The 72,089-nt window shown below is 37.4% G+C and overlaps 2 protein-coding genes and 2 long non-coding RNA genes across 9 annotated transcripts; 1 reads left to right on the top strand and 3 right to left on the bottom strand.

Annotated features, from left to right (window-relative positions):
- Positions 1-4,926: 4,926 nt before the first annotated feature.
- On the bottom strand, positions 4,927-20,962 carry LOC132617717 (uncharacterized). Its single transcript, XR_009573813.1, has 4 exons — positions 20,637-20,962; positions 20,397-20,531; positions 20,178-20,287; positions 4,927-5,118 (listed from the first exon to the last, which is right to left on the bottom strand). It is a non-coding gene; the product is annotated as an uncharacterized LOC132617717 (long non-coding RNA).
- A 16,783-nt stretch (positions 20,963-37,745) lies between these two features.
- On the bottom strand, positions 37,746-41,577 carry LOC132619306 (uncharacterized). 3 transcript variants are annotated; one of them, XR_009574668.1, is made up of 5 exons: positions 40,676-41,577; positions 39,764-39,954; positions 38,846-39,639; positions 38,641-38,752; positions 37,746-38,218 (listed from the first exon to the last, which is right to left on the bottom strand). It is a non-coding gene; the product is annotated as an uncharacterized LOC132619306 (long non-coding RNA). The 3 variants fall into 3 exon arrangements; XR_009574669.1 differs by having other exon boundaries at positions 38,641-39,425; positions 39,493-39,639; positions 40,676-41,576; XR_009574667.1 differs by having other exon boundaries at positions 38,641-39,639; positions 40,676-41,573.
- A 1,584-nt stretch (positions 41,578-43,161) lies between these two features.
- LOC132616561 (uncharacterized) lies at positions 43,162-49,011 on the top strand. 4 transcript variants are annotated; one of them, XR_009573298.1, is made up of 11 exons: positions 43,165-43,471; positions 44,413-44,484; positions 44,629-45,030; positions 45,634-45,769; positions 45,891-46,053; positions 46,599-46,730; positions 46,906-47,100; positions 47,379-47,501; positions 47,583-47,709; positions 48,288-48,659; positions 48,766-49,011. XR_009573298.1 is itself a non-coding variant. In XM_060331060.1 (10 exons), exons 2-9 carry the CDS (start codon positions 44,461-44,463, stop codon positions 47,673-47,675), a joined length of 1,257 nt encoding a protein of 418 aa, XP_060187043.1. In that variant the 5' UTR covers positions 43,162-43,471; positions 44,413-44,460; the 3' UTR covers positions 47,676-47,709; positions 48,288-49,011. The 4 variants fall into 4 exon arrangements, 3 of the variants coding, with proteins under 3 accessions (XP_060187043.1, XP_060187042.1, XP_060187041.1); XM_060331060.1 differs by having other exon boundaries at positions 43,162-43,471; positions 44,640-45,030; positions 48,288-49,011; XM_060331059.1 differs by having other exon boundaries at positions 43,163-43,471; positions 48,367-49,011.
- LOC132616562 (transcription factor MYB35) lies at positions 48,531-50,716 on the bottom strand. Its single transcript, XM_060331061.1, has 3 exons — positions 50,382-50,716; positions 50,021-50,150; positions 48,531-49,261 (listed from the first exon to the last, which is right to left on the bottom strand). The coding sequence occupies exons 1-3, from the start codon at positions 50,602-50,604 to the stop codon at positions 48,541-48,543; spliced, it is 1,074 nt and encodes a 357-aa protein (XP_060187044.1). The 5' UTR covers positions 50,605-50,716; the 3' UTR covers positions 48,531-48,540.
- Positions 50,717-72,089: the final 21,373 nt, after the last annotated feature.

The raw sequence follows: 72,089 nt of genomic DNA on the forward strand, positions 1-72,089 counted from the left end.
ATTTTTGAATCAAAGAGTTAGGGTTTATATCCAAAATTGGGGGTTTTGCTTGGATGAATCCTTGAGTTAATTTAGCAATTAGTTGATAGGTTTTGATCACCTAGTGTTTAATTGGATAATCTGCCCCCGAATTTCCCGTTTTGACCTTGTGGGCCCCGTTTCTCCAAATTCTAGGGTTGGTTTTGACCTAAATTGAATGATAGAAATATAGGTATCGAGCTTCATGATCTCTAATCTAGATTTCGAATATGCCTAGACCTTCTTGATCTTGAGGCTCGACGGAAGGGGATGGCTAAGGAGTGATTGTGGTGTTATTGTTGTTCAGCCATCCAGGTAGGTTATGGCTTACCTTTGGTGAGACTTCGTTTAGAGAAGCATATATTTAGATGATATTGCCAGAGAAAGAATATAAACCTTCAGGTATGAAGTTGGGTTGGATATTGTCTTAGGTTAGGCGATGTTGTGTGATTGGGGCTAGCCACCCCGTTGTGTTGTGACCTGATTGCTCTATTGTTATCGGCTTGATGCCACATGGTAATAGTAGATATTGGAGACTATTGACATATCTTGTTCATGATATTGTAGTATCTTACTTGTTGATGTTTGATACGAGGATAGTGTTCTGTATGGCTTTTGTTGCCTTTTCATGATATTACTTGTGTGCCCTGTGTAGTACTGTTGGGATTGAATTGGTTGTTGATATTGAATTGTATCGCACTCATACTCATTTCCATGATACATTGATATTTCATGGTTATGGTACTGATGATGATAAATGAGATAATGTAGCCTCCGAGGTCTGTACCGGAGAGCGTGAAAAAGAGATGAGAGTCTGTGATCCGAGGTCATGTATAAGAGCGGAATGAGTGTTAATAAGAGATCTTGTTGTTGTCATCTGCATACTTGAATCATACATTGAACACACACACACACACACACACACACATATATATATACATGGGACACATTTGACAGGGGGTGACAATGTGGCCTATGTTGTTTTTGAAATACTTGGGAGGTTTTATACTAATTGCGCGACCATTCTATGCTGCGTGATACGGGATGGTCGGCAGGCGTGAAGGGTGGAAAGGTCGTCTCTAGGCTGTGTGTTACGGAGCGACATAGTACATGGACTTCGCTGGTCCCCCATGGGTTGTGCTACCGAGACGTTGATATTTCCGTCCCGAATACATGTGTACACAGCATTGCATTGCATTGCATATACATTTCATACATCATTGCTTTGCACTGCACTCTGGCTTCTGTTGTGATATTCTTGTGATGTACTTGTGATATACGGATTTGGATTGAGTAATTGGAGACTTGGCACAATTGGATTTAGATGCTAAACATAGGTGATGACGTGTACTTGGTTCTGACTTGTGTTTGACTTATACTTGTTAATTTATCTGCTTATCTTGCTTTATTGTCTGAATTATGTTCGCTAAACTTAGTCGGCCTATGATACCTACCAGTACTGTGGTTTTGTACTGACCTGCACTTGCTGCATTCTTTTATGAATGCGTTGCTGCATTCTTTTATGAATGTAGAACTCCAGGTTGGATCTACTTCTATTTCTCGTGGCTGATAGTCGCTCCAAGATTTGCTTAGAGTCCACAGGGTGAGCATGAGACATCTGCCGCCTTGAAGACTCTTCTTTATTTATGTCTTATTTTCTATTCCGAGACATACTCAGACTTGATGTATTATTGATATTCCAGACTTGTAGATTCCAGTTAGATGCTCTTGTATGGATTAGACCAGACCCTGGGTGTATTTCCTTATTTCCGCATTTGTTCTATATCATTATCGTCAGACTTATGAGATTTATTCTCTTCCTCTTATTTAGTTGTTTATTTATGGTTTTACTATAGTTGGGTTGAGGGTTCGCTTACCGAGGTGGGAAAGGTAAGTGCCTGCACGACTTAGCTAAATCGGGTCGTGACAATTGATTTCCTAATTCTCATTAATTAATTAGGTGGTGACTGTAAAATAATTCAACATAGTGGCCAAATTATGACGTAGCTTTTATGCACCGCGTAAAAGTGAACTGTAACACAAGTTTTAAGTCTAACTGGTTAATTTAACTGTTAGAAAGATAATAATGACAAAATCAAAATTAACTTTGTCTAAAAATTATAAAATTCAAAGTAAAAATTAATATTCCGAACATGGAAGAAGTAAAAAAGTAAAGTTCGCGAACAGATTATACATGTGCAGCACAAATATGGGTGTACAGAAAAATAAAATAGGATGCATGAAGAATAGTAAACCTTCATTGTGCAGTAGGTTGTGAATGAAATATGGGGTGGTGGGGGGGGGGGGGGGGGTAAAGACAAAGTATTAGGGGGACATTGAAAGAGACATGTGGAGACGGAAGAATTAGAATGGGGCCAAATGGACCATGTGCTAATAAGATGATAATTGGGCTAAAAAGAATAAACTAGTTGTCAAAGTGTTTAGGGCCGTAATTATCTCAATTGGGATAAGGTGATAAAGGTATGCAAATGAAATAAGCCCTTCCTGCGTGCCACAAAGGACCTACAAAGAAGAAGAATTCTAGAACAAAATGCGAGGTAGCTAACCAACTTCTAGGAGAGATATAATTGACTGCATTGATCTCGGTAGCTACACCACTCATGAAATTTAAATAACCTAAAGGAGCATGAGTCATATATTCCGCGGAACGCCCTTTCTTCCAGGGTTGTATGTCTTTTTTCAACCTACTCAAGTCTAACCCATTTGGAACCCTTAGAAGCTCTTACCACGGAGCACGCAGATCCCAAAAACGCATAGTTTCTCCTCTAAAATTAACTTCTCCGATCGGGGAACGCATAAGGACCTAATGAAAATCAAAGCTAAAGAGAGGTCACCTGTTAGAAAAAATATTTTTTTGGGCCTAATACATTCATAAGGGGTGGTAGATATATAACGTTATTATGGATCTTGGTAGACCAACTCTAAATCGTCTAGAGAACGGCTAGGGTTAGTAATCTCTGCATCATTAAAGGGTTTTAAGTTTGTGAAACTAGGGGGTTCATTCGGTGACGTGAGGATTCTCAACGATCAGTAATTTGAATCATAGCTGCTACAGATGATCATCTCCTTCCGCCAAGGAGTACTATCGTAAGTCTTTAAACTAGCATTTAATCGAATGATTACATTGGTATACAGCTGGAAAGCTCATTTTCTCGTCGATTAAATTAAGTATACGCAATATAAGATTTCTAGGATTTTTAAGTGTTAAGCTTGTATCTCTTGCATTATTTAATGTTCTTATCTGCCTGTATTATGCATGAAATTATAGGACTTCTAAATATCTCGGCGAGAGCTTTCCAAAAATAGGTTAATCGCCCTATAGTTTGTGAGTAATTGAATTTTTAAAATTTAGGGTCTTATTATCACGAATTTAACCCAAAAGAAATTCAATAATCTCAGTTTCGTCCAATTTTCGTGCAAATTGAGTTGAGTAATATGTTGCCAACTTGTTCTTGAGCAAAATCAAATAATCAATTGTGATTATCGTCGAAAAATTAGATCATATTTTAAAGAAAATTCGCTAGGATTTGTTTAAAACAAAATCAATCAATATTTGGTCATATGGATCCATTTTTGAACGGTTTGCTTGGAATTAATGGTCCAAAAAAGTTCTAAAATAAGTGTATGACTTTAATTAGTATTTTAAACAATGAAATAAGGTCGGAAAGCACGCTTTTGGCTGAAAATTTTGTTTGACTCGCCGGCTAAAATAGGTCACTATTTTTCTTAATTTTGGCACTTTTTAAAATGATTTTCGTGCAATTAATGCTTGAAATCAATTATAAAACACGTTTAGGACAAAAATATATTTTTAAATTGGATCAAAATAGCAAAAATATGAAGAAAAATGAGTTGGGTCGGCCAAAGGCCGTTTTGCTGTACCTGGGTCACGCCTGACCCATGAATTGGGAAGAAGGCTGATTGCCCAGCCTAAATGAAGCCACTCTCACCTGTAAGAGTGTTTGGGAGAGTGTGGCCCACCCCAAACTCTGTTTTTATGATATTCTTTTTGTTTTTGCTAGAAATTAAATGTATGATGTTTTGATATTTTTGAATAATTGCTATAGTAGGTGAAAATATTTTTCTGTAATTAATACCACTAGTAATTTAGCGCTATCACAATTTTCTTCTTTCACATACTTTTTTTTTTGTGTAATGTTATGAAAACTTCACTTCAATTATATATGTTGACTTGCATTATGAAGTTGACAGTGACATATTTACAAGATAAAGTGAGTGGTGTCATTGGATATATAATTATGCAGATTCTTGAAAATTTGCAAAAGCTGTGCTTATTCATCAATCACTGTGTTATGCTTCAATTTTTAAGTGGGTCTGGCCTGTATTTTACCCGATCCATATTTTACCCAACTTAGAGCTATCACAATTTTCCTATTTCACATACTTTTTGGTTTAATGTTGCTATCTGCATCTGATTATCTTTGAAAACTTCACTTCAATATATATGTTGACTTGCAATATCAAGTTGCCAGTGACATAATTACAAGATAAAGTGAGTGGTGTTATTGGATACTTACGTAGATTCTTGGAAAATTGCAAAAGTTGTGCTTATTCATCAATCACTGTGTTATGCTTCAATTTTTAAGTGGGTCCGGCCATTATTTTACCCAACTCATATTTTTGTCGTATTAAAATGGGCGGGTTAGATTACAACCCGTTTTTATTCAACTCATTTTCGTTCCGCCTAAATTTAACTCAATCCGTCCATTTGCCATCACTATTTGCAAGTGATGTGTATCAGAGTGAGTTAGTATGTCTTTTCACTTTTGTGTATACACTAGCAAGGCATGCCCGTGCTATGCACGGGCCAAACATGCCCAACATGAGCTAAAATCCCTTTTTGTACATTTATATGTAGGTAGCTAGTGTGTTTAAATGAAACATGCAAATATAACTGAACTATAACAAAGATATCTTCATGCCATCAATTTGGTTATAATTACACAAACATGAGTTTTGAAAAACTAAATACACTATCTAAAATGATATTCCACTTGAAACCTAAAAATACATGTGATGGGTAGAAAAACTCAAACTTTTTCTCATGAATATTGTAATCTGCAAATAACCAAAAGTTATAAATCTTCAAAATATGAAAGACAAGTAGAAACACAAAAAGATTCCAATAGAAAATTAACACGTAGTTAGATATAATCTCACTTCCACTCCACATCCAGAACATACAAAATGCTACTTGACGACCAGAAACATCGCTCAACGACTATTAATCAAAAGGCAAGTATGCTCTGGAAAAGTAAAGTAGAGATTTCAAGCACACCACTATTTTGAAAAATACCAAATGGTTGCATTCAGAGCAAGCTTCAAAGCATCTATATAGATAAGCCTTATAGCTAGCTATATCTAGGAGTATTTCTAAGTGAGAACCTTACAGCTATATCTAGGAGTATTTCTAAGTGAGCATTTTATTTGAGCCATATCAGGCAGGGCTAATAACCTGCTGCACAAGTTAAATAAAGATAAGAGCTAAAACAAAATGAGGTCCAATTACCACATTACTCAAAGGCTTTATCCCAAAACGTTCCTTAATGGTCTATATGTGTTTGTTATAATGGTCTGTTTCAACTATGATATATGTCTTCACTTCTAATGATATGAGCTATAAGCAATTAGGGGGACATATCAACCTATCTCACAGTAATATCTCTTTCAAAAGTAATATCCATAGAATTAGGTTAGCGAGGTCCTTAAGCCCAGCACAAGCTTGTTATGACCATCATTTTCTATTCGAACTTGAATCTTTTGTCTTCTAATTTAAATAATGCAAAACGGAATGTAAGTAGGCAAGGAGCGAATGTAGCCAAACTCCTTGCACAGACAATGTGGCTGAGATCATAAAGAAGTTCTCAAATAAGCTAAGAATCCAAAGCTCCTCTTCCTCCAATAAGAAATGCGATTTTCAGAAAATACTTAATACCAAGTCACAACCTAAAGCTTTGTATCTAACTTCTTGATCGAGAAATCCAGTTTCTTACATTGCCTAAAAAACCTCATTCATCAATTAAAAAAGTAACTCATCATGGTCAACCTAACACTCCCCAACCATTGTATAGAGGTTTTCCTTTTCTAAGTTTTTAAGGTATAAGCTGATTATTTCTCATTTCTTAAGCCTAGATATAATATCTTTATAACAACTCCAATTTTCACTTCTTTTTCTTCTCTAAGGACTCAAATTGATATAAATTAAGCCTACTTTAAATTCTTTTAGATGAATTGATTTTGGCAGTAATAATTTTACTAACCCATGAAATTAATCCCCACCATTGAAATATAAATTCTACAACTCTATAGAATTGCGCAAGGCAAAAACTTCAGACTTCCAACTTCATATGAATATAGAAAACTCAACTGTTACGAAATCCACAGTAGGATCTGTATACGATAAAAATCGAATTTATGCTAGACCGGTGAGACCGGGAATCGAGGGGAAGAAAGAAACAAACACGAGCATGAAGACTTTCTTTCGGACCGGAGGTATTGCACTAGAAGTGGTTGATCAGAAGAAAGCGAAGGAAATCGTTTGGTCCGGTTTCTCCATGGCCGAGTTGATCGTGGCCGTTAGTCTGGCTTCTCCATGGCCGAATTGACCGTGGCCGTTAGTCCGGTTTCTCCATGGCCGAGTTGATCGTGGCCGTTAGTCCGGTTTCTCCATGGCCGAGTTGATCGTGGCCGTTAGTCCGGGTGATCAGTTACAAAATTGCCACGCGTCAAGACCGTTCTGCCACATTGTACTGCCAATCGTATGGGTGTCAGACCGTACGGCCCAACCTTATCCTTTTAGGGTTTTCTTTATTCTAAAGGGGTTTTATGTTGTATGCAAGGTCCATAAGGCAAAACTATAAATAGGAGGCATTTCCCTACTTTTAAGGGGTAGCTTTTCAAGATCAAGAACATTGTAATAGAAAATATATTAAAGCTCTCTTTCTCTTTTAGTCAGGATCTGCGGAGTATTGTTGTTTAGCTTCATTCTTCTAATATCACTATACTTAATCATCCATAGAAACATATGCAACACAAGTATCCAAGTTATTAACGCATATATTCATATTTACAAACTATTGTACACGAATCCATAAGTGAGGTATAGGATATGTGGGCAAACTTCAATCTTTGTTGGTTTTTGAGGGAATATATATATATATATATATATATATTCCCTCAAAAACCAACAAAGATTGAAGTTTGCCCACATATCCTATACCTCACTTACAAATTCAATTGATTACCTAATTTCGGGGTAAACAGTTTGGCGCCCACCGTGGGCTAGGATAAAAGTGGTCTTTGATCTTGGTTTCTATCTCTTACCCATTAGGATTGAAAAAAATCTTTTGTTCGTCTCTGTGAAAACGGACCAATGGCAAACAGTGGACAATCTGGTCACGTCAACAACAACGAGATTGTGGCCGAAAATGAAAACAGTGGGCCACGAGGATTACCAGCAGATCCCATTGACCCAAACCCCGTTAATTCGAGGGAGGGCCTCAACCGGCAAAACACCGTGAATCAGGAGAATGCCGCCCCGCCGGCCACCGATCCCTTAAATACTCACAATTCAATTACTTTGTCCCGGACACAAGGCCGGAAAGTGTCGGATACCCCGGATGATATTAACTTACGTTTAATTTTTGAAATGTTGCAGGAACAGAGGGCAGCTATTGCCGAACAAGGAGTCGCAATAGCCCAGTTGCAAAGCAAAAATGATGAAACGACCCCGGAGAGGATGAAAGGTGTTGCCGAACCCAGAATGGACGAGACACAGATGGTCGAGAGTAATGGGTCCAGAGCTGGTTCATCCACCAAAGTTCTGAGAATGCTCGAAACATTGGCGAAGCGGGTAGACTCGACTGAGAAGAGGGTGGAAACATATAACTGTCGGGTGGACTAGATCCTGGGGGCTCCGCCTATGCTGAAAGGACCGGATTCGAAGAGGTACATTCAGAGGCCTTTTCCTCCGAGTGAGGCTCTGAAATTGATCCCGAAGAGGTTCAAAATGCCAGATATCTAGAAATATGACGACACAACGGACCCTCAGGAACACGTGACTTCATACACCTGTGCCATAAAAGCTCTGATGTTGAAGAGGATGAAATTGAATCCGTGTTGTTGCAAAAGTTTGGGGACTCTGTCGAAGGGAGCATTGACTTGGTACGACCATCTGCTAGAGCATTCAATCACTTCTTTCGAAATGCTCGCGGATGCATTCATAAAAGCTCATGCCGGTGTCAAAGAGGTGCAGGCCCGTAAGGCGGATATTTTCCGTATAGCCCAAAGGGATGATGAGTTATTGCTTGAATTTGTCAACCGATTCCAAAGGGAACGGATGGAGCTCCCTCCGATTCCGGAGGAATGGGCTGCACAAGCTTTTACCAAAGGGCTCAATCCTCGGAGCTCGACGGCCTCGTTCAAACTAAAGGAAAACTTGCTAGAATACGAGGCTGTGACCTGGGTGGATGTCCATAACAGATACGAATCGAAGATTCGGGTAGAGGATGACCAACTCGAGCTTCCCCCGGGGCCCGTGAATATCAACAAAAGCTCTGAGAGATCGCGAAAAAATTACGAGCCGGAGTCCAGACCATCGAGGGAAAGGTATCGGCCATACTCTCATTCGGAAAATCCAAGCTTCAGGTTGGAAAAATCAAAGGTTGTCCCGAGTCAATTCTCCGGTTGGGGTGATAAATGGACTGAGCGCCCGTTGAACAGTCGAGCTCTCTCATTTAGGAGTGATGCCGGAAGCCCGGCCAGCAACAAAGACTTGCCAAGGATATCTGAGTACAACTTCAACGTCAACACTTCGGACCTCGTCTCGGCTATTGGCCGTATCGCAGAAGCAACATGGCTGAGACCACTAAGGTCAGAATCGGGCCAACGGGACCCGAGCGTGATGTGTGAATATCATGGAACCCATGGGCACAGAACTGAGGACTGTCGCCAACTAAGAGAGGAGGTGGCTCGGTTACTGAAGAATGGCCACCTTTGAGAATTGCTAAGTGAACGAGCTAAAGGCCACTACAAGGAAAGGGAATCTCATAAACGGGCTGAACCAGTGGAACCTCAGCATATAATGAATATGATAATCAGGGGTACCGAGACCCCTTGAGGGCCAGTGATGAAACAGACAAAGGTTTCCATTGTGCGTGAGAAGCGCAGCCGGGATTACGTACCTGAGGGTTCCATCTCTTTCAACAACGAGGTTGCAAAAGGCATCATTCAAACGCACAATGATGCATTGGTAATCTCTATTCTTATTTTTAAATCGCAAGTTAAACGTATTTTGATTGATCCAGGTAGCTCGGCCAACATCATCCGGTGGAGAGTGGTTGAACAGCTAAGGCTACTCGATCAGATCGTACCGGTAGCCTGAGTGCTCAGTGGATTCAATATGGCAAGTGAAACCACGAAGGGGGAGATTTCTTTTCCGGTCAACATTGACGGCACCATTCAGCAAACGGTGTTCTATGTAATCGAAGGGGATATGAAGTATAATGCATTGCTGGGTAGACCGTGGATACATAGCATGAGGGTTGTGCCATCGACATTACATTAGCTGCTGAAATTCCCGACCCCGGAAGGGATAAAAACCATCCTGGGAGAACAACCCACTGCAAGGGAGATGTTCGCGGTCGAGGAAGCGTCACCCCTTCCCAAAAAATCGGATAAAAAAAAGATGAATCAGTCGGTGACAAGGACTCTAAATACCAACTAAAGTACATGGGTTCGACAACAGAGAAGATGGGGTTGGACCCAGGGCATGAAGAGGATGATTTTGGTGTACCCAGATCATTCGTCTTGCCGGATGACTCGAATGCAACCAAGTCTACAGTAGAGGAGTTGGACCAAGTCATCTTGTTTGAATATCTATCGGATAGAAAGGTATACCTGGGCACGGGGTTAACCTCAGAGCTCAGGAGCAAGTTAATTAAATTTCTTCAAGCTAAGAGAAAATACTCAAAATACCCCCCAACGTTTGGCCTAAATCCCAACTACACACCAAACCTTTGCGGGGGTCCTATTACCCCCTGGCTATTTTAAAAGTGGAATATATTGCTCCCTAAATGCTGATGTGGCATGAGATGACAAAGAGAGTGTATTTCACTCTCTTTGAGAGAGTGAAAGGCAAAAATACATTATTAAAACTTTATTTTTAATATTTCTTTTCATTAATATATATATATATATATATATATATATATATATATATTTTCCTTATATGTTTCCAATGTTCTAATGGCGGGATTTCACCTAAGATCTGGTCGGTTTTGACCTCTTCCATGTCTGAGATTTGTTTACTGAAATTCAAAAATTAATGAGATTTAATTCAGTAAACAAATTGAATGTAAAAGAGAAAAAGGGCCATTATCCCATTTTTTTTGTTTTTATTTATTACGCCAACAAGCTCTTCCATCTCCACCGCCACAATTTTTACCACCGCCCCTTTCCATCTCCACTGCAGCTCTTCAATCTCTTCAACGGAATCTTTCATGCCATTACCACACGTCCAGATCTGTCAGCGAAGAGGCATGGATAGAGCAAAATCTGTTAACATACAGAGAAATGAGTTCGTCGGAGCAGTGGATGGACGGCGGCGGTGAGATTTTCGGGGAGAAAGGGAAAATGACTGTAGCGGGGAAAAAGACTGTAGCGGCAACACTAGATTAGATGAAATCGTCGCCCCCGCAACCAAAATCTGATTGAAAGACCAGGAAGCATCAATATCGACATCGAGATCCATCATCATCGACTCTCTCTCCGCTAGTGCTGTGGCGGTGGAGACTTCGGAGTTGGTTCCGCCATTTTTGGTCAATTGTTCTCCAAAATTTTTGCTGCATAAATCCTACATGGCACACTGTGTATCGCAAATTCCATTTTGAGCGCATGATTGTGCTAATACTGCAGAAGCTCTACTTTTAATATCCCAAAATCACCCGTGTATTTCAATTTCTTTTTTACTCCTTTTTTCCCCTCTCCCTCGCCATCCCCATAGTCATTTTGTCTTTGAGATTTTGTATATGGAGAGAGAGAAATTATGTTGAATGTCAATTAACAGAATATGATTCTCACTTATGGCTTTGGGGAAGACAAAGGATTGAATTTTTTTTATAAAAATAACCACGAGGAAGACAAAGGAAAGAAAAAGAAATTTAAAAAAAAAAATAATAAATCAGAAAAAAGGAAAGAATAAGAAAAACAATTGAAAAAGAAAAGTTCTAATTGAAATTTACACGTGTCAAGCGCGTGTGCTTCACACAGCCAACACATATGTGGGAGTGGCTTTTTAGGTAGCAATATATTCCACTTTTAAAATGACCAGGGGGGTAATAGGACCCCCGCAAAGGTTTGGTGTGTAGTTGGGATTTGGGCCAAACATTGTGGGGGTATTTTGAGTATTTTCTCTCAAGTTAATGCCGATTGTTTCGCATTGTCCCATATAGATATGACAGGTGTGCCACCGGAAGTAACAACTCACAAACTCAGCCTCGACGGGAGATTTCCCTTGGTGAAGCAGAAGCGGAGGCCTATGGCAGAACCGAAGCATGCCTTCGTAAAGGATGAGGTAACAAAGATTTTGAAAATAGGCTCTATCCGGGAGGTAAAATACTCGGACTGGCTAGCTAACGTAGTAGTGGTGCTAAAAAAAGGTAATAAATTTTGAATGTGCATTGATTATAAGGATCTAAACAAAGCATGCCCGAAGGATTCATTTTCGATGCCTCACATCGATAGAATGATCGATGCGACGGTCGGACATGAGATGTTAAGTTTTCTCGATGCTTACTCCGAGTATAACCAAATCCGGATGCATCCGGAAGATCAAGAGAAAACATCCTTTATTACCCGGTATAAGACTTACTGTTACAATGTCATGCCTTTCGGATTAAAAAATGCTGGTGCAACTTACCAACGCCTAGTTAGTGGAATGTTCGAAGAACAAATAGGGAAAACAATAGAAGTTTATATTGACGAAATGGTGGTCAAGTCCCTAGAAACAGAGGACCATTTAAAGCATTTGCAGGAAACCTTCGATGTACTCCGCAAGTACAACATGAAACTTAACCCGGAAAAATGTGCCTTCGGTGTCCGGTGGAAAATTTTGGGTTTCATGGTGTCAAACCGGGGGATTGAAATCAACCCGGGTAAGATCAAATCCATCAAGGATATTGAGGTGGTGAATAACGTCAAAGGAGTGCAGAGACTCATCGGAAGAATAGCGGCGCTGAGTCGTTTCATATCGAGGTCTTCGGATAAGAGTCACCATTTTTTCTCCTTACTAAGGAAGAAGAATGACTTCGTTTGGACACCTGAGTGTCAAAGAGCTTTGCAAGAATTGAAAAGGTACTTGTCCAACCCGCCTCTACTGCACACACCGAAAGCGGACGAGCAGCTTTTTCTCTACCTTGCCGTATCTGAGGTAGCGGTAAGTGGTGTTTTGGTCCGAGAAGAATCAGGTACGCAATTCCCTATATATTATGTGAGTAGAACTTTAGGGGATGCGGAGACCCATTATCCCCACCTAGAAAAGTTGGCATTGGCATTAGTAAGTGCTTCTAGAAAGCTCAAGCCTTACTTTCAATGCCATCATATATGTGTAGTGACTACTTACCCCCTAAAGAACATCATGCATAAACCGGAATTATCGGGTAGACTAAATAAATGGGCCGCAGAGATTAGCGGATATGATATCGAATACAAGCCCCGGACGGCCATCAAGTCCCAAATCTTGACCGATTTTGTGGCAGACTTCACCTCGGCTATGGTCCCCGAGGTTGAGAAAGAATTTATGCTAACCTCGGAAAAGCTTTGGGTATTCGGTCACTACACACGGACGGGGCCTCGAACCACAAAAGTTCTGGGCTAGGAATCGTCCTTAGAACCCCTGCCGGGGATGCCGTTCGACAATCCATTAGAACTGTTAAATTGACTAACAATGAAGACGGGTATGAGGCTATGATTGAAGTAAAATGAAGCAAAATGCGACTCTCTCTTGGTCGTTAACCAGGTGAATGGCGTCTTCGAGGTTAAGGACGAACGGATGCAAAGGTATCTGAAAAAAATCCAAGTGATACTACACCAGTTTAAAGAATGGACCATGCAACATGTACCCAGGGAGCAGAACAGCGAAGCCAATGCATTGGCCAATTTGGGATCTTCAGTCGAAGGGGAAGAAATCAATCCCGGGACCGTGGTGCACTTGATGAATTCGGCGATAGAAAACGAACATGCTGAAATAAACACAATGGGCTTAACTTGGGATTGGCGCAACAAGTACATCGACTACTTGCGAGATGGAAAGCTCCCGAGTGACCCAAAAGAATCACGATCACTAAGGACAAAAGCTGCACGTTTCTTCTTGGTAGACGGCCAATTGTATCGACGGTCTTTCTTCGGACCCCAAGCCAAGTGTTTGGGTCCCGGAGAAACCGAGTATGTGATGAGAGAAGTACACAAGGGGACCTGCGGCAATCACTCCGGTGCTGAAGCCTTAGTCCGAAAAATTATCAGAGCCGGTTACTACTGGAACCGGATGGAGGAAGATTCGAAGAATTTTGTCCGGAAATGTGACGGGTGTCAAAGACATGACCCGATGATTCATCAGCCCGGGGAGTTGCTGCACTCGGTGATGTCACCTTGGCCCTTCATGAAGGGGGGAATGGACATTGTTGGCCCATTGCCATGGGCACCAGGTAAGGCCCATTTTATTTTGCTTATGACTGACTATTTCTCCAAATGGGTTGAAGCGCAGGTCTTTAAAAAGATTAGAGAAAAGGAAGTTATTGACTTCACATGTGACCACATTATTTGTCATTTCGGCATCCCAGCCGATATAACTTGTGATAACGGTCCTCAGTTCGTTGGCGCCAAAGTCAACGATTTCCTCGAAGGGTTGAAGATCAAGAAAGTCGTATCAACTCCGTATCACCCGAGTGCGAACGGACAAGAGGAACCCATGAATAAAACAATAATTCAAAATCTGAGGAAAAGACTTGAAGCATCAAAGCATCAATGGAGGGAAATACTACCGGAGGTATTGTGGGCTTACAGAACCACATCGAAATCAAGCACGGGAGAAACACCCTTCTCGTTAGTCTACGGGGCCGAAGCCCTCATTCCCGTAGAAGTTGGTTAAACGAGTCTCCGATTCAGGTACACCAGTGAGGAGTCAAACGAGGAGGCCATGGCCGTAAAACTCGATCTCACGGATGAACTTCGCGAAAATGCGTTGGTCCGTATTGCAGCCCAGAAGCAGAGAATGGAAAGGTACTACAACCGGAGGGCCAATTTTCGACATTTCCAAGTTGGGGACTTGGTGATTCGGAAAGTTACCTTGAACACCAAGAATCCCAACGATGAAAAACTGGGTCCGAACTGGGATGGGCCGTACAAGATAACCGAGGTAACGGGCAAAGGATCGTATCAGCTGGAATCCATGGATGGGCAACGGTTGCGTAATAACTGGAATGTGGCTCATTTGAAGAGATACTACTGCTAAGGTATGGACACTTGTGTTTATTTATTAATCTTTTCTTTTTTTTGCAGGAAGTCGAGTACCGGATAAAGTTAGGTGCTAGGTCTGAAAACACGTGTTGCACTCTTTTTCTTAGTACGGTTTTGTCCCAAAATGGGCTTTCCGACAAGGTTTTTAATGAGGCAACAAGTACAACGTGTTTCTTGATAAAGACGAGGACAGGTGCCCGGAAACTCGGGGCCACACCCTACGAGTGGGGACTTGATAGTGCTTACCCGATCTTGCAGCTCGGATAAGCACTAGGGGACTACTATATCCACATCGAGGTTTACCCCGGTTAGTCGAAAACGGAGGAGCTCAACAAACCAAACGATCAGAATGAATCGTGTCCACTTAGTATTTGCTACGGCAAAACCAAAATCGGACCTTCTGTATTAGGTTTCGATGTAAGGTCCAAACGATCATAATGAATCGTGTCCACTTAGTATTTTCTACGGAAAAAATAGGAGGAAACGGACAAAATTCTCATATCATGTACGTACAAATACTTGCAATACAAAGATTATCGAAAGTTCGGATTATTGCATTTCGGATATGTCTTCTTGTTAAAACACCCTACCCCGGTGATTACCGCCGTATTTCGGCATCGCTTTATTCATATACCCTACTCCTGACACTACAGTCGAAATTCGACAAAGGGAACAAGGTCACATTGAACCGAGCCAAAATCTTTAACACCCTCGAATGGGGACTGCTACAACAGAAATTTGTAAAGCAGGGATTCAGGTGTCCGAACCTAATCTATGATAAGTGAATAGCCGAAAAAATATCGTCCCTAAAAATGCCGAATGTGATTCGGAGATGTCTGAATTCACAAAGCATAAATAAGTCCAACGGGCAAACCACTCGATCAAATTCCCGGACAAAACGTACCGGACGAAGAGAAAATCCAATATTCAGGAACAGTCCAAAAAAAATGACTCCGAGTCTCTGCTTGTCCTAAAAACGGACCGACAATTCGGGCAAAAGTCATAACAAGCATTCAAGCAAAAGAATAAAGAAAGTCAACAAGAAAAATGCACATTTCATATATGTAAGGTTTTTTACACCTGAAATTCCTACGAAGTTGAAAAACAAAAATCGAGCCAAAAAGGCAAAAGATAAAATAAAGGCTAAATACAGGCCCTGGTCTATCCGGTGTGGCTGGATCCAAAATGTTCGGATACTGTCCGCTCGGAATCTTCGGAGTCAGTATCGAGGGCTCTCTTAGCTTCTTCCTCGGTCCTTTTAGCTTCGAGTATCAGGGCCGGGAGATTCGCAAAGCCACGCTCGGCTTGCTCAAGGGTGGCCCTCCAGGACTTCTACCGTTCATACTCCACCGCAATCGTGGTATGAGCCTCGGCAGCCTCCACACTCCTAAGGGCTTCTGCCAAATCGGCCTCAGCCTGGGCCAGCTTGGAAACTAATTCATCCCTCTCTTCATCAAGGATTCTTTGTATTTGAGTGGCCGACTCGAGCTCGGCTTTGAGAAGGTCATTAGTCTCGGCCGTTTCCTCGAGTTCGATTTTCAGCTCGTCGCATATCCGGGCCCTGTCCTCGGATTTTTGCTCGAACACCCTCATCCTCTCCTTATACTTAACACTCTCAGATTCAAGCAATCGATGCCTCTCAGCCATGTTCACGACATCAGACTTGACCGAGTCAAGCTCCCCCCGGAGTTGAGAGATAGTGGTTTCGAGCTCACCAAGCCTCGAAGAAAAACGAGCGTTGTCTAGGCTAAGGCCGACCTTGTCCGCTTCCAGAAGCCGATTCTTCTTGACCATCCTGGCCAACTCATTCTTTAACCGAAGGTTTTTGGCCTTCGCTGCTTCGAGCTCGGGTTGAAGGTTGGAAAGGGCAACAACTCAGTTCAATTCATCCCCCTTCACTTGCAAAAGGTGCTGAAACTTCTCCGTTTCTCTACCCTGGGCATCCAGCTGGCCCTTAAGGTCGTCAACTTCTTGCTGAGCATGGACGAAGGCTTCATTGACGAGCACCACACTCTGCAAAAGAAACGAGAAGTTAAACTTGGATAAACGAGAAGCTAAAATTCCCATTGAATTATGCAAGGATAGGCTTATAAGCTTACTCGATTGCCCGCGTGCATGCCCTCGTTAATGAGACTCTGCCAGGGAACTCCGGTCATCTTCCGCTTATCCGAGTCTAAGACGAGGGGCCTCAGATAGCTTGCTACTCCCATCGAACGAGACAAAAATCTGTAGTCCTCGGGGACGGTAATCACGACCGATCTTGTCCTCCTAGGTTCCACACTTGGGGCCGGGAAGATGCGCACCAGGCTATCCCTTGCATCAGTCTCGGTGGACCGGCTAGCTGCCCTCGTGACTCGAGGGATAGGGAGATGTTCGAAACCGGCAGCTTCCCCGGTAGCAGGAAGAGTATCCGAGAACATATCATCAAAGTTATCCAACCTCGAAGCTGGAGTTGGAGAATTTGGAGCATCCTCAGCAGCCTCGGTAGAGGCAGGGATCTCGAAAGTTGCAGCAGTCTCGTCGCCGGGCAGTGGACCAACATCCATTGGAGCCTCGGTCTTGGGACCGGCTCAGCCCTCTGATCGGCTTCGGCAGCTGGTGCATGCCCGGATCTTCTGGTCCATTGCGGGGGGGTCTCCTCGGATGAAGCATCACCTGAAATATCAACATATTCAATCGACCTTAGAGGAGTCGGGTAAAGAACTTCTTCCCTACCTGTGTGCAATGCCGGAGCTGACGGTCCTTCCCCGGCTGAAGGAAGTGGTGAAATGATGGTATCTTCCTCCGGAATAGAAGCAACAGAAGGGGTCACACCAACCCTCCGAACGAGGAAATCGGGCTCTGTTTCGTCTTTTAGAGTCCGAACGACGCTTCTTGCCCTCTTTTTCGGTTTCTACCCTTTGTCCGAGAGGTTTCTCCTCCTTTTGTTGGCAGCAGCAATAATACGAGATGTACCCGCCGAATCAAATTCGAGTGCCGGCGCAGCGGGTTTAGCTGCTGGCTCTGGTCTTGGGTCCACCGATCCCTTAGGTAAACCTGAATACCGAAGATGTTATAAAAAGGAAAAGGTAGAAAATACGATAAATACTGACCCAAGCATAGTATTACCGTGGTTTTGAGCGACCCATCGGCCACGCGACAGGAGTCCCCATGTCCGTGCTTCATGGGTGTGTTGGCTAAGGAGAGCACCAACCCATTCGTTCATGTTCCGGACAGCCGGAGGTATCCATGCCACGGATAGTATAAAGAAGGGGACAAATCGTGATAATATGAAAGGACAAGTGTTTTGACAAAGCATTCAAAGGTAACTATTAAAAGAACTGAGACACTTACGATTATCATTCCACCTCTCCGAAAAGGGCATATATTTGGCCGGAATAATGTGCGCGGTCCTCACCTGGACTTAGCTCTCTAGCCAACCTCGGTCTCTATCTTCATCCATCTTCGAAAAGATTGGGTTCCGGCTTCGCTTGGCGAACTTTATTACACCCCCTCGGAACAACCTTGGGGAATATAATCGGATGAAGTGAGCCATCGTAAACTCCTTCTTCAAGTTGTTGGCCAACAGCTGGAGGCAGGCCACGGTCCTCCAGACTATCGGACCAATCTGGGCCAAGGTTACATTATATGTCTGGCATATATCCAAAATAACCGAGTCGATTGGGGGGTCGAGCTTGAGTGTAAAAGGATAGGTGTAAACGTACAGGAAGCCCTCCCGATGATCGGTGATCGATTCATCAGGTCCGGGGGCAAACACTTGTACCGGATGGTTATCCCATCCGCAATCACCCCGGACTTGATCAAGTTTGTCCTCGGTAATGGACGACGGGTACCGTCTTACATCAAACCCTCTATCAACAACCGGAGAAGGCTTCTCAACTTCAAACTCCTTGTTATAGTTGGGTTTGGACGGTACAATTTCCAAAGCAGTGGGCTCAACGACGATTTTTCCCTTGGGTTGTGAAGTTGGCTCGGTTCCTTGAGAAGAAACCGAGGGAACATCCTGGGAGGTGGTTTCGATGTTGGCAGACATTTGGAAGTTATGGAAAAGGAGATTGGCGAATTCGAAAAGGGAGAAGGAACAAGTTATAAAATAATAAGAAAGAGTGAAGGAGCAGTTGAAAAAATTCAAAATGGCAAAGTGAGAGAAGAGACGAAGCAGCACTTTCGATAGGAAAACAACAAATGAAAAGGTTGGCAAAGTTGGTTTTCTTACACACAATATAAGCAACGAATCGAGGCGAGAAAATGGTTGAAATCAGAAAGAAATATGAGATGGAAGATGATTAGAAGTGGAGAAGAAGAAAGCGAAGAAGTAAAATGGTGAAATGAAAGGGTTAAAGGCCTTATATAGGCATGGGAACCGAGACGGTTACAGACCCCAGCCAACCGGGGGATGCCACGTGTCCCACAATTAATGAGACGTGATTTGAAACGACGTGCGTTACGGCAGTTGCCAAAGTTGGCCGTTCGGGATGAGACACGTGGCTGATGGCAGAGGGACGTGACGCAACCGTTCCCGCCAAAATGAAAAGATAAGAACGAACTTATAGAACCACTGGTTTCGCGACTCATCCACTTCCCGTTACTCCGGTAAAACTACGGTCCGGAAAATGTGGGGACTATCTGTATACGGTACAAATCGGATTTATGCTAGACCGGTGAGATCGGGAATCGAGGGAAGAAAGAAACAAACATGAGCATGAAGACTTTCTTTCGGACCGGAGGTATTGCACTAGAAGTGGTTGATCAGAAGAAAGTGAAGGAAATCGTTTGGTCCGGTTTCTCCATGGTCGAGTTGATCGTGGCCGTTAGTCTGGCTTCTCCATGGCCGAATTGACCGTGGCCGTTAGTCCGGTTTCTCCATGGCCGAGTTGATCGTGGCCGTTAGTCCGGTTTCTCCATGGCCGAGTTGATCGTGGCCGTTAGTCCGGGTGATCAGTTACAAAATTGTCACGCGTCAAGACCGTTCTATCACATTGTACTGTCAATCGTATGGGTGTCAGATTGTACGGCCCAACCTTATTCTTTTAGGGTTTTCTTTATTCTAAAGGGGATTTATGTTGTATGCAAGGCCCATAAGGCAAAACTATAAATAAGAGGCATTTCCCTACTTTTAAGGGTTAGCTTTTCAAGATTAAGAACACTGTAATAGAAAATATATTGAAGCTCTCTTTCTCTTTTAGTCCGGATCTGTGGAGTATTGTTGTTTAGCTTCATTCTTCTAATATCACTATACTTAATCATCCATAGAAACATATGCAGCACATGTATCCAAGTTATTAAAGCATATATTTATATCTACAAACCATTGTACACGAATCCATATATATATATATATATTCCCTCAAAAACCAACAAAGATTGATGTTTGCCCACATATCCTATACCTCACTTACAAATTCAATTGATTACCTAATTTCGGGGTAAACAAGATCAATCAGAAATGTTTAAAAAAAATGCAATTAAAAAATTAAAATGGGTTAAAAAAAAATAGAACCATATCCTTCATAAAACAACCAACCTTATAAGCTAACTAATAAACGTACTTTTATTTAAAATATATGATGATATATGATTAATCCATAACATTGAACTCAGTGTACCTATAATGATATAGGAATTTCTCTGGAAAATGGGTAAACTTTTGAAATATTCATCCCTGCATCTTGTCTTTGCAATTCCTTTCCTTTCTTCTCAAACTAAATACAAAGGCCTGCACATGAGAAATTAACAAATTGGGAAAACACCCAAGAACAAACCAGAAGGAATATTAAATTTGAATAACTAAGAATAAAGAAAAACATAGAGTTTGGTATACAAACCTGTAAATAGGGGAAGATGGAGAGGAGGAGCAAAAGGAGCAGCAACTACAACATCAGACCAAGTCTAAATTCAGCGCATGCAACATTACTACAACCTCAAATGAAAAAGTGAAACCGATAAAAGAAGACCTAAGCCTTAAAAAAAAAAAAAAAAAAAAAAAAGGAGAAGCAAGACACAAAATTGAAAATAATAAGAACCCAATAATGAGACCAAAAATAGAAGCAAATGAAACAAAATACCTAATAGAGAGAATTGGTAACAGAGACATATGAAATACATATTGTGAAGAAATATCGTGAAGGAGAATTGAAAAAGCAAAGTGTAATGGCTAGAAGCATGTGGCCCAAAAAGGTAAACACATGTATCCCAGAAAAGGAAAAGTAAAGGGCTGCGTTCTGAGTGAAATACACGTGTTAAGAAAATTGGACCAAATTTTATAGTACAACACACCTAATTCTTTGTACAAGTCGGGAATAACCATTCCTGTTTGACTCTTTTGACCATTATGTAACCACTTATAATTCTAACATAAAACCTATCCTAACTTCTTTCTCTTAATCAGCATTGTTCAAGTTATAAGATGTCAATTCTTACAAGTTAGGAGATTGATATAAGAAAATACATAATGAATCAGATTCTTACTGTTGACCAAATATGCAGTTTACAATTTAGAAGAGTTCACTTATACATGGCTTTTCAATATTTGCTTCATTTAGAAGGTTTTTGGAGAACTTCTTTCTTTGATACAAAGATTGGTAATACGATGGAAAGCTTTTCCAGATCAGTAATATACTCTAACCTTCATGATTGATAAATATTGTATATTTGCACTGTATTGTCTTGTAAAGTTGGCGACATTGAGTAAATCCCGAAGTCTATGTGCTTCTTATTCAAATTCCTAAAATTACAAAGACACATCTAGCATGAAACCCTGCATGAGTGTCAGAAACCAAACTTCTGACCAAGAACTTGAGGCAGCATTAAGCAAACCTTAGTTGTTGACAATCTGAACTCATCATATTCTTCAATATTCAGCTCACATTACAAAAATCAAATACTACTATAAAGAAGACTCAGAAAGTGTGGGGTCCAGTCCCCTATTCCATATTTTAAGGAAGGAAGATTTTCTTCCTTTGACAAAATATACATGAAATCACATTGGCAGCTATTTTTGAAATGGGATAATCGGCTATTGAATGTGTTCACAGTGAACACCTTGACTTGCTACATTCAAGTAATGTCACCAATGACATCAAGAGGTCCATTTCATCCTTATAAATAGGGAAGCTTTCTATCATTTGTAACACACCAGAAAAGAGAGAAAAAATTATACAGAGCAAGGTATTCCATAGACTGTAAGAAAATAGTCTGTGAAGAAAATTAGAGTGTGAGGGATATTGTAGTAAGGTGGGAAAAAGAAAAGAGTGTTTGCTATTTCTTTTTGAGTGTGTAGTGGTCTTTGGAGTATTTATACTCGTGACTACACAGTGTAAAATTCCTTACTATAGTGATATCAGCTGCTCCTCTTGGTCGTGGTTTTTCCCTTATTCAGAAGGGTTTCCACGTAAAATCTTGGTGTCATTATTGCTGCAATTTTGTTCTTGCTGATTTAACCATAACTTAGTGTCCCGCGTTTATCACTAATATCGGGAATATTATTTTTGCGGGTCTATTTTATTCCCAACAAGTGGTATCAGAGCCAAGGTTCTATCTGAGTATGCTCTGTGGTTGCAGCACAGTCTGAACTTCCACATCAGAAAAGAATTACTTTGGGCTCCTAATAAATAGTATTTGTATTTGTGATAAACGATGGAAGCCAACACTAGTAGAATAGTTACTTTGAGTGGCGTAAATTATGCCATTTGGAAAGGCAAAATGCAAGATTTGCTCTATGTCAAGAATTTTCATCAACATGTCTTTGCCACTAAAAAGCTTGATAATAAATCAGATGAAGAGTGGAATTTGTTACATAGGCAGGTTTGCGGCTTTATTAGACAGTGGGTTGACGATAATGTGTTGAACCATATTTCTGGGGAGACGCATGCTCGGACCTTATGGGAGCATCTTGAAAGTTTGTATGCTCGAAAAACTAAAAACAACAAGATGTTTTTGATAAAGCAGATGTTAAGTTTAAAATACCATGATGGTTCCACAATGACAGATCATCTGAATATTTTTCAGGGGATCATGAACAAGTTATCTGCTATGAGCATTAATTTTGATGAAGAAATTCAAGGCTTGTTTCTACTTGGTTCCCTACAAGATTCTTGGGAAATTATTAGAACTTCATTATCAAATTCTGCTCTGGATGGTGTGATCTCTATGGATCTTGCCAAGAGCAGTCTTTTAAATGAAGAGATGAGAAGAAAATCTCAAGGTTCCTCCTCATTAGATGTCTTGGTGACTGACACTAGGGGGAGAGGCAAGAATCGTGGTTCTCAAAATAGAGAACATAATAGAAGCAAATCCAGAAGCAGACTTAAAGATATTGCGTGCTATCATTGCGGGAAAAAAGGGCACACAAAGAAGTTCTGCCGGATTTTGAAAAAGGAGAATAGAGATAAGGAGGAAAAGAAAGAAGATGGCAATCGTGTGGCCACCGTCACTACAGAAGATCTTGTTACTGTCCTTGATGCGGATCTGATAAATATTGCTTATGATGAGTCAAGCTGGGTTGTGGACAGTGGTGCCACATCTCATGTGACATCAAGGAAGGAATTTTTCTCATCCTATACTCCGGGTGACTTTGGAACTTTGAGTATGGGTAATGAGACTGTATCTAGGGTGGCTGGTGTTGGAATGATTTGTCTGGAAACTAGTATTGGAACTAAACTAGTTTTAAACAATGTAAAGCATGCACCCGATGTTCGTTTGCACTTGATCTCTGTTGGTGTCTTGGATGATGAGGGATATGTCAGTACCAATGGTGCTGGAAAGTGGAAGCTTACTAAAAGTTCCATGATTGTGGCTCGTGGCGAAAAGCATTGTGGTCTATACTGGACTACGGCCTCTACCTATGTTGATATGGTGAATGCAGTTGAGAGAAATAGCTCTTCAACATTATGGCATAAGAGGCTTAGCCACATTAGCAAGAAAGGACTAAATGTTCTGGCCAAAAAGAAATTATTGTCAAATTTCGAAAGTGCTAAATTAGAAAAGTTTGAGCACTGCTTGGCTAGAAAACAAAATAGAGTTTCTTTCAAGTCTCATCCTCCTTCAAGAAAGATAGAGTTGCTTGAGTTAGTGCATTCAGATTTATGTGGTCCAATGAAGACAAGGACTTTGGGTAGTGCACTTTGCTTTGCTACTTTTATTGATGATTGCTCAAGGAAACTTTGGGTCTACGTCTTGAAGACTAAAGACCAAGTGTTGGGTGTCTTTAAGCAGTTTCAGGCTTCAGTTGAAAGAGAAACTAAAACGAAGCTGAAGTGTATTCGTACTGATAATGGTGGTGAATATTGTGGACCGTTTGACGAATACTGCAAGCAACAGGGTATCAGACACCAAAAGACTCCTCCTAAAACTCCTCAGCTCAATGGTTTAGCAGAGAGGATGAATAGGACCTTGATGGAAGGAGTCAGATGTTTGCTTTCTGAAGCAAAGTTGCCGAATTCCTTTTGGGGTGAGGCTTTTTTGACTGCCGCACACGTTATTAATCTATCCCCCGCGGTTGCTTTGCAAAGTGATGTTCCAAACAGATTTTGGTATGGCAAGGATGTGTCCTATGACCACTTGAAAGTGTTTGGTTGCAAAACTTTTGTACATGTGCTTAAAGATGAGAGGTCAAAATTAACTGCCAAGACAAGGCAGTGCATCTTCATTGGTTATGGCCTTGATGAGTTTGGTTACAGGCTATATGATCCAATTGAGAAGAAGGTCGTGAGAAGCCGTGATGTTATCTTCATGGAGGATCAAACCATTGAAGATATTAACAAAGCGGAGAAGATAAAATCTTCAAGTTCTGAAGGTTTAGTTAATCTTGATCAAGTCCCTCATACAAATGTTGATGACATTGGTGGGATCGATAACGATAGTGATGCCCAGAATCATGTTCCAGATCAGCATGTTGATGATGATAACAATGCTGCTACTGATGAGGTAGATGCTCTTACCCATGAAGTCGTGGACGAGTCAGATATTCCACTTAGAAGGTCTACTAGACAGCATGTTCCTTCTTCCCGTTATTCACCTAATGAGTATGTATTACTCACTGATGGGTGAGAACCTGAATGTTATGAGGAGGCCATAGAAAATGAGCACAAGGATCAATGAATTGAAGCCATGCAACATGAGATGAAATCTCTGCATGAGAATCATACTTATGAGTTGGTGAAATTGCCTAAGGGCATGAGAGCTTTGAAGAATAAGTAGGTGTTCAAAGTTAAAGCCGAAGAACACAGCTTGAAGCCCAGATACAACGCTAGATTGGTTGTTAAGGGATTTGGTCAAAGGAAAGGTATTGACTTTAACGAAATATTTTCTCCTGTCGTGAAAATGTCCTCCGTTCGGACAGTTCTTGGTTTGACTGCTAATCTTGATTTGGAGATTGAGCAAATGGATGTGAAGACTGTTTTCCTTCACAATGACTTAGAAGAGGAGATTTATATGGAACAACCTGAGGGCTTCAAGGCAAAAGGTAAAGAAAATCTTGTATGCAAACTTAAGAACAGTCTATATGGATTGAAGCAAGCTCCCAGACAGTGGTACAAGAAGTTTGAATCTATTATGGGGGATAAAGGTACAAAAAGACTTTTTTAGATCACTGTGTGTTTGTACAAAGATTCTCTGATGATGACTTTATCATCCTTCTGCTATATGTGAATGATATGTTGATTGTAGGCAGGAATGCTTCCAAGATTGATGAGTTGAAGAAACAGTTGAGTAAGTCTTTTGCAATGAAAGACTTGGGTCATGCTAAGTAAATTTTGGGCATGATAATTACTCGTTCGAGAGACGAAAGGAAGCTTTACTTGTCACAGGAAAAGTACATAGGACGTGTACTAGAGTGCTTCAATATGAAGAGTGCTAAGTGGGTTAGCACACCTCTTCCTGGTCATCTGAAATTGAGCAAGAAGATGTGTCCTACAACAACGGAGGAAAAAGAAAGAATGGCCAAGATTCCTTATTCCTCTGCTGTCGGAAGTTTGATGTATGCAATGGTATGCACTAGACCAGATATTGCTCATGCATTCGATGTTGTTAGTAGGTTTCTCGAAAATCCAGGGAAAAAGCATTGGGAAGCTGTGAAGTGGATACTCAGGTATCTAAGAGGAAGCTCAGATGAATGCTTGTGTTTTGGAGGATCAAGTCCAATCTTGAAGGGCTATACAGATTCTGATATGGCAGGTGATTTTGATAACAGAAAATCCTCTACTGGGTATTTGTTTAGTTTTTCATGGGGGGCTATACCATGGCAGTCGAAGTTGTAGAAGTGTGTTGCACTGTCTACAACTGAAGCGGAGTATATTGCGGCTACTGAAGTTAGCAAGGAGATGATATGGCTCAAGAGATTTCTTCAAGAACTTGGATTGCAGCAAATGGAGTATGTTGTCTATTGCGACAGTCAGAGTGCAATAGACCTGAGTAAGAATTCCATGTACCATGCGAGAACAAAACACATTGATGTCAGATATCATTGAATTCGTGAGCAATTGGAGAGCGAATTGTTCCAAGTCAAGAAGATTCACACGAATGAAAATCCTGCAGATATGCTGACCAAGGTGGTATCGAGAGACAAGTTCGAACTGTGCAAAGAACTTGTCGGCATGCACTCAAACTAGAAGCCAGTGTACCCGCCTTCAGGTGAATGGGACTGGAGGGGGAGATTTGTGAGGTCCAGTCCCCTATCCCATATTTTAAGGAAGGAAGATTTTCTTCCTTTGACAAAATATACATGAAATCACATTGGCAGCTATTTTTGAAATGGGATAATCGGCTATTGAATGTGTTCACAGTGAACACCTTGACTTGCTAAATTCAAGTAATGTCACTGATGACATCAATAGGTCCATTTCATCCTTATAAATAGGGAAGCTTTCTATCATTTGTAACACACCAGAAAAGAGAGAGAAAAATTATAGAGAGCAAGGTATTCCATAGACTGTAAGAAAATAGTCTGTGAAGAAAATTAGAGTGTGAGAGATATTGTAGTGAGGTGGGAAAAAGAAAAGAGTGTTTGTTATTTCTTTTTGAGTGTGTAGTGGTCTTTAGAGTATTTATACTCGTGACTACACAGTGTAAAATTCCTTACTATAGTGATATCAGCTGCTCCTCTTAGCCGTGGTTTTTCCCTTATTCAGAAGGGTTTCCACGTAAAATCTTGGTGTCATTATTGCTGCAATTTTATTCTTGATGATTTAACCATAACTTAGTATTCCGCGTTTATCACTAATACCGGGAATATTATTTTTGCGGGTCTATTTTATTCCCAACAGAAAGATGTCTCACTAAATGTACAGTCCAGATGCAGTCACAGAGTCATATTTCAATCTTTGTCAGATTATTCAGTTTCTCTGGAAATTTGCTTGTGAAATTATTAGAACTGAGAATGTTACAACAACCAAAATCCAGAGAAACTATCTTATACTTGATTCTCTTACGTAGATTTAATCAATCAGCACTCATAATAGAAGGAATACATTGGTAAATAACTGTTTGAGTTTCTAAGATTTAAGGAGAAACTACTTGTAGCCCTAAGTATAATGCAAATGTTGTAATAGACCATCGAACTCTTGAAAGAACTTTCCTAACACGTATCTTCACCCAATTGTAAATGCATGAAATTCAGAAATCAATACAAATACTCCAAAAGACATTAAGAGCAATTAAATTGTGATCAATTTTGATGAAATACAAATAAATTGTGTATTCATATCTGTTACATCCCGTATTTTTGAACGTCGGATTAATTGTAAGTTGAGGTGGGGCCCACACGTCAAGATTTTTTTTTGGGACATGTGACAAATTATATGAATCACATATGTCAAGTTAAACACAACTCAAGAAGGACCCTTGGGCCAAATCAAAGTGAAAGTCCTCCAAACGAGTATTTTTAAGAAAACATTTTCGGGTGACCTGACTTTTGGGGGCAAAAACGGTATTATAAGTTTGGAATTTGGAAAAATACCAAAAAATAGAAGTTGTATGTAATTGAATTAGCTTTCCATCCATAGGTCGTGGGTTCCCAGGTGACGTCGGTACACGGAGATATGGACGTTTTAAGGTCGAAAGGTCAGTGGGCTAGGCCCAACTCGGGACCAACCGAGTTGGCCCAAAAAAAATGAAAAGAAAATTTTAGGCCCAAGGTGAGAGGGTGGGCGGCCATACCTGGTCCAAGCCCACCAAATTAATTAATTTCCATGTGGCAAATTAATTATAAAGGGATCATTATCCCTTAGATGATTCAAGAAACTTAGAAGGAGAAAGAACAAACAAAACAAGAGCAAAAAAAAGGACCATTTCGGGTTTGGCCATAGAAAATTCAACCCTCCAAATCTTGATCCAAAAATTATTGTCTTGTAGCTTTCCTACTATATTAAGGGTCCTCTACAACTTGGTGCAATTGTTTAGGAGAATAGAGCACTTGTTTCATCAATCTCACACTTGGGTTAAGTGAAGAAGTTGAAGAGAAAAGGTAAGAATTTATCCCTCCTTACTATGTTATGAAGGTTGGTTTATGTTGTAGTATATGGAAATGAGTACAAATTATGGAAATAAGAATGTTTGCAAAGTGGGGGTATGTATATATGTATGTAGCCGTGTGTGTATATTGTTGTATATATGATATGAGTTGAATTTTATGTTGTATTCTAGTTGTGGTTATGATGGAAATTATATTGGGAATGAAAGTTGAATGAATTTTAGTTGAAGTTGGAATGTAGAAGATTATGTCACCTTAGAATAATTTTGTGATATTATGGAAATGAAGTTGTTAAGATGTAAATTATGATTATGGTTGATGAAATTGGAAGATGGAAATATGTTATGAATATGTAGGTTGAAGATTTGAAGTTTTGGGTGAATTATGTTTTGGTGGAAAGTTTGTAGATTTTGTATATCTTGTGAATATTTCGTAGAAATGATATGAAATATTTCCAAATTATATTGTGATGATCTAGATTAATGATGAATGTGAAACCATTGAGGTTAGTTTGGAAATTGAAGTTGAAATGAAGGTTATGACATTATGTTGGAAAGATAGCTAGTTAAGTTATATTGTGGTTATAGTGATTGTTGTTGTTGTTGTTGGGTTGTTGTTGATTGTTTTGGCCGAGTTAAATTCTCGGGGACGCTATATGTATAGGGGAGATGCTGCCCAAATTTCTGTAGGCAATTATGAAGAAAGATTGAATACTTAAAGATTGGAAATAGAGAATTGGAAAATGTGACGAATTGCAGATTTTGGGCGAAACGGGAATTGAATTTGGAGAGGCGTAGAGAGCATACAAGGTATGTAAAGTTATCTCGATTCTTCTTTTGGCATGTCCTAGGTGTACTAGGATCGGATTTGAGCCTCGAAAAATATTCTGTTCATCGGAATCCGCATTTGAAAATATCCCTTTTTCATTCAATGGAATTGAACCCTATAAGTATGTTTTGATAAAGACTTGTGTAAATTTCCGCAAAATGTCTAGAAAGTTATGAAATGTCCTTAGAACCTCTATAGGTGACCCCATAAGCTTAATATACGTAATTTGAGCCCACCGCTTCGTTGTCCCAAGGTGGGCCCACTATTTCCGATTTTACCCTTTTTGTGTGTTTATAACTTAATTTCAAGCGGTTCTGAAGGAAACGCCTTAACTACTCTTCTAACTACCAATGATACTTATTCTAAATACTTTATTGAATCTCTGTAAAGGTATGATATTTTGTGTCTCATTTAGTCTCCCACTATTCCCGCTTTGCCTTTTATTGTACTATTGCCTTATTTTCGAACAATATAAAATGAAACGTTTTAACTATCCTTTTGACTACTAAGGAAAATTGTTTTAATGATTCCCTTGAGTCTGGTAAACTATTTTGGAATATGAAAATGATCCCAGTAAGGATTATTCTTCCGTAATTCATTATGACATACGACATACACTTACTATGATTCTGTCCGATTTCATTGGTTTGATTTGTCATTCGATATGCCTCATTGAGTCTCTGGAAATATATGGTATTTTTATTGCATTTAGTTTCTCACTACTCCATTCGTGGATGCCTCAATGTTTCCCACACTGAGCCCGGGCCAGCATATGTTGTCAAGCGTATTCCACTGCATTGTTCGCCGTGCCTCGATGTGAGGGGGCAGGTATATATGTACATGGGTTGTGGAGTATGCTGTGCCATGTACACACATTCTGATATGATATGATCTGATATGGCCATCTGATATGATATGTTACGTTACGGGGTTATCCCCTATTCTGCTCCTTATGTGTTGTGGCACCAGCGTCGGGGGGTGGCCACGTTCTGTTTGCCGAGTCCCTTGGCAGGGGTCGGATATGATATGGTATATGTTTCTGTACACACTCCTCATGTTTTGAAAATATGCATTTGATACTTCATATGTTACACTCACTCCTCTGTAAGTTCTGTTTCGGTTATGATCTTGTTCCGTAATGGGACCAGGTACGACATATGTTTTCAGCAAATACTATTTATGCTATATGATCAGCATTTTGCTAATCTGGATATTCAGTTCATTTTCTGTATCTTCTGCTTCGATTATGACTTTGTTTACTACGTTCTGTGCTTTACATACTCAGTACATATTTCGTACTGACCCCCTTCCTTCGGGGGCTGCGTTTTCATGTCTGGCAGGTACAGACGACAGATTTGCTGACCCTCCTGCCTAGGACATCTATTCTGCTATTTTGGGAGTGCTCTTTTGTCCAGAGCCTATATGTTGGTACAGTCTGCTGCTATTATATATATGTATGCTATTCAGGGGTATGACGGGGCCCTGTCCCGTCTTATGGTTCTGTTATGATCTGTAGAGGTCTGTAGACATACTTGTGTGGGTTTTGTATATGTTTTGGGTTGATATGATCTGTGATAGCCTTATCGGCTTCCACGTGCTATATCTGTTCATCTATGATAACTAGTACCGCCAACTGACTTTTATATTGATACATTCTGCTAATATGTTGATTTGGGTTATTGGGTACGTTTGGGTGTCCAGCACGGACACTAGTCGCGGCCTACAGAGTTGGGTCGTGACAAAAGTGGTATCAGAGCGGTTCGTCCTCGGAATGTCTACAGACCATGTCTAGTAGAGTCTTGTTTATCGGTGTGTTGTGCACCACATCTATAAACAGGAGGCTACAGGGCATTTAGGGTGTTACCTTTCTTTGGATCTTAGATCGTGCGATAGAGCCCAGCCATAAGAAGTGAAATTCCTTTCTACTAACCTTTAATTTCAGCTGGAGAACGGTATCGACATAAGAGAGTGGCTGATGATATTGGAAGCTACACAGTACACAGGTAAGCAATGGTATGAAAGATGTATGGTGGGTAAGGTATTTGAAGTACGTTTGAAATGTAAAGTTGAAGATTGAAAAGAAAAATAAACAGGAAAGTGTAGCAGGTGCAGTTTGAGTTGGGCATGTGAGGTAAGCCTCGGCATCTTTATACTTTTATTTGAAATTGTTAGCCCCGTGTGGCTATGAGGCGATATGATCTGATATGTATATACGTATATGTGTTGGTCCTGTGAGGCATGGTTGGTATTTCCTGTGTACAGGTTTTGGGATAGTAAGAAATACAGAGGAACCTCTGCCCAAATTTTTCTAGGAATATGAAGAGGAAAATGAGACGTAAATTCTTAACATGTCTTGAAGGTCGATACCGATAGGGTAAAACTATTATGTTGGATTAAAAGTTTAAGAGATACCCTCCATGTCATTTGTAAGAAGCATTATCCTTGTTTGGAAAATTTTTTCTCGAGAAAGCATATACGAGTAGCAAATTCGCAATTTATTTAAATGAACCAGAAATATGTTCCAACCCCATTTTGCTTTAGCACAACCCATGTGAAGGGCAAAAATATGTGGAAGGGCAAAAATGTCCAACGATCAAGTTTCCTCTAATTGAAAGAATACAAAGTGTATGACAAGCAGTCGGGAATTGAGTGGTTCGCTCACGACTCAAATATATATAATATATATATACATGGAGGTAAATATTGAAGACGTACAGGGGGCAACACGGTAACTATATAGTCAGAAAAGTAAAAGAATTCTCGCTAGGTCGGGGTGGGACCCGCTACGAGAACGTTCTGAAAAGTTGTCAAGACCCCGACTTGTCTTAAATTACGTGACAAAGGACGTGCAGGGCAATTGGTGTAATTATACCGGCATTAACGTGCTTAAATGCATTAAAGTTGTAAGGTTAAGCGTGCCAGGGCCAGAGCAATTCTGGGATGGGTGACCCCCTGGGAAATGTGCAAAATTTTTTGCAAACATAGGTATAATAGACGAATAGGAAATTCGGGTTAACTTAAAGGAAATTAGGATATGCGGAGTGATTAGAAACCCTCAAGAAGTCGGGTAGACTAAGACAAGATAAGCTGGTGAGGAAGAAGATAGCGCAATGCAGCTTGGGAATGAGAGTAAGTTTGAATAAGCGTTTGGGAATTGTTTTGTAAGCAAAATGGTAGTAAATGTGTATGTGTGCATATGACACCCCATTCATGATTGTACCGACCGACAGGTGGACCTCAGCAGCCAGTGTCGCGAGGTATGAAAGATATTAACTGAACAGAATTTGAGAAACAAAGCGAAAGACATGGTACAGATATTATAAGTAAATTGATACTAGTTCCGTCGCCAGCTAAGGCCGGGACGTTCCAGCACAACGATGTTCGGAAATAGAAAAAAAAAAGGGTCGAGTACGTAAAAAGGGGGACAGTAATAGTAACGTTTGGGAAATTTTGAAGGAAAGAAAGAGATCTCTCCGACGTATTATAATACCCCATAAGGCTAGTTGAACATTAGAGGACGAATGTTCTAAAGGGAGGGAGGATGTTCCATCCCGTATTTTTGAACGTCGGATTAATTGTAAGTTGAGGTGAGGCCCACACGTCAAGATTTTTTTTTTGGGACATGTGACAAATTATATGAATCACATATGTGAAGTTAAACACAACTCAAGAAGGACCCTTGGGCCAAATCAAAGTGAAAGTCCTCCAAACGAGTATTTTTAAGAAAACGTTTTCGGGTGACTTGACTTTGGGGGGCAAAAACGGTATTATAAGTTTGGAATTTGGAAAACTACCAAGAAATAGAAGTTGTATGTAATTGAATTATCTTTCCATCCATAGGTCGTGGGTTCCCAGGTGACGTCGGTACACGGAGATATGGACGTTTTAAGGTCGAAAGGTCAGTGGGCTAGGCCCAACTCGGGACCAACCGAGTTGGCCCAAAAAAAATGAAAAGAAAAATTTAGGCCCAAGGTGAGAGGGTGGCCGGCCATACCTGGTCCAAGCCCACCAAATTAATTAATTTCCATGTGGCAAATTAATTATAAAGGGATCATTATCCCTTAGATGATTCAAGAAACTTAGAAGGAGAAAGAACAAACAAAACAAGAGCAAAAAAAAGGACCATTTCGGGTTTGGCCATAGAAAATTCAACCCTCCAAATCTTGATCCAAAAATTATTGTCTTGTAGCTTTCCTACTATATTAAGGGTCCTCTACAACTTGGTGCAATTGTTTAGGAGAATAGAGCACTTGTTTCATCAATCTCACACTTGGGTTAAGTGAAGAAGTTGAAGAGAAAAGGTAAGAATTTATCCCTCCTTACTATGTTATGAAGGTTGGTTTATGTTGTAGTATATGGAAATGAGTACAAATTATGGAAATAAGAATGTTTGCAAAGTGGGGGTATGTATATATGTATGTAGCCGTGTGTGTATATTGTTGTATATATGATATGAGTTGAATTTTATGTTGTATTCTAGTTGTGGTTATGATGGAAATTATATTGGGAATGAAAGTTGAATGAATTTTAGTTGAAGTTGGAATGTAGAAGATTATGTCACCTTAGAATAATTTTGTGATATTATGGAAATGAAGTTGTTAAGATGTAAATTATGATTATGGTTGATGAAATTGGAAGATGGAAATATGTTATGAATATGTAGGTTGAAGATTTGAAGTTTTGGGTGAATTATGTTTTGGTGGAAAGTTTGTAGATTTTGTATATCTTGTGAATATTTCGTAGAAATGATATGAAATATTTCCAAATTATATTGTGATGATCTAGATTAATGATGAATGTGAAACCATTGAGGTTAGTTTGGAAATTGAAGTTGAAATGAAGGTTATGACATTATGTTGGAAAGATAGCTAGTTAAGTTATATTGTGGTTATAGTGATTGTTGTTGTTGTTGCTGGGTTGTTGTTGATTGTTTTGGCCGAGTTAAATTCTCGGGGACGCTATATGTATAGGGGAGATGCTGCCCAAATTTCTGTAGGCAATTATGAAGAAAGATTGAATACTTAAAGATTGGAAATTGAGAATTGGTAAATGTGATGAATTGCAGATTTTGGGCGAAACGGGAATTGAATTTGGAGAGGCGTAGAGAGCATACAAGGTATGTAAAGTTATCTCGATTCTTCTTTTGGCATGTCCTAGGTGTACTAGGATCGGATTTGAGCCTTGAAAAATATTCTGTTCATCGGAATCCGCATTTGAAAATATCCCTTTTTCATTCAATGGAATTGAACCCTATAAGTATGTTTTGATAAAGACTTGTGTAAATTTCCGCAAATTGTCTAGAAAGTTATGAAATGTCCTTAGAACCTCTATAGGTGACCCCATAAGCTTAATATACGTAATTTGAGCCCACCGCTTCGTTGTCCCAAGGTGGGCCCACTATTTCTGATTTTACCCTTTTTGTGTGTTTATAACTTAATTTCAAGCGGTTCTGAAGGAAACGCCTTAACTACTCTTCTAACTACCAATGATACTTATTCTAAATACTTTATTGAATCTCTGTAAAGGTATGATATTTTGTGTCTCATTTAGTCTCCCACTATTCCCGCTTTGCCTTTTATTGTACTATTGCCTTATTTTCGAACAATATAAAATGAAACGTTTTAACTATCCTTTTGACTACTAAGGAAAATTGTTTTAATCATTCCCTTGAGTCTGGTAAACTATTTTGGAATATGAAAATGATCCCAGTAAGGATTATTCTTCCGTAATTCATTATGACATACGACATACACTTACTATGATTCTGTCCGATTTCATTGGTTTGATTTGTCATTCGATATGCCTCATTGAGTCTCTGGAAATATATGGTATTTTTATTGCATTTAGTTTCTCACTACTCCATTCGTGGATGCCTCAATGTTTCCCACACTGAGCCCGGGCCAGCATATGTTGTCAAGCGTATTCCACTGCATTGTTCGCCGTGCCTCGATGTGAGGGGGCAGGTATATATGTACATGGGTTGTGGAGTATGCTGTGCCATGTACACACATTCTGATATGATATGATCTGATATGGCCATCTGATATGATATGTTACGTTACGGGGTTATCCCCTATTCTGCTCCTTATGTGTTGTGGCACCAGCGTCGGGGGGTGGCCACGTTCTGTTTGCCGAGTCCCTTGGCAGGGGTCGGATATGATATGGTATATGTTTCTGTACACACTCCTCATGTTTTGAAAATATGCATTTGATACTTCATATGTTACACTCACTCCTCTGTAAGTTCTGTTTCGGTTATGATCTTGTTCCGTAATGGGACCAGGTACGACATATGTTTTCAGCAAATACTATTTATGCTATATGATCAGCATTTTGCTAATCTGGATATTCAGTTCATTTTCTGTATCTTCTGCTTCGATTATGACTTTGTTTACTACGTTCTGTGCTTTACATACTCAGTACATATTTCGTACTGACCCCCTTCCTTCGGGGGCTGCGTTTTCATGTCTGGCAGGTACAGACGACAGATTTGCTGACCCTCCTGCCTAGGACATCTATTCTGCTATTTTGGGAGTGCTCTTTTGTCCAGAGCCTATATGTTGGTACAGTCTGCTGCTATTATATATATGTATGCTATTCAGGGGTATGACGGGGCCCTGTCCCGTCTTATGGTTCTGTTATGATCTGTAGAGGTCTGTAGACATACTTGTGTGGGTTTTGTATATGTTTTGGGTTGATATGATCTGTGATAGCCTTATCGGCTTCCACGTGCTATATCTGTTCATCTATGATAACTAGTACCGCCAACTGACTTTTATATTGATACATTCTGCTAATATGTTGATTTGGGTTATTGGGTACGTTTGGGTGTCCAGCACGGACACTAGTCGCGGCCTACAGAGTTGGGTCGTGACAATATCTTTACCAGAGCAAGGAACCTTGGATCTTCTTTGCACTTTTCATCTTCCCGAACAGTGGGATCAATGTTAGAACCTTCAAAATTCACAACCTGTGGAAAAAATTCTAAAAGCAAAAGTCAAGGAAAAGATCTTACGCAGCAAATGAATCATGCGACAGAGAATTCATAAATAAACTTTGTTCTATTTTATATACTCCATGTAACAAATGTTGGAGATGCAATGAAATGGACCTTATCTTAAAGTTATTATGGCACGTACTGGTCATCTTCCATAGTTTGTATACAAACAAATAACTTATTCTTACAATGCAACAATGTTCTACCGCCTCTATGAAATCATAGCACTTGCTTATTCAAGATTTGGCCATCAATCTACTGCAACCTCCTGCATTTGGACATGGGGACATGGGGTTATGTTTTTGAAACTCGAATAACCCAGAGTTCTCCTTCATCTAGATATATGAAGAAAATGCAATACAATATTATGAGTTTTCTTATAACAACCATATTAAGTGGCAAAAAACAAAATAAAAGAACAGAAAAGAGCTTAGAGATACTGAAGACAACATAAGAAGCTGGATAATCATTGACAAAGGATAGTTATAATTTACACATATGAAGCAAATTTTTAGATTAACACATGTCGTGCGCTACATGGACCATCTAATTAGTTTGCGAAACTAAATAAGCCATTTCCTCAAGTACACAGTTGAAGCATGTTCAGATTGAGGATGGTGGCGTGTGTATGTACAATATTGGAAAACATTTGACCTTTAGCTGTATGTTAATTGATGTTACATCGTCTTAAAGTCACAAACCTATCGCACATAACTTTATAAATTCTACTTGACTTTTATATCATATTTTATTTCCCTTCAAATACCAGAGTTTCAATTGAATGGATTCCACTTACTATTTCTCTAGTTAATAAAGCTCAATACGTTTCTAAATATCACTCAAGGAAAATAAAACTCTACCCACAATTCACATTGTTCGAAAATTGGACAGAATGATGAATGAAGAATGAAATCAACTTACGGTACCTCCGAAATACAACAACACCAAGGCAAAACTCGAACCAAAGTACGATAATTTGTTACTGGTTTAGTACTTTGTCTCTCGCTCTGCCCCTATTAACTACCACATTAAGTCATTAATCCACTTGCCAAAAGTAGGAAATATTTCTGTGCAAGTCTTTGGCCTTTCTTGGACAGAGGAATAAATTTGGTAGACAGATGAATCGTTGGAGTACAGAAGTTATGCATATTATTTCCTTCTGGGGAAAGTAGACGCTGGTGATTTCTTGTAAAGATGATTATTAATGATTTGCACGCAGACTCCTTCAATGAGAAATTAATTCACAAGGAATATTAACAAAATTGGTTAAATGGAGGATTGAGACTCTCTTTCCAAGCTTCAACAAAATGCATTTGCAATTACTCTAATTAACAAAGTATTTATGGTTTAATCTAATGATTCAATAGCCATTTTCAATTATCCGAATCACAAACCCAATGTTCTAATGCTCAATTCCAAAGCCAAGCTCAATCCTTTAGCCATTACATAACTTCGGGTGTCAAGAAATTGAGCACAATGTTGCAAAGAAATAGTCCATATATATCAGGATCCCGATTTCAACAAAGAATGAAAATAGCTACCAAGAAAAAGAAGAAAAACAACTTACTGTAACTCACAAATACAGCACCACCAAAGACCAATTCGAACCAAAGCAGAGAAATTTAAGAGGATGGTCTGAATTGAGGAGAAGTAACAATGCCAGAAGCGGAGAAGGTGAAGTGAGGGTGAATAAGATTTGATGTTCTGGATAGCTTCTAGAATATATGTAAGGAAGAGAGGAGTATAAATTAGTAATGGCTTTAAAATTAGAGGCGTATATATTAGTAATGGCTGCAAAATTACAATTTTGCCCCTGTTCGTCCTCCCAACTCCCATTTCTATATACTATACTATACTAGTAGTAGAGGTAGCACGGGCCTATGCCCAACAGTAAGGATTTTACATGAAATACAAAAGGATAAGATGGGTGAAACTTGCAGGAACGTGTTCGATGAATTTATAAAATCAAGAGGAATGAAGGAGCAACCATTAGTAAGAACTGGGAGAAACAATTAACACATCGTGATTGAAGTACCAATAGCACAACAATTCCAAATTCTTATTTGGAGAAGTCATTCTTAAAACAACCTCTTCTAACAAAGCACGACATAAAAAATGTTTAGTACGGAATGCAAAAATATTACAGTGAGTTAGAAGTATAGCATCAGTCTCCAACTTTAGAAGGAAAAACTACGAAGTTAAAAGTAGTGCAGCCATCTCCATAGGGTACATGCAACTCAGCCATCTTCCTACGAATCCATAAGTTGAATGATAAACTCAATGTTCAATGGTAGTATGGCACAATGCTACTACAAGGAGTCTATCAGCAAATGCGAAGAAGTTGAAGTGTCTTGGATCTGTTGAAACAAACGCAATGTAAGAGTACATATAACTTCATAAATTGAATAGAATGAGGTGAACATAAAGTGTTTTCAACCAAAAACATCAAAACATCTTTCAGGGATCCTAAATTAATTATTTCTATCTCGTTAAGAAAGCAAGCGGAACCCTTGCCCATCTTTCTAAAAGGCAAGGTTGTGCTGAGCCGGAAACCTGCAATAAATATGGACTATGATGTCTTATACTTGAAGATACCATGATTCTGCTAAACTTGGAGATGTATGTTAGTCCCTCCAATCGAGGCAGATCACTTCAATTGCGTGTGCCCGATGGGTAAATTATAAAACTATAGACAAAGCAAATAGTAATGGAGCCAGATAACAACCACAATCTACATTGACAAAAGATATTAATTGGTAAAGAATGAAAAAGCAGTTACCTTGTGATCACCACCACCAGTGGCAAACCTGCTAAACTTGGAGATGTATGTTAGTCCCTCCAATCGAGGCAGATCACTTCGATTGCGTGTACCCGATGGGTAAATTATAAAACTATAGACAAAGCAAATAGTAATGGAGCCAGATAAAAACCATAATCTACATTAACAAAATATACTAATTGGTAAAGAATGAAAAAGCAGTTACCTTGTGATCACCACCACCAGTGGCAAACCTAAGGTCACCAGGCCGAATATCAATGGAGAAGAAACCAGTCAAATGCATTTACCGGCATTTCCCTCTTTCAAAAGTTAAGACATCTTCAACACTTCGTGCAAGAATATATATAGACATTATAATTACAAGCTCCCTATATATCACAACACATTGCATTTCAACCTTTTTAACATCAGAAATTGCCAAATACCTATAAGAGCTAAAGCCATATCATCTTCAATTTCTGCAGAAGTACCAGTTTCTATAGTTTCCACAGGAAAATAGATCAACTTTGTGTCTCAAATCTCAATAACCAAATGTCTCTTCCTTCAAATTAGCTCCAGAATCACTTCCTGCAACCTTGGTACTTCTCCTCTGCTAGTGGAACAAAGTAAACACTATGTCTATGTGCTGAATGCCGAGTACAACTCAGTAAACATTATTTACTTGGAAATAGTAAAATTTTGGAATTGATTGGCAGAACTACACCTCATATGCTGCCTTTTTAGTTTCCTCATCCATTCATGTAGTTCCCAAAGTAGGGAACACTTCTTATATACACCTAAAACACCTAAGAAGGATTGACGAAAACAATGTTCAATTGTTATCGAAATTGTTCAGACTATCGATGAAATTACCTCTTCATCTTCCAAAATCAGATTTTGGAATCTGATTCTATTCTCAGGGCTTTCTCGCTCACAACTCATGTCCACAGTTTGAACTTTGCAAGTTCAATCAGGTGTGTCAAGTGCCATGTGCATGCAAGTGAAAAATCCTACACTAAACTGTCAAAAAAAAATCTATCATATACCAACCAAAGTACTGGAAATAAAAAGACAACAAAGATTTTTTATCACCACAATCTGTAGAAACACCAGAGAAATTGTAAGAGTGTACTGAGAAGCTTACCAGAAGAGGAAGGGAAACTTTGAATCACTCAAAGAAAATGGGATGGAAGCGAATGAGACTTGGGCCCATCTTCATATGCAGAATATTAAAATGGTCGGTTTATGTGGCACTAGACAATAGAGTCTGTGATTTGATGATGGAACTTCTACGCTCTATCATTCCGGATCCAGCCTCTGCTTTCTAATCATAATCTATCAAATGAGCATATTTTTAGTTTTTCAACTGCAATCATGGTCTGCAGTGAAGCTAAATTTGAAATTTTCAATTCTATATATGGGAAAGTAGAGTACATCTGGTGTAGATGTATCTTGGATAATATAGATCATCACACCATTAAATTAGCATTATATTCAAGTTCAAATATTCCAGCAATAATTCAGTCTTAGCTAATAAAAATCAACTGAAAATAGGTGCAGAAAAGCCATGTTTATCCAAATTGAAAAATTAGAATAGACCTAATATGATCTAGTTCTTTAGATTTCTTGACAAAGCCATTTCTTAGTTTGCACATAGGCTCGTATCGGAAAATGACTTAGTATTACGCAATTTTGTTACTGAAATTCTGTATATTTTATTGTAGCGTGATATTTATATAGTGACATTGGGAAATTCTTTGTATAAAGACATTTAGTTTTTAATTGGTTACGCGAAGTTTTTTCTATTATTTATTTTATTTTGGAAAGTTATAGCAACCATTTTTAATGTTTTTTTACCTCCAAAAGATAAAGGGATAATTGTAGGAGTAATTTCAGTTTCCCCCTTACAAATAAAATAGGAAAAGCGTCACAATTCTTCTATTCAAATCATCATAGCTTCCGTCTAAATCTAAAGATATCACATAATTTGTTAAAACGAAGCTTACAAAAGATAGTAGAGAATAACAGAGAGGAACGCATAGAAGAAAATGCTGACCTATAAAATCTCGTCCTCTGCATTTGTTGAAGCCTGCAGACTTCAGTGAAGGCAATCAATTGGCTAGATGAAGAATCTCCCCCTAATGTGAATATCGGGAAACAAGAAATTCTGAAAATACAGAAAAAGAAAAATAGAGCGAGAAATACAACATCTAAGGAAGATTCCCCATTCTTTCTGAAGATGCTGGGACTAAGAGAATAAATGCTCTCAAAAAAGTGCCCACCTCAGTAGTCACTCTTGCTATTCTCAAAATAGCAGGATATGTGAACAAATTAGCAGCATTGGGGAAGTTTTAAATTACTTTCAATAGCAAGTAAACACCAATCAACTATGAAAATACAGATACATGAGATGAAATACAAAAAGGAGAGAAGAGCACTCGGATATATCCAACTGTTTGTGGTAATTTGATATTTTGATGTATAAGATTGAGTGGTTGATCCTTACAATCTTTTTCAAGTTTCTGATCAATCAAGAGGTACATGAAGAGGACACGCTAATACTTTTAAAATTGTATGTTGTGTTAAGCACCTAAATATGATCAACAGATTCCAGATTTTGAACCTTTTTACTGCAAAAGTAACTTCACTATTAGTGATGTGCTAATCACACCATTTACGGTTCATTTACTTGTCCTTCTTAATTAGGCCTATTTCATGTGTTTTATGTAACGCCTGCCAATATTGTAATTCTAGGAATTGCGTGAAGTGAGTTTCTTCTTCTCTTTTTTTCTTGTCCTTCTTTCTTAAATACTTTCAAAATTCTTTTGCCGTCTTATTGAGTGTCGAAATCAGAAATTTAAGTAAGGAAATTTTAAAAATTTAAAATATCACACCTAGGTATAAATCTTTACAAAGGAGATTCAATAGCTAGTGCAGTAGGTAGGGCAATCCTTCATATTTCTTGGCGAAGCTCATTTAATTTAAAACTAAATCCGCTCCAAGGGAAAATAAAGAAGCAAAATATCGTTTACTTTGGCATTGCAGAATCTTACATCTCCCACTAATACAAGAAAGTGACTTTACATTAAGATATTCAAGACATTTTTGGAGAGCAGAGGACACTTGTGGTTGACTATTATAAATCCATCTTTCGGAATGGATCAAAACCCGAAGTTTGATCTATTTGGATTTGAAATAAAGAAAAATCTTGAACATATTTTCTATAATTGGAAAAAGGTTATTTTTTATATGATAATTCACGATCGCGCGAAGCGCGTCCAAGTTTACTAGTTCCTATATAAATTTTCATCTTTTCTAATTTTATGTAACAAGCTTGTAAGGACAAGTTTGTCCCTTATACTAACAACGTTATTATTACATGGAAAAACTATACTATCTTATTTAATTTAATTATTAATCTAATCTTATTCTACAGCATTCACAATTTTTAAGTACTTTATGGCTCTTTCAAAAGATTTTGAAAAACATATAAAATTTGTTTAAGAAAAAAAAAAACAGGTTTAAAAGAGAGTACACTGATGAGGTGTAGATGGATATAGAAAGTTATATAGGAGTGAAATTTGCGATGTTAATAGTGGCTGAAGGCTCAAATATGTCACACTCATTTACTTTTCATACCCATCTACACCTCATTAGTGTATTCCCTTTTAAGTCCGTCTCTTTATTTCTTAAACAAATTTTTTGTGTTTTTAAATTTAAAGAGCCATGAGGTACATGAAAATTGTAAATGATGTAGAATAAGATTAGATTTATAATTCAATTAAATAAGAGAATATAGTTTTCCCATGTAAAATAATAATGTTATTAGTGCAAGTGGCAAACTTATCCTTATAAGCTTTTGCATAAAATTAGAAAAGATGGAGATTTATATAGGAATTACCAAAGACTCAAATATGTCAGAACTTAACAAAGACTCAAATATGTCACTGAACTTAACGAAGGCTCATAAATGTCACTCGTAAAATGAAGGGTTTAGTTAATGTCATGGGGTACAATCTGATTGTAGTAGAGTTTTGTTAGTGAGTAATGACATATATGATGCAAAACGGTAACGACGGTGACATTTTTTAGCAACAATTAACGAGCGGCGTGAATGAGCCTTTTTTGCTAGTTCGATATCGTATTTGAGCTTTTTTCCTAATATAAAATCGGATATGATAATTATTTATACTCTGTATAAAGGACTCCTTTCATTTGCAAATTATTCTTTTTTTTTATTTTGATAATTTTACTATATTCTTCAAGGTTGTTATGAAAGTGAAGTTTCAAGTCATGTGATCAATAAGGTAGCGTATTTTGATTTCGGAATTTTACGTGGCAAGAATGATAAAGAAACACGGAACTACGCAGATATTTTGGTACACAACCTAGTCATATGGACGGTCGACGAATTTTGTCGTTGAAAATTTATCCATTTCAGTTTGTCATTTTGGCCAACCTATGAAGTGATGCCATATATTAAGTTGTCAACGTCAAATTAACTTTTGCAAATTTCAACAGTGGCTTGATGTATCACCCAAAAAAGGAAATTCCTCTAAAGTTAAATATTCTAGCATCAAGTCCATTATTATCTTCATCAATCAACAGAAGTATTCTCTGGGCTCTTGGGTTTGTACATCTTATTGTTGGTGGAATCATTGATAATTGATCATATAATATTAGACTCAAATTCTGCAATATTCATTCAGTTGTCATATTGAAATTGAGCTAAGGGAAATGGGAACATGTGGATCAAAACCTAAAGGAGGGAGGAACTCTGTATCTCACAAGCTTAACAAGATTGAACCCTCTGCGTCTAAGAATGTTTCTTGCTCCAAAACTACATCCAAAGGTATAATTTCAGCTGATTTTCTCTTCTCATCGGCCTAAAAATGTAGGGGTCGTTTGGTTAGGCAGTAAAGTAAATTATTCACGTATTAAAACCAGCACAACTAATAGTACCATATTTGTTAATTTTTAGTTGCTATGTATGAAATTTAGTACACCAAGTACGGTGTTTGTTTGGTTACCACTTACATCCCACATTCCTAATACATATATAAATTATGAGGAAACTCTATTATTTTATGCAGGTTAGAAAATAGAATAACTAATCATGAATAACTGAACCTTGCATAACTCTAATCAACAACCAACAACGTCTCAGTTACAGTGCTAGTGGAAAATAGCAGGTACCCACTGAAAAACAATCGATGTGGGCAAGTTGGCTGATTTCCTTCTCAAGGCACCTATATTGAATGTTATTCACTTGTTGCACTAAAGCACTGGTTTTTTTACTAGCTCAAAGAAGAGTTAATAACCTAAAAGTTGTTGATCATGAAACTTTTTGAGAATTATGCTGAATCGTGCTTCTCTTTGTTAATTACACGTTAAAATTCTTGTTTCTTTTATGGACTTGATCACTTGACTAAGAAATATCTTGAGACCACTTTTTGGAAAAATCATGCTTTTGACCCGTCCATTTATTAATTTAGCCCATTTTGACTCATCCAATCCAGCTAGCCCGTCCATTTGACACCTCTAGACTTGACTATTCAAATATCTTGAGACTGTTTCTTGAGAAAATCATGATTATTGACCCGCCATTAACTCGCCCAATCAAGCCCAACCTGCCTATTTGATACCACTAGACATGACTATTGAAATATCTTGAGACCATTTCTTGGAAAATAATGAAGCTGGAACATAGTCAAAAGCATGTGCGTTCTTTCATATTCTGTAGGATTGGCTTGATTGGTATACGATTCAAAGTGTTTTCTTTGGCCTAAGCAGGGAATGCGGAATTAGACCCAGAGGTGATGATTGAATCGGACAGCGACGATGATTTTCATAGCGCAAAAGATGGTAATTCATCCGACTCATTAAACATATTTAGTCCTTGTTTTAATGTCTTTGCCCTCGTGTTGCACCCCTCGTTGTTTTTTCATTTATTGAACTTGATGGGCGGGATAAGTGATAAATGTTGTATCTAATTTTAAAAAATTTCAGTCTTTTCACAGAGTGGCAGTGGATCTTTTTCAACCATAATTTCTCCAAGATTTTATGATACTGTTTGTAACAATGGTAATACTGCTCTTGATCCTCCTGGAAAACATGAACAATCATTTGCAAGCATAGAGACAAATTTTGTCAAACAAGGTTCTGTAAAAGGAAAATCTTCAACAGATCCTCAGCTAAAGTCCAATAATCCTGAGAAGAAAATGAAGAGACCAGGCCCTATTGACAAAACGTCTAACCGAAACATGGATAAAAATGTTGCGAGAGCTGAAGGAATTCGTCATGAAAAGAGAAAGTCTGCAATCCCAAGCTCACCAGGCATCAAAAGGAAATCAACTCTAACCAGAATATTATCTTTTAAGTGGAGAGAAGGGTATTCAAATTCTGTATCATGTAAGTGTTTTTTTCCCTATATTTATTGTCAATGGCCAGCCCTAGTCTGTAATTGATTACTTCTCTTTGCTTATACCTCTAATACTAATAAATGCATTGAATGTTGAGGGTGTGTTTGGTACGAAGAAAAATGTTTTCCAAATAATGTCATTGGGAAAATTCACTGCTTTAACCACTGGTTAGACATTTTTATCAATTTTTAGTGCTAAAAAATTTCACCAAAATACTATCCAGTTTGCTAATACTATTATCAATGTTTTATTAATATTTTTCTGGAAAATCTATTTTCTACTCTTCAACCAAACAAAGGAAAATATTTTCGGGAAGATGACTTCCGTAATACCAAATGCACCTTAAGATGCTTTATGAATCATTTTAAGAAGGCAGTTTATCTTGAATTTAAGCTATAGTATATTTAGCCATTAGACATCAGTGTAACATTATTGATTGAATTAAGAGGCTAACAAGTTCAGACAAAGGGACTGCACTTTATACATATTGACTATTGCTATGCTGCTGCTAGTACAAGCTATATGTGAATTTCCAGATGATCTTTTGATGTTAAATATTCACTTGCATTAATTACTGATTTTCCATTTCCAGTGTCGCCAAAGGCCTTCCTGCGAAAACCAATTGCTGGTTCTCAAATTCCATGCAGCCCTCTCCAGATTAAACTATCCAACTCTTGGTCATCTGTTGAGCCAAATACTTTTAGAATTCGTGGTAAAAAGTACTTCATGTAAGAGATTTTCTAGCACACAGTCCAGCTCTAGTGTATTTTTTTGCTCAAATTAAATTCCTGGTTTTACTTCTATTCAATTGATATCAAGTTTAGTCCCTCTATATGTATTCTTTGGCAGGGATAAGAAGAAAGAGTCTGCTCCAAACTATGCTGCATTTTATCCTTTCGGGGTTGATGTATTCTTATCACCACGGAAAATTGATCATATTGCACGTTTTGTGGAACTTCCAACAGTTGGTTCATCTGGTGTAGTTCCTCCCATCCTTGTTGTAAATCTTCAGGTATATCCGTACTTTTCTCACACTGTGTATATATCATCATTCTTTTGTTCAACAAGGTGTCAAAGAATGTTCACTCATCTTCATAAAGAGAGATGCTTGCCAGGTTGTAAAGATTAGATTGATACTTCTATGCTAAGGTCAAGCTTGTAGAACCACACAAGTGAAGATGTGGGGAAATTATATAAATTGAATGGAACATCTTCAATCAACTCATTTTAGACAAAAGTTGATAATGAAATAATAAAACAATAAAAAATAGAGAAAGAATCCACCCGAATTAGATTTTTTTGAGAATTGGATTTGGTTAGACAATGTATGGATTGATAAATAAGGATTGATAGTTTAGCAAGGTACATAATGTATTGTCAAATATTCAATATGATTCTACAAGATCTAGTTTTGTTCAGCAGATTCTGGCCAACTGAAAGGGTCTATTGATCAATCCAGAGATCATTTGGATTCCATCAGTAATGAGGATTTAGAAGCAGAGAAATAGTTTTTGGAAGATGTCTTCGTACTAATGATTGACTGTTATCTCATTTCAGATACCATTATACCCTCCTACAATCTTCTTCCAAAATGAATATAATGGTGAAGGGATGAATTTTGTTTTCTACTTCAAGCTTTCAGAAAATTACTCAGAAGAACTTCCGATTCATTTTCAAGAAAATATCCAGGTAAGGTGGTGAATATCCCTTTAAAAGCAGTTAATTATAAAAAAATAAAAATAATAATAACTGCTCCTGTAGTTAGATACATATTTGTTGTTAGTGTGCACTTATTAATGATTTTGGTCGTTCTGAATAAATTGCTGACTAATTATTCTTTTACTAATTGCTATTTGCAACACAGAGGTTAATTCGTGATGAAGCGGAGAAGATCAGAGGTTGGGCTGTAGATAAAAATGTACCCTTCAGAGACAGATTGAAATTATTGGCGCGAGTTGTAAACATAGAGGAACTTCATTTAAGTGTATCTGAGAAGAAGCTCATGAATGCTTACAACGAAAAGCCTGTGCTCTCACGTCCTCAACACGAATTTTATTTGGTAAAGCCTATCAAAATTTTGGTGAACATTTGTTTCCATTCACTTGGTTATCCACGAGTCAATTTCTCAAATAGTTATCCAACTTACAATTTTTTCTACAAAATTAACTAAACTAATTTTTGTCACTTTAAAATCTCTGAACTTATGGCTGGTTACCCGAAAATAAATCTAGTGGGGAGATCCATTAAATCTGACTGAATAAACCAAGTAGGCACACCAAATCAGCTAGAATACCAATGTTGCTTTATAGAAATCTTATGTTGTGCTGATCGTTCCAGGGGAAAAACTACTTTGAGATTGATTTGGACATTCATAGATTCAATTACATTGCCAGAAAAGGGTTGGAATCTTTTAAAGACAGATTGAAGAACGCGGTCATTGATTTTGGTCTGACAATTCAGGTAGCTATATATTATAGATTCCAAGGAGGATTCAACTTTCTCTCAAAGACAGATCTGATATTCTTTGTAAATTTGGTGCAGGGAAACAAGGCAGAGGAGTTGCCAGAAAATATGTTGTGCTGTATTAGATTGAAAGAGATAGACTACACCAAATATCAGCAGTTAGGTGTCTGAATTAACTACACAAATAAGTACACGGCTCGACAAGGTGAACCTTATTTTTGACTTAATTACAGAACAAGGTCATAATTTGCACCAGTTGGCAGTTCTTTTTGGTCATAATTTATTCTGGTTAAGTGCATTGGTATAAAACAAACTAGCTAAAAAGTGAATAAATGAAAATTTTCTTCACCACCTGCTCGATGTTGTGTTGGTCAAGTTGGATTTGTATTCTCTTCATGGCCATTGTGAGGTCCAAACAATCCAACATTTGTAAAGCATTTGTTGCAAGCACTGTAATGTGAAGTGTTCACAGCTGACAAGCTCACTTTTAAATGTTGGTTCTACTAGTATAATTATGGATTTGATGGAAGCTTTTAAAAATGCATGTACATCATATAGCAGATCTTGGTTGTCAATTCAATTTCCACTATAGACAAAAGGATTTCCAAATTGTGAAATTTGTATTTGCCATATTTGTACATATTAGTTCAAGTTTGGTCTAGTTTTGTACATTTGTGTGGATTCAATTTTTTTTTTTTATAACAACTTCAACAAAGTATCTACAAGATAGCTCAAACTACATAGACCACATCAATGAGTTAAGATTTTATGAATTTGATGCAGGTATGCCATGTGATTAATTCATGAACACACATATCTTCTTAACCACCGATCATCATTAAAACTGTGGTTGACTTTTTAGATTTGGAAGTGTTAACGCTGAATGTTGCAGTGGCATGCGTTCATGAAAGGGCTAACATTGCTTTGTCTTTGATAAAAAGAAGAGTGAAAACCTCTTATGGTTACTATTAGAACAAAAGCCAAGGAACTGAAAACTGGCAAAGCAAATTAAGGATCATCTTGACATTATGAAGAGTCAATAATCAAGGTAAACATCTAGGAGTGGTGGAAAATCCATTAACATTTGCTTGTCGCGAGCCAAGATAGTGTCCACGAACGAATCCATTGTAGAGGAACAAGTGGCTTCTTCAACAGGTTGCTTTTCCTTAACTTCAGTAACTTCCCCACAAGTAGGATTCTCCGTCTGAAATGAATTGGACATATCTTTTGACAAAAATGTCTCCTGTTTTTCCTCTGCAAGTATAAACTCATTCCAAGTTGACGTAGACGTAGATGAAGAAGATGGCATAGTATGAACCTGAGGTTGCATAGAAGAGAAAGAAGTAGAATAGCTATATGATGTGGGATTGAATGAAGTTGTTGATGAGGACACTTCACTAATACTATGTGTTTGAAGATTCTCCTTAGGATACGATGTGTATTTTTCTTGTAACTGGCCATTCATAATAGTGTGAATAAATTTATCATGGGGAGTTCCATTTGAGAATGGAAATTGCTTTGGTTCCATAAAGACCTGGTTTCTTTCAGTGGCATTTTTGGGCAAATAGATATGATTTCTTGCATTTTGAATTGGAAGACCACTGATTTTCCCATACTCAGCAAAGACTTGAGCAAATGGTTTATGTGTTACAGGATCAATTCCCAGGTTCACTAGCTTTTTCTTCAGCTTTGTGTTCCAGTAATTTTTTACATCATTGTCTGTTCTCCCAGGTAATTGCTTTGCTATTAAAGACCACCTAAAACATACAAATCACCAGCTGTTAAAAATCAAGCTCCTTCTTTTTCTTCATTTAAGTGCATCTGGTATGACACAAGTCATTTATTATGGAATTTATTTATTTATTTTTATTATTTTTATTTTTTTGTGAAAAATGTTATGCATAGATAATATTTTATGGAAATCGTTTTACTGAGTAGGTTGGTGAATGAAAAGTATTTTCCATAAACAAACATATATTAAAGATTAACAATACTATTAGAAAAATGTTTGAGTGTTTTGACATATTTTGAGTTGCATTTAGCGAAACTTACAACAAAATCCCACTCGATCATCTAATTTACAAAATATGTACACAGTGTATAGGTAGTGTATTTTTTTCCTTTTTTTTAGGTAGTTTATAGTTTATACTACACGCACACGCGCACGCACACGCACACTATACATACCTATACACAACATATACAGTCGAAGTGTATAGGTAGTGTATATTTCGGTCATGTTGGTAAACTAGTTGGCCGAAGGGTACATTTGCGTAAGTTTCCCCATTTATTTGTTGGTTAAAGAAGCGATATGAAGTTAAAAGTTGAGATAATTGTGAGAGAAAACTTTTGCGCCAAAAAGTGAGGGAAGTCATTTTCCTTAGAAAACATTTTTTGACAACCAAACACCAGAAAATGACTTATTTTCTTGAAAAAATTCTTTCATACAATATACACCTTTTCTTGAAGCTATTTAAATATTTTCAAGAAGTTAGGGAGCGGAAAAGAAAACTAACCTGCTACCTATGGTTTTGTGAAGCTCAAGGATGCACTCTTCTTCTTGAGGTGTGAAGTTGTCATGCTTAAGATCTGGACGCAGATAATTAGTCCATCTCAGCCTACAGCTTTTTCCACACCTATTCAGACCTTAATTCCCATTTCATACAATCCAACTATCACTATGAGTAGACGTGAACGATAAAAAGAGGTTGATCTAGAATTTAAATTTGAAGGGTTAATTAGAACTTAGTGTTTGTTGAAACTTTGGTAAATTTTCACATATATACTTATATTTTTTGTAAAAGATACTGGATTCAGTTGAACTCGTTAAAACTACACTGCGTCAAGCTTTAGTTTGTATTTAAGAGACATTTATACCTGCTTTTTGAGGGACCAAAGTCCAGTTGCCAATTCCATGAGTGGCTACATAAGCAAGAATTTTTGCATCTTCCTCAGGTGTCCAAGGGCCTCTTTTCACATTTGCTTTGTCACAACAAGGAGGCCTTCCCATTATGATGATAAACAATATCAAGATTTGCAAGGAGAAGAGGGATAATAAGGGAGAAGAATTATATTGATATAATGGTAATGCAATTTTCATTAGTTTACAAAGCACTTTTGGAGAGGGGAGATTATTAAACTAAAAAAAGGCATGAAATGCATGTAATTTGGCTCCCTTTTAGCAACAATTGCATGATCTGCTCAAGAAAACCTTTTGACGTGACTTCAAAAATAATGCATGATATGGATGCAGCCTTTGCTGCTTTGCACAATGGTTTTAACTTGTACCAGTATTTCCAACACAGAATATATTATCTAAACAAGTACTAAAATTTCAACAAAAATTAAATTCTAAAAGTATAATGAATTCAGGTTAAGTATGAAGATTGAATTTATCAAGTTTAAATTTTGAATCTGCTCAATCAAAAAGACTAATACAGTGTAATGTATGGGTTAACATAAGGTGATTTTTAGGTTTAGCTGATTCCCCCGGCTCGAAATCACACTGAATCTGTAATACTCTAAATCTGTTATAACTAGAGCCACAATACAAATTGAGTCAGCGTGACATTTTCTTCAGAAGTTTTGACATGTTGGCTGATCATCAAAGTTTCTTTCCCAAATACTATACCAGGCAGTGAATTAAGCACCTTAATACCGTGTAGTACCAAGTTGTAAAATAAAATGAAAAACAAAAATACAGATCTGCTTCATGCCTGCGTTAGTTTAGGTTATGACTTTTATTAGTACTCCCTTCGGTTCATTTTAATTGTCATGTTTACTAAAAATAATTGGTCTAAATTACTTGTCAATTCAAAAAAATCAAGATTTAATTAATTATTACCTTTCACCTTTACCCTTACTCAGTGTGGAGAGAGATTAATATGATACATAAAAAGTGTAGAATTAAATTGAGATAAAAAACTAAATAAGAATAAATTAATCAAATTATTCTTTTAGTTAATATTCTCTCAAGCGGCATGCAAAAAGAACAACATAATAGATAATACTATGTAAAATGGACTAGAGAGAGTATCTTCAATGAGTGATGGGAAGCAATAGTGAGGTAATTGGGCTTTCAAAAATTACTTTAAGTTCCATCTAGTGTTTGATCCAGGATTTAAAATTGATGAAGGGAAAAGGGTTAAATTTGTACCGGACTATGCGAAATGGATTTGCCATTTGTTATTAATTAGAGATAAATATGCTCTCGTCGTTACTAAAATAGGCTAAATATAACCATATTTTCAAGCAACTGAAGCTTAGCACTCGAAGATGACACGTATGTCGCAATTAAGGATGAGTATTTGAGACAATGGTCATATTTGCTCCTCTACTTTTGAAAAGAGTTTAATATTGCCCTCCGTTGTACTATCAGTTAATATAGGCCCCTAACGTTATAATATAGTTCTTCTTTTGTTAACCTCATCCACTTTAGCCACGTGACATGCCAACTTACCAAACCAACCCTTCTTCCACAATTACCCAAATTGACCAACACCTTCACCTTATATACCATTACAACCAGCATAAATCATCTACCGTCTTTCATTTCTTTAAAATTAGAAATTAACCAAATATTTGTAAGAAAAAACATATGCACTATATAATTCAATGATCATTAATCATTACGTTATTATTCCTGCATTATATTGGTGTATAACTGTGTTCGCGAGTGAAACGGATTTTAAGGTCAATGCCTCTCATTCTTCTTCTGCATGTGATTGTATTTTGTAACACCTCCACTAGCTTATAGGATTTCCGTGGGAGAATGTGAATTGAGTAGATGTAAGTGGACACCTGGTTCGTTGTAAAAAGATGAATGTAGGAAAATAGATTTTTTTTATAAAATATTTTTAAAATTGCTCTTGAAAAAAAAGTATATAAAACCTTTTTCTAAATGAAAAAAAAATGTGATACATGTATATAGATCTAATCTTAGAATAAGGCATAGAAGCAACCCTAAACTATAGCGAAATTGCAAACTACACATCTAAACTATGCCCCCTATGACTCCCCTAAACTTTTTTTTTCGTATTATTTACCCCCTTAAACTTATTTTTCGTATTATTTATCCCCTTCACTAATTACCTAGTAAAGAAAATAAGTAACAACGTAGCATGTGCAAACACACACTTATTCTAAACTAAAAAGGAGTCTTAACGTTTTTTTATATTTGATTCTCTTAAAATCAAACAACCGGACCATCATCAAGTGATTCAAAAAAGAAAGAAAAAAATTAAGAGAAGAAATGGAGATCGTAACATTGAAAGAAGGAGGACGAAGAGTTTAAGAGAGGATGAGAGTCCAGTCGTTTGAGTTTGAAAGAATATATTAAATGAAAAAGACATAATACGTCCTTTTTTAGTTTATAATAAGCGTGTGTATACACATGCTGCTTTTTTACTTATTTTCTTTACTAAGTAATTAGAAAGTGGGTAAATAATACAAAAAAATAAGTCTAAGGGGTAAATAATAGGGAAAATAAAAGTGCAGCGGGCTATAGGGGCATAATTTAGGCGTGTAGTTGGCAATTTTGCCATAATTTGGAGGTGTTTCTATGCTTAATCCCTAGAATCTTGGTTCACATTTTTTAAAGTTAGCAACGAACTAAACTAATTATTGCCTGTTTTTCATATTTGTACATCAAATCGGATACAAACAATTCATCGACTTCTTTTAAATCAATTTAATTTGACCTTTCAATTATGTTTGATAGTTAAGTTTCTTGCCAAAACGCAAGCAATCAACGATCAAGTATGGAAGAAAGGACTTGCCTTCTCCTATTGATTAACAAACAAAGAAACAATAAAAGTTGGCGCCTAGCCTCAACCAGTTTTCAGACCCTTACAGGCCTAATACCACCCCCACGCCCCTCAAGTTGACTAATGCGGATTACAAATACCCAGCTTGCACAAGAGAGGAACATATTGAGATTTTCCCAATCTCTTCATAAAGTATCTGCCAACAGCTCATGTGCAGGCACAAAGCCAAGCTAGTACTAATATTCCCCTGTCAATCGTAACCAATAAGGTCCCACAAAAATATCTAAAGATAAAAGATAAGGACTGACACGGAAAGAAGACCCTAATTTAGTGCTTCTTTCCTACTAATTCATAACACTTTCTTTTTAGTTAGTTCAAAAAATAATGATATCTTTCTATATTTAATAAAAATCGAATTTAAATTTACCTTTTATCTTTAATAAAATGATTTCTAGTCATACAAATTTCTATGATTTATCTTAGACCACAAGTTTCAAAAGTCTTCCTTTATTTCTTAAACTTTGTGTCAAGTCAAATACCTTCATATAAAATGGAATGGAGGGAGTAGTTTTTTAACAATTATTTGGCTACACCGGGTGTAAACAAGAATTAGTGAATTTAACCGCGCTTCGCGCGGTAGAAAAGATATGAGTAAACTGATGAAATAATAATGTTATAAATTTATAGAAAAAGAAAAAATAAAATTTTCTTGTTACACACATAAAATTGAATTCTCTATAATTGAATTAAGTCCCAAATACCAATATGTTCATTATAATTATTTGTGGAATCTCACAAGAAGATCATAAATTAGCTATCTACATTTCAAGTATACTAACTATATTGATGATATGTTATGAAAAGTGTACAAATTACTAACTCGATGTCTATAAAGATAGCTTTCTCAAATGCCTTAAAAGAGAAGTAGTGTTAAAGAATATCTTTTTTATATGCAAATAGTTACATATAGTAACAATAACTGGATTTAGTAAAGTTATCAATTAACATGCAAAAAAACAAAAGAAAATATAAACCATTTTTTACCTATAATAAGTAACATGAATCAACTTTCTCAACCAATGTTCTATTCAATATTATGTTATTCATTACCCGACTTAGAATTAGGATAAAAGAAACTTCACCCATACTTCTTTTTACCTTTTTTTACTCAATTAAATGTCTCACAAGATATTATTCTATCGTTCGATGTGAACAATACATAGTCATTCTTTATATATTATCACTATCAATATTTAAAATTTGGTAGGTAGGCGCCAAAAAAAAAAAAAAACGATCTTTGATAGGTAGGCGCAAAAAACGGATCTAATAGGGGTGGGGGTGGCATGGCACCCCATAGAATAATAATTTTTTTATATACTTATGTTGTAATTTGCTTAAATTATGTTAAATATTTGATCCTACCACCCCTAATCTTAAATTAGACAAAAATGTCACGGCTGGTAGACACAAGTTTGAATCTATCTTGAACATTTTTCGACTTCTGTTTTTCTTTATGCTTTTTTACTTGCTTTGTTCCAGTAATTCCCTTTTCGGCTATCCCAATTTTCTATTTATATTTTTATTATTTATATTGCCTTTTCTTTTTTCTATTATTTTATCTGTGATCTCTAGCGAGAATACATAAATAGAAACTTCAAAATCCCTTAAATTAAGCATTTCTCTTAATCTCAAATCTGTGAGTATTTAAATCGAAAAACTTGGGTCTCAATGGGAATTTTTGATTGAGATCAAAATTTATTTATCTTTTTAATATTTCTTTTGTTTATTACTCTCTCCGACCATGATTACTTATCTATATTTGACTTGGGACTCTTAATAAGCAATAAAAAAAAATGAGAAATGAATTGGGGTACTTAATAATAAGAGTAAAATAAGTATAAAACGGTAAATTATGTCCTGGTTTTTCAAACTATATAACTTACAAGTAAAAGTGGACATATATTTTTAGTATAATGGACAAATAAAAACGGACGGAGGGAGTATATTATAAAAATTTATGCTATTCTATAATTGTTAAATTCAATTTAAATAACTTTACTAGTTAAATTGTGATGGAAATTTCATAAGCATTGCTTAGAAAAAAACATGAAATTTATGATTTATTTTTTAGAACTTGTAGTTTATCTAATTCTACATTTACTTATGGGGTGTATTTACCTATTGAAGAGTTTTTCTATTATTTTTCTAATTTTGATTGGTGTAATTCCCTTATTGAAGATGTTATTTTACTTGTGCAAATTCATTTTTTAATATACATGAGATACAAGACCCTTGGTGAAAATGTTGATTTTACTTTTGTTGTTAATGGATGTGATTCCTTGTTTAAGATGCTAATTATGTCCGTTTCTTGATTTTTGAGATGTAATTTCATATTTGCAAATTAAAAAAGCCTATTAAGTTGACCCGAATAAACTAAAAAGAGATGGACCCGACTCAAATATACGTTCCTAACAAGATGTACATTGATGAAAATTGTGGCACTCGCTACATTCAAGTCCTAGATTCACCTCTGAGTCTACATATGGTACATGCCATAACACGTAAATAAGATTGAAGAACAACAATGAAAGTAAATTAAAAGAATTACAAATATTACATCAACTTAAATGCATCTAACAAAAGCCACCTAAGCCACTGGCCAGTAAATCTGTGAGACAACAATAGATTCCTGATTGTCTTTATTAAAGAAGATTTTCTTATTTAATTACATATCTATGTAGGACATGATGAGGAAGTTTTCTGAAGAGATCAATAAAAAGGTACCTCTTCAGGGATAAATTTTTCTTTTAGGATTTGTTTTATGCATTGCTCTTATGCTTTATGATAATTTTTGAAAGTGCAAGAGAGGGGGGGGGGGGGGGGGTGAATTGTAATTTTTCGATCTGTTAGTCAACTAGGTTGAATCAGTAGTCGACTGTTTACTCAGAGAATGCTAAAGTAAAATGCAGAAGATAAATGACACCAAATATTTTATAGTGGTTCAGATTCAATATGAATCCTAGTCAGTCACCTTGGGTTGCAAGGGTGTTTTCTACAGCTCTTTGTTAAAGGTTTGGTACAATGAAGGTTTGAATGGAGCTCCTACGTCTACACTCAAATCACTCTTAATCTTTTTGATACAAAGTCTCATAAGCTATACTATAACTCTCCTTTCTTTTTTCTTACACTATAAATCACACATACATACAATGTTTATTAAAAGTAAAGCAGAGCACTGAGAGAATGAGACTAAGTATGTTTCTTGTTTTGTGAAGCAACATTTTTGTAGTTGTTTAGGCTTTTTACGCAGAGATATCAACCCAAGGGATTTGATCCTTGGAAAAAGGAATTAGTGATCCTATTTCCAAGAATAAGGCTGGAGCTGTTACTTCTTAGTGTGTCTTTCCTTGTGTGATGGAGTTGCATTGTCAATCAAGAAGATTGTTACACTCGATGGGATATTCCTCCTTTAATAGCGCAGATCTTCTTTCCTTCCTTGAACTTATTTAGTACTACTTGCAGCTGTAAAAATCTCTTGCGCATCCACTACGATATTTGCCATATAGCAGTACCCAACTGTAAGGTTGTGAAGTCTTCACTGGATTGGACTTGTGTAAGCCCATCTTGTTTATGCGACTGTTAGGCTCCTTCTTACTGGCCTTGCGGGCTCTTTTATACAAGTAGTCAACTTTGTTGATGTCCTTTGCTTCCTTGTGCGATTTAATTACTATACCTACACAAATAAAATTGTCATCATAAAAACTTGACACTAACAATCTCCCCCTTTTTGAGGATGACAATTTTAAATAAGATACAGTTATCATGTAGTCAACTTCCCTGTGATGGATGCTCCCCCTAACTGGTTGGAGGCTCCCCCCTGAACAGTTGACTTGTCCTTGTAGGCTCTCCCTGAATAGTTGACTGCTATTTCTCCCCCTTTGGCATCACTCAAAAAGAACAGACAAACAAGGAAACAACAAATAGAGATATAGGCATATAACATTAGTAAGAAAGATGCTGAACAAATCAGCACAAAAAGAGCAAATAATAGTGCAACACAAAAAGGACTTAGGTCCCACAAAAACATTGACTGAACAAACCAAAAACAATCAGATATAAAGGAACTACTCCTGGCGCCGGAACACTGGACGACGAAGGAAATAAGCCAAAGTATTCACAATAGCATCCTTCATGTCAGTCAACGGGGCAGTGAGACTTTCAGGCATCGCACCAACGCTAGCTTGAAGCTTGGCGGACAATCTGACTGCTTTTTTTTATCACAGCATCCAGTTTAACTCGTAGCCTAGAGACATCAGCAACAGTTTCCTTAGTTGTGTCACGAATCTTTTCTACTTGAAACAATGTGGATGCCATTAAGTCTTTGATGGACTCAATTTCCGCATCCATAGAGGAAAGTTTGGAGAGAAGTTCAGCAGAAACGACAGAAGGATCTAATTTTTTGACTTTGGTGGATGGACCAGGGTTAGATTCATCATAGACTTCCTTTAGCACCCAGGATTCATTGCTCTAGACATAACCCATGCTACCAAACGCTCTAGAGTTGTAACACTGCTTAACAAGAGTAATGGGATAGTCGACTAAGTCAATTTTGTGGGCTTCAAGTATGCGAGAGATGAGCATACCATATGGAAGGCTAGAGGGATTTGAAGCACACTCGATCATATGGAGGACAAATTGATTTTCTTTTTGGCGAGAAGGCAGAAAGCAAAGATGGCATCACGTTGTGAAATAGTGGAGTAGCACCCAGCACGAGGAACAATAGTAGTCGCAACCATATGAGCCAGCAAACGAGCTTCAAAAGAGATGTTGGACGGACCAATTTGAGCAGGGATAGAGGAGGAATTGGAAAGAGTTTTCTTAACATCATCAAAAGACACTTCAAGAGATTCAGGCCAGAAATTTTTGGGTAATTCGGAAAACCCAGAACAAGTGCAACTAAGAATAGAGTCAAGGACAGAGTAATTTAATACAATGTGGGTACCAAGGACCATAGTTTCGAGTTCATTAGGCTTAGAGGACCGAAGATTAGCATAAAACATACGAACAGGGGTTTCATACACATGAGCAGGGGTTTTGAAAAAAATTCCCAACCTTGATAAACAAATAAATGTTTTACCTTACAACACAGAGAGAGCACATGATCAAGATCAACAATCCTACCAGAGATAATGGTTTTGTCTTCAAGAGACAAGAAGAGTTCTTGATGGTGGTCATCCCAAAATATTTTGCGAAGATCAAGAGGTTTATCAGAGGTGGTTTTGAGTTTCTTTGAGGAATTTGAACATACAGCATCAGCAAAAGCCCGCTTTCCAAGATTGCAAAGAAGAACAGAGTCGGTGGCGTCAGAGGAAGAGGAGGCACCGGAGTTTTCAGAGTCATGAGGAACATGAGAGGATCTTTTACTAGTTCCCTTTAGCCTAGAGCTTTGGCGTGTGGAGAGAAGTTGGGTTTTTTGATTTTTTGTCATTGAAGAGAAGAGAAGCGGACAGGAGGGTTTGGAGGGGAAAGGTATAGACGAGGAAGAAAGGAAAATGGAAAAGGTTTTATGGGGATATGTATGGAAAGGGGGAAAGGTTTTATAGGGAAAGTAAAAAGATGGAGTAAAACATGGGGAGATGGGACAGTCATAATTTGGATGGGAAAGCAATTTATGGCAAGAATTTTGAATAACCGAAGAATATGGCACAGATTTCTATACGTTTAAGAGAAAAATGAATAAACATGGAAAGAAAATTTAGACAGATTTATCAATAATTCCCAAGGATCTTCTTAGCATGCAGAAATGTTCTTCAAGAAGAGGTTTAGTAAAAATATCAGCAAGCTGGTTTGCAGTGTTTACAAAAACCATTTCAAAATCTCCTTGAGCAACATGATTTCTGATAAAATGATGCTTAATATCTATATGCTTTGCCCTAGAATGATGCACATCATTTTTGGACAGACAGATAGCACTCGAATTATCACAGAAAATTTTTATAGGTTTGAAGACAAGTCATAATCACTTAATTGATAAGACATCCAAATTAGTTGTGTGCAGCATTGACCAACAGCAATATATTCAGCCAAAGTAGTAGAGAGAGAGACTGATCCCTGTTTTTTACTATTCCATGAAATAAGAGATTTTCCTAGAAGCTGGCAAGTACCACTGGTACTTTTTCTATCATCTTTATCACCTACAAAGTCCGCATCTGAAAAGCCTTCAAGTGTAAAATTGTTAGTGTTAAGATACCATAAACCATAATTAGTTGTTCCATGAAGGTATCTAATAATGCGCTTGACAGCAGTAAGATGAGATTCCTTTGGAGCAGCTTGGAATCTAGCACACCTGCACACACTAAACATGATATCTGGTCGACTGGCAGTTAGGTAAAGCAATGATCCAATCATACCACGATACTTAATTTCATCAACAGGTTTTCTTGCCTCATCCTTATCAAGAGTACAAGTAGGACTCATTGGAGTTCCCATAGCTTTTTAGTCAGACATCCCAAATTTTTGAACAAGTTCCTTGGCGTACTTTGCTTGACATATAAATATTCCACTGTCAGTTTGATAAATTTGTAGTCCCAAAAAGAACTTTAATTCTCCCATCATACTCATTTCGAACTCGCTTTGCATAAGATTAGAGAATTCCTTGCACATAAAGGGGTTAGAGCTTCCAAAAATGATATCATCAACATATATCTGTATAATGAGATTTCCTATGGAGGATAGTTTGATAAAAAGAGTTGAATCAATAATTCCTCGGGAGAAACCGTGACTTACCAAGAATGAGCTTAAACGATCATACCATGCCCTAGGAGCTTGCTTAAGACCATATAAAGCTTTAATTAATTTAAAAACATGATAGGGAAATTTTGGATTTTCAAAACCTGGAGGCTGTTTGACATACACTTCTTCTTCGATGAAACCATTTAGAAAAGCACTTTTGACATCCATTTGAAACAGTTTGAATTTTTTAAAAGAGGCGTATGTAAGTAAAATTCTAATGGATTCTAACCTAGCAACAGGAGCAAAGGTTTCATCATAGTCAACTCCTTCCTGTTGTGAGTATCCTTGAGCAACAAGTCGGGCTTTGTTTCTGACCACTTCTCCGGCTTCATTTAGCTTGTTTCTGTATACCCATTTTGTGCCAATGATTGATGCATTTTCAGGTTTGGGAACTAGATTCCACACCTTGTTCTTTTCGAACTGATCAAGTTCTTTTTCCATAGCTTTTACCCAGTATTCATCTTTTATGGCGTCACCAACTTTCTTTGGTTCATATTGAGAAATAAGAGCCAGATTTACATTATTTTTACTAGATGCTCTAGTTTTCATCCCTTCATTGATGTCTCCAATAATAAATTTCTTTGGATAGTCAGGTTCGCTTCTCCATTCGTTTGGAACTATCCCAATAGTAACATCAGTCGACTGAGATGTATCAGCAGTCGACTCACCGGATTCTTTTTGTTCAGTGGGTCTTGTAACCACAGCAGCAGGTATTTGACTGTCTTCTTCATCTGCAATTTTTCTTTTCTCGGCCATGTGATTAGTATCATCAAATACAACATGAATCGACTCTTCAATAGATAAAGTACGTTTGTTAAAAATTCTATAGGATCTACTAGTCGGAGAGTAACCAAGAAATATACCTTCATCACTGCGAGGATCAAACTTACCAAGATTGTCTTTTCCATTATTGTGAACAAAACACTTACATCCAAAAGGATGAAAATAGATAACATTTGGTTTCTTACCATTCCATACTCATAAGGAGTTTTCTTGAGAATTGGTCTGATCAGGCATCTGTTCAAAATATGACAAGCTGTACTTACTGCTTCAGCCCAAAAGTGATGTGGTAAGTTTATTTCTACGATCATTGATCTTGCCATATCTTGAAGGGTTTTGTTCTTTCGTTCAACCATACCATTTTGTTGCGAAGATCGAGGTGAGGAGAAATTATGAGTGTATCCTTGGTCATTGTAGAACTCCTTAAAAGCTTTGTTTTCAAATACTCCTCCATGATCACTTCTAATGGAAGTGGTGTAATATCCTTTCTCAGGCTAAACTTTCTCACAAAAAAAACTTAAAATTCTTTAGAGTATCATCTTTATGAGCAAGTAATATTAACCAGGTAAAGCGAGAGAAGTCATCTATTATATCAAATGCATACCTTTTTCCTCCAATGCTAGCAGTTCTAGTAGGACCAACAAGATCTATATGAAGTAGCTGCAAAGGCTTAGATGTAGACACAATATCTTTTGAATTAAAAGAGTTTCTAGTTTGTTTACCTTTTTGACACGAGTCACATATATGATATTTGGTGTAGTTGAGTTTTGGCAGTCCTATTACAAGATCATGTCTTGCCAATGTTTCAATTAAGCGCATACTGGCATGACCAAGCTTCTTGTGCCACATCCAGGTCTTCTTCCATTAAAGCCAAGCATATATGACCTGTTGGATTTTTGACAGAGTCCAATGCATACACATTTTTGTTTCTGCTTCCAGGAAGAATTTTTGTCCCAGAGGAGTCTTCTATGATACAACCTGTTTTCCTAAACCTTACCTCAAGTTCAGAGTCGCACAGCTGACTTACACTTAAAAGGCTGTACTTGAGTCCCTTTACCAACCAAACATTAGAAATGTCACAAGAATTATCAAAAGTAATAGTACCAATACCAATTACCGTTCCGGTCGAGTTATCTCCAAAAGTTACTAATCCTCCATCAAAGTCGGCGACTGATTTGAATAAGCTTTTGTCCAATGTCATATGTCTTGAACACGCACTATCTAGATACCATATTCCCTTTTTTCTTCTCTTGTGGTGTTCCTGCAAGACAAATTTTTTACTTTTGTTTAGGTACCCAAGGTTCTTGGGTCCGTGATGGTTAGTTTCAAGATACTTATTTTTCTTGGGTTTCCATACCCAGCTAGGAGCAGTTGAAAAATGAAATCTACAATTATGATAGTCATGACCAAGTTTTCCACAACAAAAACATGTTTGAAAGAGTTTTCCTTCAACATTACAAGGATTGGTTGACTTATTCTTATATCTACTTATTTCAGACTTCCTTTCAGTCGACTTAGAGGTTCTAGTTGACTGATCTATCTTTAAAACACTTGTCTTCCCTTCAAAATTATTTGTCATAGGTATGAGCTTTTTCCCAGTTGACTTATTTGTATAAGGTGACTGGTTGGGCTTGGTATAATTATGACTAGAGGGCTGCAGTAGAATATCTATTTTAAATTGTAAATTATAAACTTCATTTTGAAGGGAGTTTTTTTCTTTTTCGCAAATTTCTAATTTTTATTCCCATTCCTTTTTCTCTCTTTTCAATTTCCTATATTCATCAAAAACATTAATCAGGTCTATAAGAGTTTGATTTAATAATTCTTGAGTTTCTTCACATTTAGAGCAGGAATGGGAACTTACCTCACTGCTTCCTTCGAGATCCATGAAACACACATCTTCAATCTCTTCAGATTCTTCATCTGAAATTTCATCTTCACTCCTACTGCTGAAGGCCCTTTGTTTCTGATAACTTCTAGTTGGCTTCCTTTTTGCCTCAGGACATTCAGATGCGATATGGCCATATTTTCCATATTCATAACATTTTCTATCATTCTTTTGCTGCCCAGTGGAAGTGTTACCTTTTCTAAAGTTTGAACTTCCTTTTCGATTGTTTCTTGATCTTCTCATGGCTTCTATCACATGCCTAGAAATCATGGCAACTTCTTCTTCTTTAAAGTCATCATCAGATTCTTCAACTTGAGCCTTGAAAGCGACCACTTTCTTCTTTTCATTCTTCTGATATCTTTGAATATGATTTTTTTCAAATGCTATCAGATTTCCTCTTAATTCATCATAAGTGAGCTTATCCAGATTTCCATCTTCCAGGAAAATTGCTTTGGTTTCCCAAGTCTTTGGTATACTTCTAACAAGCTTTCTAGCTTGTTGAGAGTTGGTGTAAGTTACTCCAAGGGATTTGAGTTCTCCAATGATTTTGCTAAATCTTGTGAACATTGATTCAATGTTCTCATCATCCTTCATTATAAAAACTTCATAATCGTGTCTTAGAGCATCAATTTTGGTTTCCCTTACTTTTGATGTTCCTTCATAGGTGACCTCAAGTTTATCCCACATTTCTTTGGCAGTGTCACAATTTGATATTTTTGCATACTCTTCTCCACTTACTGCATAGTAGAGCAAAGCTATTGCCCTGGCATTTATTTGCAGTGTCTCTTGTTGTTCTTTGGTAATATCATGTGATTCCAAATCAATTGTCGATGTATTTGTGTCTTCCTTGTTTTCAGTGCTGGCTTTTGGAATAGGTTTAGGCCCTTTCTTGATCATAATCCAGGCTTGATAGTCTGTTGACTGCACAAGGATTTTAAACCTTTCCTTCCAATGGCAATAGTGTTCACCATTGAAGTATGGTGGTCTTGTTGTGGAGTGTCCATCTTGTAATATTGCTCCAAGAATTTGATATCCATCCATTTGATCTTTTCTCATGTGCGGTTAAACAACTGAAGGTGAGACCTTGCTCTGATACCAATTGAAAGTGCAAGAGGGGAGGGGGGGGGGGGGGGGGGGTGAATTGTAATTTTTCGATCTGTTAGTCGACTAGGTTGAATCAGTAATCGACTGTTTACTCAGAAAATGCTAAAGTAAAATGCAGAAGATAAATGACACCAAATATTTTATACTGGTTCAGATTCAATGTGAATCCTAGTCCAGTCCCCTTGGGTTGCAAGGGTGTTCTTTACAGCTATTTGTTAAAGGTTTGGTACAATGGAGGTTTGAATGGAGTTCCTACGTCTACACTCAAATCACTTTTAATCTTTTTGATACAAAGCCTCACAAGCTATACTATAACTCTCCTTTCCTTTTTCTTACACTATAAATCACACAGACATACAATGTTTATTAAAAGTAAAGCAGAGCACCGAGAGAATGAGACTAAGTATGTTTCTTGTTTTGTGAAGTAGCCTTTTTGTAGATGTTTAGGCTTTTCACGCAGACCTATCAACCCAAGGGATTTGATCCTTGGAAAAAGGAATTAGTGATCCTATTTCCCAGAATAAGGTTGGAGCTGTTACTTCTTAGTGCGTCTTTCCTTTTGTGATGGAGTTGCATTGTCAATCAAGAAGATTGTTACACTCGATGGGATATTCCTCCTTTAATAGTGCAGATCTTCTTTCCTTCCTTGAACTTATTTAGTACTGCTTGCAGCTGTAAAAATCTCTTGCGCATCCACTACGATATTTTCCATATAGCAGTACCCAACTGTAGGGCTGTGAAGTTTTCACTGAATTGGACTTGTGTAAGCCCATCTTGTTTATGTGACTGTTGGGCTCCTTCTTACTGGCCTTGCAGGCTCTTTTATACAAGTAGTCAACTTTGTTGATGTCCTTTGCTTCCTTGTGCGATTTAATTACTATACCTACACAAATAAAATTATCATCATAAAAACTTGACACTAACAATTTTGTCCTCCAAAAAAATAAAAAGAAAGCTATGTATCAAGAAACTATTTTATCCTCTGAAGCTCTAAATCAAATTTGGGAATTTAAAACACATATATTTTTAAAAAATAAATTGAAACCAACAAATCAGAGAGGTCAAAATTACTTATTTCGACCGACCCTGTGCAAAATCTGATAAAATAAAAAATAGATTGTTAGTATTACTCCACCTCTAGATCGAGTATTGTATTTGTGTTTCATAATAAACATGTCCACGAATTTAGGGAAAGTTGTCATCATTTGCAAACCATAACAATGCTATCTTCTTCTCCTTCTACAACGGAAGAGGAACTTCCACTTAACAAACGTTTCTTCAAGGTGATGGTGTCTGATTTACACTCTGAACTTGTAAGATAAAAATAATCAAAAAAGAAGAGAAATGCAAGGCTTGTTACTTGCCTGGACGGGATGCAATATGTAAAACAAAGTACATATAAAAAAAACGAAGGAAGGAAAAAGAGTGATTTAAGGAAATGATATGAGTAGCATTAACAATGAGGTTAATGGGAGGAAAAAGCGTATACCAACGAAGGGATTGGAAAGGTTTCAGGAAAATGGATTAATAGTGCTAATTAGTATAATATAAATAAATAAGGCCATCTTAATATTCAACAAATTTTAAGGTAAAATATTTTTAAAAATACATAAAATCTTTAAAAAAAAAAAACTATGAGAGGCACACCTCATATTTCTTTTGCCTAGAATAATATATAGAATTTAATATTAATAAGCCTTTACTCTTTTTTCTCCAAATTAGCCTTTATTGGTATTACTATAGTTATGGAGTAGTTATTGTTCTCGTAACTGATTGTAGATAGTTGAAGAGGCTAACCAACAATAGTAATAACGGTGGTTTGTAAGCCTTATCCTATGATTTCAGTTAATTTTGAATTAATAAGCCTTTACTTTAAATAAAATTTGAAGGGAGAAGTTGATGAAAAAATGTCAAAAAAAGAGAAAAAAGGTAAATAGGAATGGTGGTATAGAGAGATGCCTCATTACCTTGTGTATGCCTACCTTTATAATATATATTGATGATATGGCTAGGGGTGTTCATGGTTCGGTTTGGGTCGGTTATTGATTAAAACCATAACCAAACCAATTTAGTCGGTTTTTAAATGTCTAAAACTATAACTAAACCAAATAAAATAATAACCACCGGTTTGGTTATTGTCGGTTTGGTTCGATTTTTCGGTTTATGACTAGCAGTCATGCGACTTATCAGTAAAACATTAAAAAGTTGAAAAGGACATGTCTTTTTTTTTTTGTTCAAACGATAACTTTTATTTATAGTTTAAGGTGGAACATACATCATAGAAACATTTCACTAATAGTGACAGTATAGTACTCAAGTTACCCAAAGTTGCTAAACTATTACATATAGAACTAAAAACTAACTTAGTAGTGGCTGCACCATCTTTGTCATCTTAATACACATACCTGGAAATAAAGTAGAGCATAGGAGCTTTTAGTTGTTATTACAAACATACATATTAATTAAACATAAAGACTACCTAAAATTAAAATTAAAATATATGAAATAAAAAAACTTTGTGTAATGATCCCAAACTTTGGGGCAATACTTGCATTTTGCCATTAATTCTCCCATTTTATTAAAAAAAAAACTTTGTGTAATGATCTCATACTTTAGATGTTTTTCTATCATTATCCCCAAGGCTAGGGTCTCGACTACAAGGAGTTATTCTTTTCTGCTTTTTAGGAGGATTACTGACGGATGAAGTATTAGGGCATTACCATGTACTTGAGTTCCAGCAAATGCTGATGAAAAATATTAGAAGTTTAGGACCCATATAGACAAGAAAAAAGAAAGGTATAAATTCGGGAAAAAGAAAAGAAAAGAAGAAACAATCTAAAATCAAATGGCTAACAAAGAAAGACTAAAAATTTAAGTTAAAGACATTAGACTCTAACGTGAGCTTCTGTTAGTAGGTTTACACTTAACACTTAAAGAGTTAAAAAGACTTAAAGACATGAGCTTGAACATATTCTTAAAAACATGGGCATTAAATAATCATGTGAAATAAGTAGACCAAAAATCAAATTAATTATTAAAAGGTATAAAATATTTATAATTATTTATGAAAAACTAATATTATACGTATAAATAATTATAAAATTTATGTATATAATTTATCGGTTTGGTTCGGTTATTGGGTGTAATTGCAGGGAGTAATTACACTCTCCAATTCTAAAGTGGTGTGTGTGTGTGTGTGGGGGGGGGGGGGGGTTTGAGGGTTGAGAATTAGGTGTAATTACAAGATTACTTTTTAATTCTTTTTATTTTATTTTTAAAAAAAATACTCCCTCTGTTTCAATTTATTTGAACCTATTTCATTTTTAGTCCATGTCAAAATGAATGACCTCTTTCCTAATTCGGAAACAAATTCACTTTATGAATGATTTACAGCCACTCAAATTTTCAAGGCTTATTTTGAACCACAAATGTTGTGTCCGGTCAAATGGGTTCATATAAATTGAAACGGAGGGAGTATATTTTAATTATTTTTTTTTACATTTTAAATTATTTATATTCTTAAAAATATTTATTTATATGATTTGTCTTTCTTTCTTCTCATTTGTCAACCTTTACTTCTTGTGATTCCATGTAATTGCTCGTATTTTATTTTAATTTTTTTTCTTATTTTCTTCATTTAAAGTAACTATGTTATTATTCTAGTTTTTGAAATTACACCTCCTAATATTAGAAAGAATGAGTCATAACAAACTTGACATAAAACAAGTGATGTTATTAAAGTAGAATTCTGTTGTTGAATGATGTTATAGACTTGTATATTGTCACGACCCGACTAGGGGCCGCGACGGGATACCACTTCTGTCACGACCCGACTAGGAACCGCCGAGCACCGCTCGTTCTATTACTCATCATACTTATTTAACGCTCTTTTATCAAAAACATACTCAATTTATAAGAAAATCATCTCTCATTCGGAAACATAAATAGTTTCATATGCACAAGCCATTTGATTATTAAAATAATATATATATATATATATACATGGTAACAACCTCGTGAGACTATACCACCCACACTGCGTATCTACGAGTCTCTACTAGAGTACTAGACATATGGACGGGACGGGACAGGACCCCGTCGTGCCCGAAACATATATATACATATAAACCAAAAGAATAATCAATGACACCTCCGGAAAATGGAGTGCTCTTCAAATCAGCTGATAACTCCTACGGATCTGGAGCAAGATCACCTCCCTGTCTACCTGTGGTCATGACACAGCGTCCAAAGAAAAACAGACTTCAGTACGAACATTGTACTGAGTATGAGAGGCATAAACAATAATGATATGTCAATGAAATAAGGGAAGCATCAATAAGAAACATCTGTATCTGACTGTCAAGTATAAAGGAAATGATGCATGCTGGCTTACTCATAATCGTCATCATGTCATATATGCATAAATATATAAGCTGCCCGTCCATATCAGATCGGTGTAATAATCATTAGCTTGCGTCCGGGCCTCCCGCGTCCGGGGTATCATCTCATGCCGCCCACTAGTGGTGTCTGCCCATGCCATCTGGCCATGGTGTATACGCTGTTCGCCTTAGCGGTGACTGCCCGGCCATATAGGCGCGGTGTTATATCATCATCATCCTAATATGCTCATCATATTGCATGCACAAAGATTCAAGGACAACTATACTTTAACGGGGTGACGTAAGGTCGTGATCTCCCGATTTCCTTATGGAGCACTCATTAACATCCTGCCTCACCTTGAAAGGAATAGTATATGAGGTGAGTGTAAGCAATAAATGACATCATTGACGTTTTAGGAACATCATATCATGATCGTCTAGAACTTCTATACTTTAACTCATTACCTTGTGTAGCTATTTAGGAGCATAGGCTCATATTTTCCGAAACTTAAAAGATTCATGGAGAAGAAGGAAAGTCATACTATAGGGTTCATGCCATAGAAATAAAGGACTAGCCTCACATACCTTTTGCGCTTAACTAATCTATCATTCGCTTGGTCTCCTTCGATGCCCACGTTTCTACCTTCAAGAGGAATCGCATTAACATTAGTTACTCGGCTATAAGAACATTTTATCATTTCTAGGGAAATTTGGGCAGCACTTCCTTTGTTTATACTACTTTTCCCACATTCTATATCAACTCCCAAACGTTAATAACAACATTCACCATATAGCAACAACAACCATCATTTATCTACACTTACCACAATTCATCATTTCTCTTTGATTTCTCCACAATTATGATTATAACTCGTTATTGCGTTTTCTCATATATAATACTTATTCCATGGTCTAAATGTCATTTATAACATATTCACAATCACAGCATACCAACATTCATGATTCATCCCAATCACTATTCAACAATGACACTATTCACACATTCATGACCCAATTTCTATGTCTTTCCACAATCCAAGTGTTTCAACTTTTAACCACTCAAACCATATAAAATGGTCATAAAACTCACCTTAGATAATGAATGAACAACACTTAAGTGGAGCTCCTTTTCTTGCACCCAAAACCCTAACTCACTTCTCTTGAGTTTTCTTGGCTTAATGAACTTTTAATGGGTTTCATACACTTGATTTCATGGATTTGGTGTAGTTGACCATGGTTTTCCCTTGAATTCTTGTGGATGAATAATGGAGAAAGTTCTAGAGGTTTCTTTGGTGTGTGGAGAATGAGAATGAAATGAAATAAAAATGAGGAAGGGTCCTTATATTAAATCATGAAATCAGTCCCGACCGAGATGTACGATACGATCGACGGAGCGTCGATCGGATCGATGGGGCGTCGATTTGGTCGTCGAAGTCGTTAAATTTCCAGTGAGCAATCTGTCGTTTCCTTTCATTCTACGGTGAGAAGAACGGTCCGTCGAACTGATCGACAGAGCGTCGACCTGTTCGTCGAATGGTCTTCGCTCCAGCTCAATTTTACGGCACGATCGATGAAGTGTCGACTCATCCGACGGTACAAAGAACGGCCGTCGAACCCCCTTTCGCAGAACCGTGCTGGAGTTTCATTTGACGAACTTTTCTCTCTTGCCTCTAACTTCTTTGGAATCTTAATTAGAATTATTAAGTATCCCTTCTTACTTGTAGGGACATCATGTTCACCTTAACTTACATTAGTCCCTTTGCCGCTCAGCAACCCGAAGTTCCGAAGTGTAACATTCTTCCCCCCTTTTTGGAACATTCGTCCTCGAATGTTAAGTACTCGGGAATTCAAAAAACAATCGCCAGAGTTTCCCCTGTAATATGGCGCTACCATCCTGTCACAACAACCCATAATAATCTGCCTCACAGGGCTACAACACAATAAAACTCTAAGAAAGACTTACGAAAGCTCCCGAATATAGGGGATATAATATCTGAGTAATAATGGAAATAAGGGTGTTCAGATACTATAATTATTACACTTCATTTACTGCATACATACCTTATATTGTTGGTGTTTCATCTTGAACCTCTCCTAGGGGTTGGAATAAGTGTGGATACTTGGATTCCATTTTCTCTTCCGTTTCCCAAGTCATCTCTTCTCGATTGTTATTCCACTATAAGACCTTAACCGAAGCCACTTCTTTGTTTCGAAGTCTTCGTACTTGCCTGTCTAAGATGGCAATGGGTACTTCTTCATATGCTAACTTTTCTGTCACTTGCACATCATCTATTGGAACAATTCTCTTGGGATCTCCAACACACTTGCGGAGCATTGAGACATGAAAAACCGGGTGAACTAATTCAAGTTCTGAAGGCAAGTCTAATTCATAGGCCACTTGGCCCACCTTACGGATAATTTTATAGGGTCCAATGTATCGAGGACTTAATTTCTCTTTCTTGCCAAATCTCATCACCCCTTTCATTGGAGACACCTTTAAAAATACCCAATCATCAATTTGAAATTCCAAGTCTCACCGGCGGTTATCCGCATAAGATTTCTAGCGATTTTGGGCTGTCAACAATCGATCCCGGATCACTTTGACTTTTTCTACCGGTTGCTGAAACAATTCAAGGCCTATTAACTGCACTTCCCCTATTTCGAACTATCCAATTGGGGACCTACACTTTCTTCCATATAAAGCCTCATACGGAGCCATTTGAATACTGGAATGGTAGCTATTGTTGTAAGCAAACTCAATAAGGGGTAAGTGATCATCCCAGCTACCACCAAAATCTAATACACATGCCCGTAGCATATCTTCCAAAGTTTGAACCGTACATTCGGCTTTCCATCGGTCTGTGGATGAAATACCGTGTTAAGCTTCACATGGGTACCTAGACCTTCTTGAAAGGACTTCCAGAATTTGGTTGTAAACTGCGCTCCCCTATCTGTAATAATGGATAGTGGAATACCATAAAGTCGTACAATTTCTTTGAGATATAACCTCGCATAATCTTCTGCTGAGTATGTGGTCCTGACTGGAAGAAAATGAGATGCCTTTGTTAATCTGTCCACAATTACCCATATAGAATCATACTTGCCTCGGTAACGGGGTAACCTGTTACACCTCGAAAAATCTTCCGTTGGTACGCAAGTGAATGAACTAGTAAGGAGTACGAGTACACAATATGTTCATGGGTAAGCGATGGCATTCGACGACTCTAGATAAGATTTTAAAGATGTTAGAGATGGGGGAAGAGGATTGCCAAGAGAAGGCAAAGTATTTGATAAGTATCGGGAAGGAAATACGAGTAACGACTTAATGGGCACTTAATGATGTTTTGAAAAAGTATGATAACGTCCCTTAGATTACTAATGAAGTGTTGAACAAGTGTTAAGAAGGTTCCATAGGGATTGGAGACAAAACGAATCGACGAATCGAAGTTCGGAATCACTGGGGATTATACGGCCAAACATACTGGCCGTATAATTTATACGGTCCGTATGTCTGGACCGTATAATCAACCCAGAATGGCCAAAAGTTTCTGGACCAAAAGTACGGCCAGACATACGGCCCGTACAATTTATACGGACCGTATGTTGGTCCGTATATTTTGGTCGGGACAGATTTGCTCAATAAATGTAAGGGACCAAGGTTATTTCATTTCATTTCCCTTCCACACCCCTTCTCTCTAAAACATCTCTCTACATCTATTTCATAAGTTTTCAAGGGTTTGTAGTGATTAACAACATAAACAAGTGAATCAAGAGTATAAGTTTTCAAGGGTTTGTAGTGATTAACAACATAAACAAGTGAATCAAGAGTAAGAACCCATCAAAGATCATCCAAAGTCAAGAAATCCAAATGGAGGAA

The sequence above is a fragment of the Lycium barbarum genome, chromosome 11 (assembly GCF_019175385.1).
Source record: "Lycium barbarum isolate Lr01 chromosome 11, ASM1917538v2, whole genome shotgun sequence".
In the NCBI taxonomy this organism is placed as follows: domain Eukaryota; kingdom Viridiplantae; phylum Streptophyta; class Magnoliopsida; order Solanales; family Solanaceae; genus Lycium; species Lycium barbarum.

Coding starts and splice junctions, on each gene's coding strand:
- LOC132616561 (XM_060331059.1), top strand. CDS start 43,357: ATGGGAACATGTGGATCAAAACCTAAAGGAGGGAGGAACTCTGTATCT. Junction 46,054..46,598: donor TCCTTGTTGTAAATCTTCAG/GTATATCCGTAC, acceptor ATCTCATTTCAG/ATACCATTATACCCTCCTAC. Junction 47,502..47,582: donor ATTTTGGTCTGACAATTCAG/GTAGCTATATAT, acceptor AATTTGGTGCAG/GGAAACAAGGCAGAGGAGTT.
- LOC132616562 (XM_060331061.1), bottom strand. CDS start 50,604: ATGAAAATTGCATTACCATTATATCAATATAATTCTTCTCCCTTATTA. Junction 50,151..50,381: donor TTTGGTCCCTCAAAAAGCAG/GTATAAATGTCT, acceptor ATGGGAATTAAG/GTCTGAATAGGTGTGGAAAA. Junction 49,262..50,020: donor CACAAAACCATAGGTAGCAG/GTTAGTTTTCTT, acceptor TGTATGTTTTAG/GTGGTCTTTAATAGCAAAGC.